Consider the following 72,089-nt stretch of genomic DNA (forward strand, 5'->3'; position numbering starts at 1 on the left):
ATGAATGTTTTGATAACCTGAATTTGTACTTTCGCAAACCACCAAGAATGATTTTGGTTAGTGTCTTCCTGCTTCCTTTTAATTATACACTAACAAACCTGTAATTCATCAGAAAACACTGTGCTCACCTACCAGAACCATGTTTAAGCAATAAAAGGTGTATTGGAAGATTAAAACCGACCTTTGATGATTATTGAAAAAAAAATTTATTTTTTTCAGTCAGTGAAAGTTCTTAAAGTTTTTAAAGTCTGAAAGATTTTATTCTCAACTTTGTTAAGCTGGTTTAATTTAGCTAAAAACCTAAGCTTTAAACAAGGAATCAATTTCTCAGCACTGAACACCAGGGAAGTACCTAGATCACGGTGACTCAGGATTGCAAAAGTGGGTTTTTCCAACCCACTTTCAGCCTCTCTTTATGTGTAAACAGTCAAAAAAATGTGCCCAATCAGCATTCTGTACCTTCATACATCTCCAACAAAGTATATTTTCTTTAAACATCTTATTTATGTTATATGGAGTAATGAATGATCTATTTAAGAATCTCCAAGTAAACATTCTCCATTTAAGAGATGAAGTAGTTTTGCCTGCAGACTGAAGAAAATTTGCTTTATCTTTATCTGAAGGGTTACAATTATTAATGTCAGAGAAATATTTCCAATAATTATCTGGGTATATATGTAGGTCTAATTTAATAGTTTTATATATACATGACATACTAATTTTAGTTAAGTTGTTCTGTTGAGTAAGAGTAATCAAATATTGAATGATTTGGGGAATTACATTTTTAACTGAAGAAGGAATTAAATCAAGTTTATTTTTGATATAATTTCTAGCTTCTTGTAAGTCAAGCCACCATATTGAATCAAGGTCATTCTCTTCAATAAAGTGTTAATGGATTGTAATTCATTGTTTTTCAACATTTGATGCCAGTAAATCAGATGTTTTTGTTCAAACATTGACATTTTATGAAAATGTGTGGTGAAAACAACCCCTTGTATGTATGCAATAGGGAAATAAGGAATAACCAACTTTTATAAGACTGAAATCTAAGAATGAAAATTTTAAAGGATTTAAAAATTATATTAATATAATTTGATATAAAATTTTGAGTAAGGCAAATAGAAAAATATTTCTTTAGTTTCCATATGAAAGTGTTATTTACTAGATTTATCTTAAAAAGGTCATTATTGTTATTTAAATTTTGTGATGAAGTTAGAATAAAGTCATTCCATTTTGCTGAATATTTACTATCTAAAATATACAAAATTGTTTTAGTAACTGAGGAAATTGAATATATTTCTAAATCTGGTAATGCAATACCTCCATTATCCCAACTGTACATGTGATATGTTAAAGAGATCCTGAGTTTAATTGGGTACCAAAGAAATTTTTTGATCATACTGTTAAACTGTTTAATTATTGTATAGGGTGGAGGAATAGAAATAGATTGAACTATGTATAATATTTTCAGTAGAAGTATAGTCTTAATAATTGATAATTTCTCCTCTACTGAGAAATTTATTTTAGACCATTTATGTATTAGGTTATCTATTTCTGTTAAGCTTTTATCAAAGTTTAGTTTCAGTATTTCTGTAATATTCTTAGCAATAATTATTCCTAAATATTTTATTTGTAGGGACTGTGATAGGGACTGTGGTATATATTTTTCATATTCATTTGGAATATTATTTTTTTAACCAGATAACAAGATTTGTGTTTTATTGTTATTAAATTTAAGACCTGAGTTTTTTGAAAATATTCTATATCATTAAATAATTCTTGAATTGTTGGATTCTTACCACCCAAAGTAATCAGAATGTTGTCTGCAAACATTTGAATCTTTGAAGTTTTATTTAGACTTAAATCAAAACCTTTAATATTGCTATTATCTCTAATTAAATTTGCCCAAGGCTCCATAACTAAGTAAATAAAAGAGGGGATAATGGTTGACCTTGTTTAGTCCCTTTAGTAACAGGAATAAACTTGAGAAATATTAGAACCAATTTTGACATAGGCTTGAGAGCATATATATAACTGGGTAATAAGATTTATAAAATTATTTGAAAAATTGAGTTCCTGTAAAAGAATAAAAAGGTAATCCCAATTAACTGTGTCAAAAGCACAATTTATATCTAAACTAACTATAGCTAGGTTATTTTTTAATTTATTAGTTGACTCAATTAATGTTATTATTCTTTTAATGTTATCATAAGTTCTATTTATTATCAAACCTGTTTGGTCTTCATCTACTAAGTTGGGAAAAAAATTTTAAGCCTCTTTGCATATATAGACATAACATTTTATAGTCCGTGTTTAATAAAAATATAGGCCTATATGAATTACATTTTGTGGGATCCTTTTCAGGTTTTAGAATGGGAGAAATGAATGTACATTTCCATGATGGAGGGATAGTATTTTTATTTTGTATAGTATTGAAAACTGAAAGTAACAAAGTTAGTGCTTTATCCGGAAGGATTTTGTAGATTTCAGGAATAAAGCCATCATTACAGGGTGCTTTGTTTTGTTTGAGTGTATTAATTTGTTCTTGGGTGTCTTTTAATGTAATTTGGCTATCAAGTAACTTAATTTGTTCTTCTGTTAATCTTTTTTTTAATTTTTATTGATAAAGGTTTGAATATCTTTATTTGGGTTTATTAGAGTAGAAGATTGGTTTAGCTTAAAGAAAAAATCTCTAAATTTAATTAGTATGTTATGTAAATCAAATACTATTTTTCTTTTGAGGTGAATATATTTCTTTAATATAATTGAATTTGTTCAATCTTTTTAATTTAGTGGCTAAAATATTCAAAGATCTAGGATTTATTGAACAATTAATAAATTTAAATTTCTCTAAGCTAATCATAGTGTTATGGTTTAGAATCTCAAGATATTTCTTATTTAAGGTATTTAATTCATTCAGTTTGGATTTTTCTTGCTGATTTTTTGATAATTCAAGATTCAATATATTAAGTTTAGTTTGTATCTATTTTAAATCTTTATCCCATAAAAGTTTTTTTTGTACCAATCAATTATTCTGCCATATAGATATGCCTTCATTGCATCCCATATAAATATTTCAGGTGTATTATTATTGACATTAAATTCTAAAAAAAACTATGAGCTTCCTCTAATATGAAGGTGTTAAAATCTTTTAATTTAGTGATATATACTGGAATCCATTTTATCTGAACATTGGTACATGTATAAATGTATATATCAAATGTTATAGAGTTGTGATCTGAAAAAAACATGTAATAACATTTACATTACTTAAAGAAACTCAAACTATTAGAGATAAAAACTCTGTCTATTCTTGAATATGTGTTATGTCTGTGAGAAAAAAATTGCATAAAATGATTTTGGATCAACATACTTATCAATGTCTTTCAATAAAAAGGAATTTGTAAATTCATTTAGTAATCTAGCTGAACTTGAAACTTTTCTCTTATTTTTAAAAGTAGAATCTGAACTATTAAAAATGCAGTTAAAATCACCAGCTAAAATAATATTGTCCTTAGAAAATTGGATAATATGATGAATATGTTGCTGTGCTGAGCTCTGTCCAAAGCCAGGGATCCAGTACATATTTATTAGAGTAAATATTGAATTGTTAAATTGTATGACTATAGAAGCTACCATACCTTTATTATCTTTGTATGAGTCTATTATTTTATGTTGTGCTAATTTATTATTCCAAAGTATTGCAACACCTCTTTTTTGAGAGTGTTGAGAACTAACCAGGATTGAAAAAGATTTAGATTATAATTTGGAAATATCATCTTCAATCAAATGAGTTAAAAATTAATTGTGAGTTACGTAACTGAAGATACTTATTCAAAGACCTTCTCTTGTTAGGGTTATTTAGCCCATTTGCAGTAAGAGAAATACAATGAAATGATGTCATATTGTAAATTAGTTGGAATAAAATACATACTGATTAAAACTTTTAATAACTTTTGGAATATGAGATGATACTAGAAAAAAGAAGGGAATACAGCTATTTATAATGTATGAAATGTAGAAAAAAGATTTAAAGTTAAATGTACTGAAATATATTTCCACTATATATGTTTTAGTGAACATCAGAGAAAATACTATCAAAAAATTATAACAGAAACTTCTAACAATAAAACCCCTAAAACCCACCTGGAGTTATAAACTCCTAATTTGGGCGACATTAATCACTCAAATTAACAATCCTACTAGCAGCATATTTCTATGAAGCTCTACTTAAATTATTAAATGTGAGTTACGCAACTGAAGATACTTATTCAAAGACCTTCTCTTGTTAGGGATATTTAGCCCATTTGCATTAAGAGAAATACAATGAAATGTCATATTGTAAATTAGTTGGAATAAAATACATACTGATTAAAACTTTTAATAACTTTTGGAATATGAGATGATACTAGAAAAAAGAAGGGAATACAGCTATTTATAATGTATGAAATGTAGAAAAAAGATTTAAAGTTAAATGTATTGAAATATCTTTCCACTATACATGTTTTAGTGAACATCAGAGAAAATACTATCAAAAAATTATAACAGAAACTTCTAACAATAAAACCCCCTAAAACCCACCAGGAGTTATAAACTCCTAATTTTGGCGACATTAATCACTCAAATTAACAATCCTACTAGCAGCATATTTCTATGAAGCTCTACTTAAATATGAACTATTTCTCAATTGAAAACATGGCATATAGATATGAATTTCAATGTTATGTAGAAGTGAGAACTCATCATATATTCATATTAGATTAACTAATAAAACAGGTTAAACAGTAATAAATTACAAGAATGAAAAACATATTATAATGTTACTAAATGGCTAGTATTAAAATTAGCTGTAACAATTAACATCAGAATTGTTTAAAGTCATCAGAAAAAAATATTAACAGAGTATATAATATCCTTCAGCTAAAGGGCATATTGAATACCCAGATGTCACCTTTCTTGGTATATTTTTAAGAATTATCTACTAGGACTACATTTATCACAGTTAAAAGATGATTGGACAACAGTCAAATAAGGCACTGGAATACTTATATAAAAATTAATTATAGGGTGCATGATATCAAGTAGCAACTTCTACCAGCATTAAAGTTAACATTAATATATAGCTGTTTATAGTATTCAAAAGGCAAAATATTGTAACAGCCTATCTAACGTTCTCATTATTCTCTAAACGGGCCAATAAACTGTGAGAGTTAAACCAAAAAAGAAAACAATATCATTTTTACAAGGTTAACTTAAAGTTTCCCAAACTTATATTTAACAAACGTTAATGTATTACTCAAAAAAGATTATTCATGAACCTGTAGATCTATGGATTTGCTATTATATGCTGAAGTTCAAAACAGCAGCAAAAAACATGGTTGCATCTAATAATTATAGTTACTGTGAACTAGTATTCAGTTTTGTGTTTAGATTGGTGAAATCATAACTAAATAATTAAAATTATTTATTAAAACTATAGGGCTATGAAAATGACCTGTACTATAAATCAATACTGTTCTAAAGTCACTGCAGTCAGCCCAAAACAGAAATACAGCTCACGATAGTTAAACAGCTATATCAATAGTTGTTAACAAACATTTGTTATTTTGAGATAAACTGTATATAAGAGACACTAAATCAGTTTGTACATCTTACTTAAACTTTAAAATACATGAAAGTAAAACAACACTTTAATATGTTTTTGACCTGGAATATTTGCAGAATGTCTTGTTACATTTAGCAACTATTTATCTCTACAAAGCTGAAAAAAAAACTTTGAGCACACCCGTGAATTTGATACAGTTTGGTATTATCATTCCTCTAGATATTCAAATGTCAGTATCATAAAAAGAATTAAATTCAACCTTATATCATCCTCTGATATATTCATGTCAGTAACATAAAGCGACAATTGAAAGTGATAACAACCACTAAGTGTATATATATATATATATATATATATATATATATATATATATATATATATATATATATGAATCAATAATATTGAATGGCAGGCAGAATGAATTCCTAGTATAAATTTTGCTACTAAATAAAGGTAGAACAAATGCTAAGTTATAAATTAATAGGAGATGTCCTCAATTAGATTTTATAATATTAAATCTGATATGGACATTTAGCTTGAGTGATAAATATTACTGTAGGTAATATTTTATAAAAAAAACAACCCGGCACTACCTATCAAGTGTATGATTACAGCAACTGTGAACCTTATTGGATTAAGGAATATCTTTGTGCCATGACAGATATCCTAGGATGATTTGCGAGTGCTTATTCTATTCACAGAAAACATAAACATTATAAATTATGTTGTAAAAGTCCAGAGATACTTCAGGCTTCGGAATCTGCCTTTTTAAAAAAAATGCTGAGTCATCGATGACGTCATGCAGCTCTTGAAGTTGTTCAGAGATGCGTATGGACAAAACGTTTAGCCGGAGAGGGCAAGGCAGCTTCAGATATTTCAGTGGGAAACTTCACTCCATACAAGCAGCAAATTTAGGGTTCTAGAGGCTCAAGAGCTGCTTGAGCTATTCCTGTAACAACTAAAATCTACACTATAAACTGAAGCATACAAATAAAGGGGGAAAAAAGAAAAAAGCTCCCTCGGATCTGTTAAATCTTTAGTTTTGTTGCTAACCCAAATCGACCAACGTACAAAGGTTACTGTAACTGATAAAGTAGCAAGCAAAAGGGTACAAACTAAAGTCACCAGGCTTACTTACTTAATAAAAACAACATAGGGGATTAAATAGAAAAGAAGGTATATCCTGACACCACAAATAATGGCACACAATCTACGGCTTTAAACAGCAACATGAACTTGTCAAAATCATTGCAAGGAACCCCCAAACAAAAAGTCACCAAAAACATATTCAACACATATTTCCAACATCAATAATTAAAAAAGAAATAAGAAACAAACCTCAGACAAAAAGATAGAAAGACTGTGAAGATAGAAAGATTTAGTCTATTCAACTATACACTCTAATAATAAGGAAGAGAGGTAAGACAGCAGTCAGAATGCCAACCATGCAATCAAGGCAAACTATGGCTTTTTAACATCAATAAAGAAAGTAATATGAAAGTATAAGCAAGCATGGGGCATTAATCTAAACTTTTTTATTATTATTATTAATTCCCTTTTAACAATAGCAGGGCAGAATGTTAATAAAATGTATATATAGGGTAAATACTAATTACTATATTATATTTTTAGAAATATCTAAGACATGAAGAACTAACATTAGTGAATAGGAAATGAGATCAATAAAATGCTAACAGCTATTAAAATAATCTAAATAATTAATCAATAAACACAAGCTAATAAACACTATAGAATAGAGATTAAAACCACACTCACCTGTTGAACCATTTTCATTTTCCATGACTTCTGGGTCATAAGAAAGATCATAGGTAAATAAAAAAAAACTTAAAATCCATATTATAAAAAAGTTATTTTTTTAAGTTTCTTTTTATGTTCAGTTTTTTTCCATGCACCATTTTCAGCAAGCCTTTTAAGACTTGAACTAGCCCAGTCCATTCCATCTGTTTTATCCAGTATTTTATTGGATTTTATATATTTGATGGTTGCATCTAGTTCTTCAAATATCTTCGGACCATCTTGAAGGAAGATTTTCAGCCTTGCAGAAAAAGCAGGTGAGATTTTGTGTTTTTTTTAAGTTCTTTAAGCAGTTTTAAGAATTGTTTCCTTTTAGTTATGACAGAAGAAGAATAGTCATTACCAAAATGAATGATGCTATCTTTGTATTTGATAGGTGATCTAGCCCAAGCCGTCTTCAAAACTATTTCTTTATCATGAGTGGATAAGAATTTGACTATGACTGATTTAGTGGAATTGCTTTTGGCATTTTTAAATATAGACAAGAACCTGTGGGCTCTTTCTATACCAAAAGAAAGTGCTTCAGGAAGCTATAAGATTTCAGGTAGCCATGAGGTTAAAATTTCTCCAGATTATTTTCTTCCAGGTTGTCAGGTAGCCCAAAGATTCTGATGTTATTTCTTCCAGATCTATTCTCTAGATTGTCTATTTTGATTGAAGCAGGGTATTTTGCTTTAGGAGAAATTCCAAGTTATGTTCATTTTACTGTATTCTACTGTCCATGTCATTTAATGAAGTCTCAATGCCAGTAATTTGCTTCTTCTGTTGTTTAAGATCTTGATGAATTGTTTCCATTTGTTGTGAAGTAGTTTCTTTAAAATTATCAATCTTCATGTCCATTCTATTTTTGTTGATAATTCCTGAATAGTAGTTAAAAGAGTTTGAAATTCTTTTTTTAGTGCTGAGTCCTGGTGAGAAGATTTTGTAAAGCTCATGTTGAAGTCAGATGCCTGAAACTTGTCTCTTGTATTTTGACAGGAAAAGTTGAAATTATTTAAAAAATATTTTAATACTAAATAGACTATTAAGAGAAACCAAATATAACTGACGAGGGAATGAAAATAAAAAAATAAAAAAGATTACATATAACATTGAGTCACCTACATACAGTTTTATATTTTATTAATTTTTTTGAAGGATAGGAGTTTTAGAAGGGGTGGCTTTCTTTTTTAGGTTTTATACAGTCAAACCATTAGTAGCATGTATTTTAGGTTCAGTACCAAAACATTTTTGCTGCAAAGTGGTGGATGCCAGAGGTTAATACCCTCGTGAGTTTCTAAGCTGACTTGAGTTGGTTTAAGACTTTTTTACTGTAAAGTCCACAAGTGTGTCACATTAAACATCAGCAATCATCAACAAAGGCTAAGGGATTTATAACAGTACATTGGATGTTTGGTTTCCTCTGAATGGATAATATTGAAAGGGGATGCTGGAAGCTAGTCCTTGTCCAATATCAAATAGTGCCATGTGTTGTACTTTACACCACTTATCTTTTAACCAGAATCCCTCTGATATAGCACCTACAGTCACTGTGGACCAGGGGTTAGCCACATCCTCTGCAGCTGTCAGAGTCCCCACAGTGGGCAAGGCAGAGCCACTCTTGTTTGTCCTGGGAGAGGGAAGTCAAAGTCAAACTAAACTTTATTGTCATTCAGACCCACCCAACAGTGTAACCTCAATTAAATTTTGTTGCTTTGGTCTCAAAGTGCAGACAGCTCATACAAATACAAGAAAAACTGCATAACTATTTAATAACACAGTAACAGCAGACAGCTCATACCAATACAAGAAAAACAACATGACTATTTAACAACACTGTAACAATAGACAGCTCGTACAAAAAATGACTGTTTAAATTGCCCTGACATAGGTTATTTCCTCATATAACTAGTAGCAGCACTCAATCAATATTGCACATGTAGATACTGCACAGAATATGAGCCTTAATTATTCTATTTGCACGGAATGTTATCGTGCCTCCTGATTATTGCACAGTAGTAAGGGAAGAGCCAGCCTAGATATTGCACCATTTAGATATTTGCACGGAATGTTATCGTGCCTCCTGATTATTGCACAGTAGTAAGGGAAGAGCCAGCCTAGCTATTGCATCATTTAGATATTTGCATGGAATGTTATCGTGCCTCCTGATTATTGCACAGTAGTAAGGGAAGAGCCAGCCTAGCTATTGCATCATTTAGATATTTGCACGGAATGTTATCGTGCCTCCTGATTATTGCACAGTAGTAAGGGAAGAGCCAGCCTAGCTATTGCACCATTTAGATATTTGCATGGAATGTTATCGTGCCTCCTGATTATTGCACAGTAGTAAGAGAAGAGCCAGACTAGCTATTGCACCATTTAGAGCAATTTGCAATAAGTACTGCACAAAGACGTTTTTCCTTCAACTGTGAAACTGATTGATCTGATGTCCTGTTATTGCATATATTCTTAGAGTTCAACAGTCTGATGGTTTGTGTAAAGAAGCTCCTGCTAAATCTGGATGAATTTTAATTATTTATTTACTTGTTTATTTATTTAACATTTGTTGACAGGGAAAGTCCAGCTAGGACAGAGCCTATTTTCAGCAGAGGCCTGGGGAGAAACACTCCAAATGCATGTCTTTGGAATGTGGGAGGAAACCCATGAGAATGCAGGGAGGACATACAGACTCTGCACAGAAGGCAACCCAACTGAGAATCGAACCAGAGAACCTCTTGCTGTGAGGCAACAATGTTAACTGCTCCACCACTGCACCACCCAGTGGTGCAGTGGTAATGCCTGCCTGAAGACAAGCAGGAGAACAATCCATGAACAGGGTAAGTGAGGTCATTGACTATCTTTTTGGTTCTGCCTAGACACCAAGCCTGTAGGTCCTGTAAACATGGAAGTGAGGACTCTATAATCTTCTCTGCTACCCTCACCACCCTTTGGAGAGCCTTGCATTAAAAAGCCTTGTAGTTCCCATACCAAACTGTGAAATTGCTTGTCAAGGTGCTTTTGTTCATACCTCTATAGAAGGCTTTGAGGACCGAAGGTGGAAGGTTTGCGTTCCTCAGCCTTCATAGGAAGTATAGATGTTGTTGTGCCTTCTTGACAATGTAGTTAGTGTTTGTCAACCAAGACAAGTCCTCAAAGATGTGCATCCCCAGGAATGTGGTACTCATCATCCTCTCCACTGTTTCCTCTTTAATTCTAAGTTGCTGATGTGCTTCCGGATTCCTTCTCAAGTCCATTATTAACTCTTTGGTCTTATTTATGTTCAAAGCCAGGTTACTGATGTCACACCAGTCAATCAGATAGTTCACCCCCTCTCTGTAAGCTGCTTCTTCACCATTGTTGATAAGACCTACAATTGCGGTATCATCCACAAACTTGAAGACCTGGTTCTGTGCCTGACAATATGGTCATGCGTCAGCATGGTGAACAGCAGCGGGCTCAGGACACATCCTTGAGGGGCTCCCATGCTCAATGTTATGTTCTTTGAGTTGTTTTTACCCATGCATACTTTTTGTGGTCCATCATTGAGAAAGCCCAGTATCCAGTTACATAAGGGGATACTAACACCCAGATGGACCAGCTTCTCTATCAGATGTTGTGGAGTGACCGATTGAAGGCAGTGCTGAAATCAATGAATAGCATCCAAAGTGAACAGTTCTTGTTTTCCAGAAGTGCAATGGATTTTTGAAGTGCTAATGAGATGCCATTTGTTGTGGAGCATCTAAATTGATAAGCAAATTGAAACGGATCCAGTGTTCATAGGTTCATAGGTTGATACTAGGCTATCTGCCCTAGGGCATTTACAAGCCTAGCCAGAGTGTGTTTGGCTTTCGCCACCCTTTTAAACGAGTTTACTATACCCTTTTAAGGTTAGTTTACTGCACCTCTGTCTAGCAGTGACGCAGAGGTAATCCCTGGGGTAAACCTACGATCTCCCATCCACTCGTCAAGATTCCTCTTGAAGAGAAGCAGTGAGGGGCTCTGTCTGACATGGACTGGGATTCTATTCCAGATTGATGGGAACCTCTGGGTTATAAATCTGTCCCTCCAGCATGTTTTATTAATTTCTGTGCTGAGGTTTAAGTCACTCGAGCGCGTAGTTCTAAGGGATTTGGATTTTCTGAGGTGGAGCATGTCCATCAAATCTGGGTTTGACATGGCTTTATACGTCAGGCACAGGTCGCCTCTGAGTAGGTGGTATGCAACTGAGTATAGCTGGAGTTTCTTTAATCTGGCAGCATAGGTCATTTGTTTGAGTCCCTTGATCCTCTTGGTGAGGTACTTCTGGGGTCTTTCCAGTTGCTGCAGGTGTCAGGTAAGGTACATCCCAAATGGGGCATTATATTCTATTATGGGCCTGATGCGTGATGAGTAGAGGGGCACAATGACCTCTCTTGATCTAGATGTGAACCCTTTCGTGATAAGGTGGGCTATATAGAAGGTCTTTCTAACCACTTTGGTGACGTGATTGTCAAAAGAAAGATTGCTATCCACTTGGGTCCCCAAGTCCCTTATTACTTCTTCCGTGCTTAATGGATTACCACCTATGTGGTAATTTGTGGGCCCTTTGTTTTTCCCAAAGGGGATGACTATGCACTTTTTGGCATTTAGCTTTAGGCCATGGTTTTGGCACCAGTTATCCATCTCTGTGAGGCCCTTTTGGAGGATGTCTGTGTCAGTTGGTGAGTCGATTATGGCACCCAGTTTGCAGTCATCTGTGAACTTGGTCAGCCATAGTCCTCCCATGTTAGCCTGTACCTCAGAGAAATATATACCGAACAAGAGAGGTCCCAGGACTGAGCCTTATGGGACGCCACTAGTAACTGGTTTAGAGTCTGACATGGCTCCTGCAATTCTGACCATGTGGGTTCTATCCTTGAGCCAGTTAGCAACCCATCTTATGACATAGGGGTTGATGTTTAAGCTGGAGAGCTTATTTATGATGCCCGAGTGGGGTATTGTGTCGAAGGCTTTTGCGAGGTCCAGGTAGGCTGTATGTACTACCTTCCCTTCATCTATGGCCTTGGTAACTGTTTCAAAGAAGTCAACCAGGTTCAGGAGGCAGGATCTGCCCTTAACAAAGCCAAACTGGGTAGGATCCAGCGTCTGCAGGTCCCCAATGTCTTTGTTTATGAGCTCCATGATGATCCACTCCATAGCTTTGCAGACCAGGCTAGTCAAACTTATGGGGCAGTAGTTTCCAGGGTCTGTTGAGGCACTGCCTTTGTGGAGCGGGACCACTGTAGCTGTACGCCATTCCTTGGGTACATATCCTGTACTAAGGCTAAGGTTGAACAGTAACTTTATATGTGGTTTTAGCTCTTCTTGGAGCTCGTGTAGGACGCAGCCCGGGACACCGTCCGGTCCCATTGATGCTGTGTTTTTTGCCTTGGAGAGGGCAGCTCTTACCTGAGCATCTGAGATGTCGGGGAGGTGACTCTCTGTTGGGATAGATATTTGATCTTTAGGGGGAAGGGGGGGGAGTTTGCACTGAACCTGTCTGCTAGGATGTTGGCTATGTCTGTGGGTTCAGTGTATTTTTTGTCATTTTGGATTAACTCTGAACATATCTGGGAGTTGCCACCCAGGTTTCTAACATAACTAAAGAAGGCCTTGTGATTATCTTTGGTGTCCTGTGCAATTTTTCTCTCGAAGCTGGCCTTGGATGATTTTATGAGGAACCGTAGTTTTTTGCTAGTATTGATCAGAGATGCCTTCCCTTTTAGGGATTTTGCTCTATCATGTAGTAGCTTCCTCCTTTTGTTGTAAAGCTTATTTATGGCTGGGGTCCACCAGATTGGATGCCTGCCTTTGGAGGATTGGATCTTGGTTTTATTTGGGATTGCATGATCCATGCATTCCTGAAGGTGTCCATAAAATGCATTTATAAAAGTTTCTGCAGTTTGAGCTGTAGTTTCCGCTGGCCCGGGGACTTTGAATGATGTTGCAGGTAGACTTGATGATAGATAGTGCTTGATCAACCACTCAAAGCATTCATTGCCATGGAGGTGAGAACAATTGGATGGTAGTCATTTAGGTTTGTTCACTGAGACTTCTTGGGTCGTGACATAATTGTATTCTTGAAGCACTTGGGTACTATGGCTTGGCACAAAGATGTTCTAAATATATCTGTGAGTATGGTTGACAGTTGAGCAGCACAGTCTCTGAGTACCTGCCCCTGAATGTTGTCAGGACCACCTGCTTTTCTAGGATTTACTCAGCTTAGGGTCCTCTGAACATCTGCTGGGTTGAAGCAGAGCACTTCACCTTGTTTGATGGAGAGTTTTGTTGCCACAGTATTGTTTCCTTCATTGAACCCACTAAAGTAGATGTTAGGCTCATTTAGGAATTCAGTGTTGTCATCACATTGAGAGAAAATAGGCCTGTAGTCTGTTATAGCTTGCATCCCTTGCCACAGATGCCTGGAGTCCCTCAGGTCAGAGAAGTGACCTTGAATTCTCTGACCATAGGCATGCTTGAGCTCCTTTATTCCTTTATTAGGTTTCTCCCTAGCCTCCCCAAAGGCATCCTTGTCCTTTGATTTGAAAGCAGCATTCTCTGCTTTCAGGAACTTGTATACCTGACTCGTCAGCCAGGGTTTCTGATTTGCCCATGTGGTGATGCTCTTGGTGACTACCACATCATCCACACACTTTGAGATATAGGCCATCACAGACTCTGTATACTCCTCTAGGTCAATGTGGTGCTTCACTATGGCCACCTCCTTAAACACATTCCACTTCATGCTCTTGAAGCAATCCTGCAGTGCTGAGACTGCTCCATCTGGCCATACCTCTACTTGTTTGATGGTTTACTTCTGTTTAACAGTGGTCTGTATGCAGGAACTAGCATAATGGCAAGATGGTCCAAGTTACCCAAACGCAGATGGGACACTGTCTTATAAGCTAGTTTTACATTCCTGAAGACCTTGTTCAGTATGTTCTCCCCCTTGTTGTGAAGTTTATATGCTGGTGGTAGTGGGATAGTACAGATTTCAGGTTGGCTTGGTTGAATTCACCTCCTATTATGTCAGCAAACTCCGGATTCTTGTTCTGCATGTCATTTATGGACTGGTAAAGTGTGGCCAGTGCCTCACTGGTACTGGCATAGGGAGAAATGTAAACAGCTGCGATGTTCACACCACTAAACTCCCTTGGCAAGTAGAAGGGTCTACATTTTAGCGACATGAACTCAATATTTTCAGAGCAGTGGGTGGTAACCAGCTCACACTTGGTACACCAGTTGTTGTTTACATAAATACAAATGCCACCTCCTTGAGATTTACCACTGAGGGACTAGTTCCTGTCAGCTCAAAATAGTGTCATCCCATCCACATAGACTTCACTATTATTTGTAGTGGAGTTTTAACCACATCTCCATGAACAGAAGCCTCAAAGAAGTCAACCAGGTTGAGCAGGCATGATCTCCCTTTCACAAAGCAAAATTGCATGGGATCTAGAGTTTGGATATTTCCTATATCTTTGTTAATCAGGTCCATGATGTTGTGCTCTGCAGCTATACACATCAGACTTGTCAGGTTAATGGGGTGATAATTCCTAGGGTCTGTAGTCGCTCCCCCTTAATGGAGAGGGATGACTGTAGCAGTGCGCCATTCAGTAGGAACAAAGCCTGAGGTGAGGCTGTGACTGAATAGGGCACACAGATGTCGTGCCAGTTCACTTTGTAGTTCATGTAAAACAAGCCAGGGATATTATCAGGTCCTGTGGAAGAAGTATTCTTGGCCTTGGACAATGCAGCTTTAACCTGTGCTGCAGTAATGCTGGGTGCCTGGCATTCTTCCAGTATTGTGATTGCTTCTTTTGGGGGGGGGGTAAAGTTGACACAGAATCTGTCGGCCAGTATGTTGGCAATATCTGTTGGCTCAGTATAGGAGGTATCATTGTGCTGTAACCCAGAGCAAATCTAGTTATTGCCATGTGGTTCTTGATATAACTATAGAAGGCTTTGTGCTTGTTTTTAGGGTCTACCACAATTCTGCCTTCATAGCTGACTTTGGAGGATTTGATGAGGGATCTCAACTTTTTGTTGAGGCTGATAAGGGAGTTTTTCCAGTCTTGGGACTTCACGATTTTCTGCAACAGTTTCTTCCTTCTGTTGTAGAGTTTATTAATGGCAGAAACCACCAGATTGGCTTCTTTTTTTTGGAGGAGAGTGTCTCTGTTCTGTTGGGTATGGCTAGTTCCATGCATTTATGTTCATGTTCGTACAGTGCATTGGTGTATGATTCGACAGTCATGCAGCTATTTTCCATTGGCATGGGTACCATGAAGTTAGTCACCTCTGTTTTTAGGAGCCCAAAGTCAGCTTTGGAGAAGTTTTTCAAGGTGGTTACCTTTGCATGGGGTGTGGGTGAGATGTGGATTTCCATGGTGATTAGTTTATGGTCGGATCTGACCAGGGAGGGATTGACTATTGGTGTTGAGCAATGGTCGTCTATATTAGTAATAACCAGGTCAAAGATGTTGCTTTCTCTAGTGGGGGTCAGAATGAGCTGGTCCAGGGCATTGGAATTAATGAATCCCAGGAAGCGTTGGGCCAGTGTATTGGTGCTTGAGTAGTTTTCCCAGTTGATGGAAGGGGTAGTTGAAGTCTCCTAGTATGACAGTGTTGGGTTGGACCTTGATAGATTCCAGGGTGCTTAGGAACATGGAGCGAGAGTCTAGGGACATGGTTGGGGACCTATAGCAGGCTATGACTTGAATTGCTGTCTTACCCAATGTTAGCTGTACCTAACAGGATAGGTTCCTGACCCAGAGACTCCCCATACTCTGGAATAGACTGCCCATACATGTCAAGCAGAGCACCTCATTGGCCCTCTTCAAAAGGAACCTTGATGGTTGGATGGGAGATAGGAAATTCACCCCGGGGATCATGTCAGTCGCCCTGCTAGACAGGGGCCCAGAGAAGTAAATATTGTGGGAAAAAATTTCCAGGGAATTGTTATGGCTAGGCTTGCATAGGCCTTAGGGCCGATAGCCTAGTACTAACCTATGAACCTATAAAGTATCTCAGATGCATTATGCTGGGCTACTTGTCTGGAGGTGTGACTATCCTTTATGAATATAGAGACACCACTGCGTTTGGAGCTTCGGTCCATGTTTTGGGGCTGAAAGGTGTGGAATGAGTTTTAACCTGGTAGTGCAGGGGTGCTTTCTGCTACTTTAAACCAGGTCTCCATTACAGCACAAATGTCGATGTTCTCCATTTTGAGGAGTGCTTCGAGCGAGTGCATCTTGAGATTTAGCAGCATGACCCTCAGATTACATTTATGTATAGCTGTTATGGTGGTAATTTGGTCTTTGGAATACCACCTAAAAAGGCACTATAGGGGTGGCAAGAGACTTAGCCAGTACCCGGAAACCCAAGGGTGACATGCAGGCCATCTCTGGCAAGGCATCAAGATCTGTCAATCATGTCATCCCAAGCAGGATCCCCTTAGAATGACACTAGAAATAGAATTGTTGAAGTCAATCATTTTTTGTTGTACTGTGGTATCATTCTGGGTGATAGTAGGATACTGCTCAGGGCTAGGGTCATACCTGTCTGGGTCACATAATTCAAGAACTCCACCATATCTCTTTTCATGTAGTCCAGGGAGGTACATCTCAGGGCATTCACACCCACATGGACAATGACAGAGTCATACTTGTACTTGTTGTGGAGTGACCTGAGTGAGTGTGTTGTGCCAGATTCTGGCAGCTGATAGATCGCTGACTGTTAATTTCTCTTTATTCAACCTAGTGAGTGGGACATCTGTGTGCCTCACTATTGAGTCACCTATGATTAGTATATTGGGCAAGGTGTTTAGCCTTAAAGGCTTAGGTTGAGGGGTATACTGTAGAGGTGAGCTATGTGTCCTGGGGTTTGTGCTGTGTTGTGGTGGTCAAGTGCATTTCTGTCTTGGAGGTCTCTGCTGTTTGGATACATTTCTATTGAGAGCCTTCATGAAGGTGTGGTTTGTGTTTTTATGTGAGAGCTGTGATGGTGGGTGCTCTGGAGGGCTATGTGTTCCATGTAGTGTGGTGCAGATGTTGACCTTCTCATCTTAACTAGCTAGTCCGGTCTTGGCTGGAGAGTGCATAGCTTCCAATTTGGTGATATAAGTGTATCTCTCACAAGTCTGAGTGTTGAGAGGTAAGAGGAGAGGGTTGTCTGTGTACATGAGACAGTTACTACACTGCCTCAGAATCCCCAAGTGCACCAGGTTAATAGGAGAAAGCACAGGGAACTTCCCTTTAATCATTGCAGGAAGGGTGGTCATAAATACTAAGTACTGGAGCTATTTCCATGAAAAATGACTAGTGCTGATGGCACTTAGGTGTGCTACAAAAATTGCTACAAAAACCTGTTGAAGTGCAAAGCAATTAAGCTATTTGAAGTGCAAGAGAGAGAGAGAGAGAGAGAGAGAGAGAGAGAGATAAAGTACTAGCAAGATCTAAGGGAAAAACTGAAGACCAGACTTTCTGGCACCAGTAATAGTTTATCTCAGCTCGGTGCCACTGCACAGAGCTTAAACAAGCACAAACCCGCACAAACATGGGCTTTTAAACCAGAAAGTTAAAAAGGATGGAAAAACTGCCCAAATGGCCAATAAACTACACTTTATGGGCCAGAAACCACTCCTCTTGTGGTAGATAGGCTACCTAATGCTTACAATTCCCACTGATAAGCTAGAAGACTTCCCTCCAACACAGAAAGGTATCGGGAGCTCAGAAGCTGACAAACAGTCCTGGACACAGCAAGTCTGTATCTGGACTAGACTACAGAAAAGGTGGGAAAGAAGCTTAGAACTTTTTTGTTGTTTTGTTTCTTTACAGAAAAGCAGCTAAAACAACAGTAAAAGCAATTCAAATGCAGAGCAAGCTAGCACACTTGAGTGTGTAGCAATATTAAAGCAAATGCAGTTTAAATAAATTCAATTCAATTAAAAAACAACAAAAGTAAGTGCAGAAAGCAGTAAATTAGGAAAAAATCAAAATGAAGGTACTTAGAGTATCTCTTTCTCCTTCCTGATGCTCTTGCAGTCTGCAGGATGCCAAAACTGGATCCACAGAGCTTAAAAAAAGTGCAAATCCATGCAAATGCAGGCTTTTAAACCAGAAAGTTGAAAGGGGTAGAAAAACTGCCCCAAATGGCCAATAAACTACAATTTCAGGGTCAGAAACCATTCCTATTGTGCTAGATAGGCTATCTAGTGCTTACCACTCCCACTGATAAGCTAGAAGGCTTCCCTTCAACACAGAAAGGCTTGGAGGGCTCAGAAGCTTACAAACAGTCATGGATGCAGCAAATTTGTATCTGGACTAGACTAGTTACAGAGGAGGTGGGAAACAAGCTTAGAACCTTTTTACAGAAAAGCAGCTAAAACAGCAGTAAAACATTTTTCAAATACAGTGCAAGCTAGCACACAAGTGTGTAGCAATATTAAAGTAAATACAGTTTAAATAAATGCAATTAAATTAAAAAAAACTAAAAACAAGTACAGAAAGCAGTAAATTAGGGAAAAATCAAAATGAAGGTACTTAGAGTATCTCTTTCCCCTTCCTGATGCTCTTGCAGTCTGCAGGATGACAAAATGGATCCACAGAGCTTAAACAAGTGCAAACCTGCACAAAAGTGGGCTTTTAAACCAGAAAGTTGACAGGGATGGAAAAACTGCCCAAACAGCCAATAAATTACAATTTCTGGACCAGAAAACATTCCTCTTGTGGTAGATGGGCTACCTAGTGCTTACAACTCCCACTGATAAGCTAGAAGGCTTCCTTCCAACACAAAAAGGCTTAGGGGGGCTCAGAAGCTTACAAACATCCTGGATACAGCAAATCTGTATCTGGACTAGACTAGTTACAGGAAAGATGGGAAATAAGAGCAAACACAGGCTTTTAAACCAGAAAGTTGAAAGGTATGGAAAAACTGCCCAAATGGCCAATAAACTACAATTTCTGGGCCAGAAACCACTCTTCTTGTGGTATATAGGCTACCTAGTGTGATTTCCATTAAAAGGAAGTCAGTTTGTCTCTTATCCAGAATATATTCAAGATTCTGAGTGTCAGCAGCAAGATGCAGAGATCATGGTTTTGCCCTCAGATTTCAGATTCCGACTCAGAGGAGAGTTCAGTTTCTAATTCTTTCTGTGGGGTGTTCTCTTTCCCTGAGACTATGGCTAGAATGTCCCAGTGTTTTCAGTGTGAGAACACTCAGGTTTCTCAGTCCATCAGTAAATGCTATGAGATGTTACAGAAGGATTTCCCAGAACCTTCTCCCTCTAAAGTAGAAAAGACAGGAGGACTGGAAGTGTGTCTTACTACCTGCAGTTTTCCTGATAGTCAGCCAGCTGTCCCTAAAAAGGCAGATAGGATGTTTAAAGTTCCTCAGTCTTTAAATGTTTATACACTATTCCCAAACCTGACCCAGACATTATAGCCTTAGTTGACTCCACTGCTGGTCAGCATGTAGTTAATTCCAATTCTACACTTTCTAATATGGATGAGAAAATTTATTGATAAGTATAGGCAAAAAGTATATACTTGCGTGGCTCTGATTTTCATAATTTTAAATTGTTAGGCTCATATGTTAACGTTTGTTCTTAAATATTGGGGAAGGATGAGGAATGTTTTATTTACAGTTTATTCTTGTGAAGAAAATTATTTAAATAAGATCCTTTCTTCTTTTGCACCGGTCACTACTTATCATTTGCACTTTATGTATGATTCTGATCAAACTTCCTCCAAGGCTATGGTCACTGCTACTGCTTTAAGGAGGTTTGCTTGGGTACATTCTCAGAACTTCCTAGATTATTTAGAAAGTAAAATTTATACTCTCCCTTAGACAGAGATTTAGTTTTTGGCCTTTCTGCTGCAGAGGTGATCAAAAAGTCTGATAAAAGGGGCATGCTGGTCCAAGGAATATCTAAGATTTTGAATCCTTCCTTTTTCCAAATATCCAAGGGGTTTTCTTTCTGCTCATCCAGTTTGGGAAAAAAACAGAATAAACAGTCTCAACAGAATTCTTGTAAGCAAATGTTTAAGAAGAAGAAGTGGTAAGGTGGTTCCAAAAACCTCCTAAAATAAAGTACAGATTAACAAGTCTGAGTGACTATTCAAGAGACCTTGTGACACACTTTAGTCCTGGCCCATATTCTTTTCCAGAAAGTCGGAATTACCATTTTTGTCTTTTGCAACAGATCATTTCAGACAAATGGGTTCTGCAAATCATTCAGCATGGTTACAGATGGCAGGGGGAGGAAATTCCTCCTTTCCAGGGGGTCATTTCTCATCCTGCAGCTCACACTCTTGTTTCCTCTAGTTCTTCATTTACACATCAGTAATCATAAAATGCCTTGTTTCTTGGAAAAGAAATAACCATGTGGTCTGAAGTACTACTGAGTGTGGAATTATCCACGCATAGCCGGCCTTAAGCATAGGCCAACTAGGTGGCAACCTAGGGCGCCGCTCTAGCAGAGGCACTTTTCCAGTATTTATTCGTTATAGATAGACCAGAATGAGGGCACCAGCTGGTGTGGTGGGGAGCACCATGGAGCCCTTTTGCCTAGGGTGCCTGCTGACCTAAGGCCACTCCTGCATCCACGTAATGTGTAAGAGAGGCCTGTAATGTGGATATGTGATGGGTGTTGTTGCAAATGTTAAAGAGGAGAGGACCATGACAGAGCCTTGTGGTACACATGAGGGTGAGTGGGAGCTATGGGGAGAGTGTGGAGTGCCATTTTACTGACTAATACCTATTGGATTGGAAGTTTTCACTGTGACAAACTGTGTCAAAGGTTTGTGACAAATCAAAAAATAAGGGTTAGACCAGTCTGTTGTTATCTATAGATTTATTGACAGTATCTATATAGGTTAAAAGTGCAGTGTTAGTATTATGGAAAGGACAAGGCCACATTGTGTGGGGGATAGGAGTTCTTCCTGCAAGCAATAGTTTAGCAACCTTTTTATTACATTTTCAAGTATTTTGGAGTGGTGGGATAACATTAATATAGGTCTAAAATTGTAATATCTGATGAATTTCCTCCTTTGTATTGAGGGATATTGTGTGACTTTTCCCAGAGACAGGAAATATGGGATTCTTGTATTCACCTGAGCTGCTTGGATAAGAATCAGACCTACTGCAGTGTGACTGCGGATAGCTCAGGTAGCTGCTGGGAAAAGATTCATGCCAAATGCAATGTGACTGTCAGTAGCTCAAGTGGCTGTAGGGTCAAGAATCACACTGAATGCAAAGTGACTATAATTAAGTAGCTCTGTTAGCTGCTGGGGTGCCATATGACTGTATGTAGATCAGTTAGCTGCTGGCCAAAGAATCATATCTAATACACTGTGACTGTACGTTGCTCCAGTAGCTGCAGGGGTAAGACTCATTCTTCCTTTCCTCCAAGTCACAGTGACCACAGATGCTTCCCCACTGGTGGTGCATTATCTGGGAAGGACAGTCTAAGGCACATAGTCCCAAACAGAAGTCAGTCTTCAAATCATTATATTGGAGAACTGAGCAGTCCTCCTAGCTTTGCAGTTACTACAGACATCTCTGCCTTCAGTTCAGATATGTATTTGGTCAAACATGTTAGTGGTCTAGTATATCAACAAACACAGAGGAGCCAGATATTACCCCACCCCCACCCCCGGTGTGTCAAGTGGCCATGAGAGTGTGGCAGTGTGCAACATACTCTCACAGTTTTTCAATAGCAATGCATATCCCTGTGAGATTCAAAATACTCATGGACAGATTGAGTAGATAGATCTTGCTTTCTCCCAACTGATCCCTCAATCATTTATAGTAGCAGAGCAGATCTTCAGCTGATGGGGCTCTTCCTGATGCAACCTCTTCACCTATCCCCATGGCACCAAAAACAGCAAGTTCTTTGCTCTCATTCCTAATGAAGGGGAGTCACACTTAGACACTCTGATCCAGCCTTGGCCTTGGGTCTCCTTTATGCCATCCACCTTGATCAGAATATACTGCTAATTTACCAAAGAAGTGAAAACAGAAAAAGCCAAAATGAAAGAACTCTGCTAATGATGGACATCTTTCCATGTCTGAGGCAAACAACAACTCTGTCAGGTGCTTTGGTAGCCCTCATATCAGGTGCCTGACCAGGCCCAAGACCTCAGCCGTGACTCCCTCTCTGCTATCTCTCATGTCTACATCTTTTGGGTCAGATATCACTCATCAGGCCTCATATTCAGACCTATAGATGTGCATGATTGAGGGAGATAGTTCATCTTCCATGACTGTTCTGTGGGAGCAGATGCCATTACCTGTACCATGGCCTGACTCACCTGACTAGTCATAGAGTCCTCTTGATTTTTAGTTACCTAAACGAAAGGGACCAGTCAGCCTTTCTGAGACACTTACACAGTCATAGGCTATTACTAACCAGTTCACAACCCAAGTTCATCTTAAAATTGCTCAGAAATTCAAGGCTTTTATGAAATCTGAGGGTAGTAGCCAGGCAATACATTCTATCCCTGTCACCTCTCCCAGTGAAAGACCAAGAGCTACAGTGGAAAGTGGACCGTTAACCTGTACAATTTAATTGAAAAACAAACAAATCTGTCAGAGGAAAAAATATAAAAAATAAAAAATGTACAATATGCTGGTTGCATAAGTGTGCACACCCTTAAACTAATACTTTGTTGAAGCACATTTTGATTTAATTATAGCATTCAGTCTTCTTAGGTAGGAGTCTATCAGCATGGCACATCTTGACTTGGCAATATTTGCCTACTCTTCCTTGCAAAAGCACTCCAAATCTATCAGATTGCAAGGGCATCTCTTGTGCACAGCCCTCTTCAGGTCACCCCACAGATTTTCTATTGGATTTAGGTCTGGGCTCTGGCTGGGCCATTTCAAAACTTTAATTTTCTTCTCGTGAAGCCATTCTTTTGTTGATTTGGATGTATGCTTGGGGTCATTTTCGATGAAAGGTGAAATTAGGTTCATAGGTTCATAGGTAGGTACTAGGCTATCGGCCCAAAGCCTATGTAAGCCTAGCCAGCAAGGTATCATAGCTTACGCCACCCAAGAAAGTTATTTTCCTGTGTCACTGTCCAGCAGAGACACAGAAGTGATGCCTGGGGTGTATTTCCTATTTCCCATCCACTCATCAAGATTTTTCTTGAAGAGTGCTAATAAAGAACTTTGCTTGACATAGATGGGTAGCTTGTTCCAAAGTATAGGAAGTCTCTGGGACAGGAATCTGTCCCTCCAGCATGTCCTGTTTATTGTGGTGACAAGGTTTAGGTCCCTAGAGCATGTAGCTTGGAAGGATTGGGATTTCTTTAGGTGTAGCATGTCCAACAGCTCTGGGTTTGACATAGCTTTATATGTTAGGCAGAGATCACCTCGGAGTAGGCGATATGCTATGGAGTAAAGCTGGAGTTTTTTGAGGCGGTCAGTGTAGGGCATTTGTTTGAGGCCAGTAATCCTCTTTGTGAGGTATTTCTGTGGCCTTTCCAGCTGCTGCAGATGTCTTGTGAGGTACATTCCAAAAGGGGCATTGTACTCTATAATGGGTCTAATGAGTGACGAGTAGAGGGGAACAATGATCTCTTTTTTCCTGGATGAGAACCCTTTTATGATGAGGTATGCCACGTAGAAGGACTTCCTGACTACTGTGGTGATATGACTATCAAAGGAAGTTAGCTACTGTCCACCTGGGTCCCAAGGTCTCTTATCACGCATTCGGTGTTAAGTAGATTGCTGCCTATGTGGTAGTTCATGGGTACATAGTTTTTACCAAAGAGGATGACGCTGCACTTTTTGGCATTGAGCTTGAAGCCATGGCTCTGACACCAGGCATCTGTCTCAATGAGGCCCTTCTGTAGGATGTCCACATCATTTAGGGACTTGACTATGGCTCCTAGTTTGCAGTGATCTGCGAACTTCGTCAGCCAGAGGCCTTCTGTGTTAACCTGCACTTCAGAGAAGTAGATACCAAACAGGAGAGGTCCCAGGACGGAACCCTGTGGCACTCCACTTGTCACTGCCTTGAGATTAGATTTGGAGTCTGCAACTTTTACAGTGTGGGTTCTGTCAGTGAGCCAGTTGGCAGCCGATCTTGTGACATAGGGATTTATACCTAGTTTAGTGAGTTTAGCTATAATTCCAGAATGGGGGATGGTGTTCCTCTTCATCTTCAGCCTTCTAGCAGATGCCTGAAGGTTTTGGGTCAAACGTGACTGGTATTTGGAACTGTTCATAATTCCCTCCACCTTGACTAAAGCCCCAGTTCCAGCTGAAGAAAAGCAACCCCAAAGCATGATACTGCCACCACCATGCTTCACCATGAGGATGGTGACTTTTTGGTGATTCTAAGTGTTGTTTTTGCGCCAAATGTACCTTTTGGAATTGTGGCCAAAAAGTTCAACCTTGGTCTCATCAGAGCATAACACATTTTCTCCACATACTTTTGGGAGACTTTATGTATTGTTTTGCAAATTTTAGCCAGGCCTGGATGTTTTTCTGTGTAAGAGAAGGCTTCCGTCTTACAACCCTACCCCATAGCTCAGACATATGGAGAATACTGGAGATTGTTGTCACATGTAGTACACAACCAGTACTTGCCAGAAATTTCTGCAGCTCTTTCAGTGTTGCTATAGGTGTCTTGGCACCCTCCCTGACCAGTTTTTGTCGTGTCTTTTCATCAATTTTGGAGGGAAGTCCTGTTTTTTGCAATGTCACTGCTGTCCCATATTTTCTCCACTTTTTGATGACTGTCTTCACTGTGTTCCATGGTATATCCAATGTTGTGGAAAGTTTTTGTACCTTCTCCTGATTGATACCTTTCAACAATAAGATCCCTTTGATGCTTTGTAAGCTCTCTGTGAACCATGACTTTTGCTGTAGCAGGCGACTGATAAATGCCAGGAAAATCCTACTAGGACAGCTGAATTTTATTTAGGGTTAATCAGAGTCTCTTTAATTGATGGCAGGTGTGTATCCATGAAGACTGAATGCTGTAACTAAATCAAAAGGTGCTTCAACAAAGTATTAGTTTAAGGGTGTGCACAGTTATGCAACCAGCTTATTGTGTTGTTTTTTTTTCTATATTTTTCCCCTAACAGATTTGCTTGTTTTTCAATTGAATTGTACAGGTTATAGGTCACATTAAAGGTGGGAAATATTTTGCAATTATTTATTGTGGTCTCATATTTTATATCCCAAAAACCTGGCATTTTAATAGAGGTGTGTAAACTTTTTATATCCACTGTATCTCCTTTCAAGAGCAGTCTAATCCTCCAATATCTGAGGATGTGGAAGAGTTGTTTATTATTCTGAAATGCTTCCCCATAAATCCTATCCTGATTCTGCTTCAGGTTGAAACCTTTCTTCTGCCTCTCCCCAGTAAAGGTTTATCTTTAGTGTTTACATTACATAAGATGAAGGAATGCTTTCAGGCTGAAAGCAATGAATTCTCTCAGGCCTAAACTCCTTACAGGCAGATGTAAAGCTTGCTGTCCACTAGACCACTATCTATCTCACCAGTCCATGTGGCATTAGAGGATGTCTTTGAAGACATGTTGTTACACGCAGACTGTCTTTCCCCCTGCCCCAGGGATTTCAGAACAATTTTAATATATGCTTGACACACACAAACCCCTCAACATGAGCACACTCACTAATCCACCTCTAGTCTGAATGAGAAGGCAAGTATCCTCCAGGCTGACCTTGTCTTCAGTAGCACTCTGTGGAGCAAGGGTATTGTGGGGAGGCATAAATGATTAGCCATGACTAAAGGATGGAGAAGGCAGGGTCTTGCAAGCAGATGCTGTAATGGTCCTTGAACAAAACTTTTTAAAGTGGGAGGTTTTTTTTGGTGGCAAAAGCTTCTATCCATGGTACATCACTTTTTTGTTATGCTGAGAAAAACTTCCAGATGCATTTGCCATTCATGGGGGTGGGGCTACTGATTAAAGTGGGGTCTGTCAGTTGATTGCTTACTCGTGGTACATACTGTGCCATGAGGTGCAGGCCTAGGGAGTTTGCATTGCCCCAAAGGTCCAGGGCTAGATAATGAAGTGAGTAAGAGTGAGTAGTCCACTGCTGTTTTAGGCACCAGATAGCCATGTTACTGTCTGCCTTTACCAGTACTTAGATGCCATAGCATTGCTTATGAGTTGAGCAATACTGAATGATTTCCTTACTACCATTAACATTTGATGGTCAACAACATGATAACAGTCCACATACCTAATCCTTGATCACTGTGCATACATTTAGGGTCATATTACCAATGTGGTAGTTTCCAGCGTTAGCCATCTTCTCAAAGGATAGTATTAGGCATTAGTTGGCATGGAAATTTTGAGCACATCTCTTACACTGCTTACTGGTCATAGTCATGCATTCTTAGAAGGCATTTGTGTCTTTGTGGAATTTTATGATTGTGACTACTTTGACATCATCTGCAGAACTGGTCATCCATGTGCCCCATTAGTTGAGACTGGGTTAAGAGAACTAGATGCCTGAAAGGAGCATCCACATCACCGAGTCTTGATGCTTTCCACTAGTGGCTGCCCTTTTTGTGGAGGTACATCCCCCTGTACTAATGTTGTGGGTTGTAACTGGCTTATCCAGTGGGTACCATAGGGATTTAGATATAGACAGTCCAAAAGCACCAAACATTTTATCAAGTTAATGTCAAGACCAGTATGGCTAAGACTGTCTATTGATGGAAAGATACTCTAAATAATAGTAATAAATAACGATTTTGTTCTTATTATTATTCACTGGTCAACAGATATCCACAACAGCTCTCACATCTGTGCTCTCATGGCTTTATGGTGTGGCAAATGGACCTGATACAAGACAGTAGGTTCTGAGTTGATTTTTACTTCTACAGATTCCATTATTTCACTTTTGAAAATTTTACATTCCCTTTCTCTGACTTTTTGTAGTGTGTGCAGCTTTGTCCATTTTCTTAAATTTCTCCCAGTTTTGGGCCATACTTTACTTGGTCTGCAGCATCAGTGCCCTCACAGTATTTGATCTAATGTTATTTATACAACTGTCATACATTTCCTATCACCAGCTTTAGTATTTATGTTGGGTGGTTCAGTTACTAGGATGCCTGGATGACTATTCAGACATCTAGTACCATATAATAGTTTTTTTTTTATAAAGCCTATGGCCATGAAATTCTCATTCATAGCTGTTTCTCTCATGCAGTATTTGTTCCACTGAAATAGCTTCACTGTCCATTCTGTTCCTGGGGTAATGGTTGGGTGTACTGGGAATTGTGCTGATACTTGAAAAAGCTCTATCTGTGACCCCTCTACATATGGTCAGTACTGGTGACTACTTCGTATCTGCAGTGTGCACACATGCATCCATATATTGGTAGAGCCCTGTCTGTGACGCCTCTACATATGGTCAGTACTGGTGTCTACTTGGCATCTGCAATGTGGCTACATGCATCCATATATTGGTAGAGCTCTGTCTGTGACTCCTCTACATATGGTCAGTACTGATGTCTACTTGGTATCTGCAATGTGCCTACATGCATCCATATATTGGTAGAACCCTGTCTGTGACCCCTGTACATATGGTCAGTACTGGTGTCTACTTGGTATCTGCAGTGTGCCCACATGCATCCATATATTGGTAGAGCACTATCTGTGACCCCTCTACATATGGTCAGTACGGTCAGTATTGGTGTCTACTTGGTATCTGCAGTGCACCTACATGCATCCATATATTGATAGAGCTCTATCTGTGACCCATCTACATATGCTCAGTACTGGTGTCTACTTCGTATCTGCAGAGTGCCCACATGCATCCATATATTGGTAGAGCCCTGTCTGTGATGCCTCTACATATGGTCAGTATTGATGCCTACTTGGTATCTGCAGTGCGCCCACATGCATCCATATATTGGTAGAGCCCTATCTGTGGCCTTTATACATATGTTCAGTACTGGTGTCGACTTGGTATCTGCAATGTGCCTACTTGCATCAATATATTGGTAGAGCCCTATCTGTGGTCCCTCTACATATGGTCAGTACTGGTGTCTACTTGGTATCTACAGTGTGCCCACATGCATCCATATATTGGTAGTGCCCTATCTGTGACCCTTCTACATAAGGTCAGTACTGATGTCCACTTGGCATCTGCAGTGTGCTCACATGCATCCATATATTGGTAGAGCACTATCTGTGACCCCTCTACATATGGCCAGTACTGGTGTCTACTTGGTATCTGCAGTGTGCCTACATGCATCCATATATTGGATGAGCCCCATCTGTGACCCCTCCACATATGGTCAGTACTGATGTCTACTTGGTATCTGCAGTGTGCCCACATGCATCCATATATTGGTAGAGCCCTGTCTGTGGCCTTTCTACATATGCTCAGTACTGGTGTCTACTTGGTATCTGCAATGTGCCTACATGCATCCATATATTGATAGAGCCCTATCTGTGGACCCTCTACATATGCTCAGTACTGGTGTCTACTTGGTATCTGCAGTGTGCCCACATGCATCCATATATTGGTAGAGCCCTATCTGTGACCCCTCTACATATGGTCAGTACTGATGTCTACGTGGTATCTGCAGTGTGCCTACATGCATCCATATATTGGTAGAGCCCTTTCTGCGACCCTTCTACCTATGGTCAGTACTGGTGTCTACTTGGCATCTGCAGTGTGCCCACATGCATCCATATATTGGTACAGCCCTGTCTGTAACCCCTCTACATATGGTCAGTACTGATGTCTACTTGGTATCTGCAGTGTGTATACATTCATCCATATATTGGTAGAGCCCTGTCTGTGACCCCACTACATATGGTCAGTACTGATGTCTACTTGGTATCTGCAATGTGCCTACATGCATCCATATATTAGTAGAACCCTGACTGTGATCCCTCTGCATATGCTCAGCACTGGTGTCTACTTGGCATCTGCTATGTGCCCACATGTATCCATATATTGGTAAAGCCCTGTCTGTGACCCCTCTACATATGGTCAGTACTGGTGTCTACTTGTTATCTGCAGTGTGCCCACATGCATCCATATATTGGTAGAGCACTATCTGTGACCCCTCTACATATGGTTAGTATGGTCAGTATTGGTGTCTACTTGGTATCTGCAGTGCACCTACATGCATCCATATATTGGTAGAGCCCTATCTGTGACCCCTCTACATATGGTCAGTACTGATGTCTACTTCGTATCTGCAGTCTGCCCACATGCATCCATATATTGGTTGAGCCCTGTCTGTGACCCCTCTATATATGGTCAGTATTGATGTCTACTTGGTATCTGCAGTGTGTCCACATGCATCCATATATTGGTAGAGCCCTATCTGTGACCCCTCTACATATGTTCAGTACTGGTGTCTACTTGGTATCTGCAATGTGCCTACATGCATCCATATATTGGTAGAGCCCTATCTGTGGTCCCTTTACATATGCTCAGTACTGGTGCCTACCTGATATCTGCAGTTTGCCCACATGCATCCATATATTGGTAGAGCCCTGTCTGTGACCCCTCTACATATGGTCAGTACTGGTGTCTACTTGGTATCTGCAGTGTGCCTACATGGATCCATATATTGGTAGTGCCCTATCTGTGACCCTTCTACATATGGTCAGTACTGATGTCTACTAGGTATCTGCAGTGTGCCCACATGCATCCATATATTGGTAAAGCCTTATCTGTGACCCCTCTACATATGGTCAGTACTGGTGTCTACTTGGTATCTGCAGTGTGCATACATGCATCCATATATTGGATGAACCCTATCTGTGACCCCTCTACATAACGTCAGTACTGATGTCTACTTGGTATCTGCAGTGTGCCCACATGCATCCATATATTGGTAGAGCCCTGTCTGTGGCCTTTCTACATATGCTCAGTACTGGCGTCTACTAGGTATCTGCAGTGTGCCTACATGCATCCATATATTGGTAGAGCACTATCTGCAACCCCTCTACATATGGTCAGTACTGGTGTCTACGAGGTATCTGCAGTGTGCTTACATGCATCCATATATAGGTTCATAGGTTCATAGGTTCATACTAGGCTATCTGCCCTAGGGCATTTATAAGCCTAGCCAGAATGTGTTTGGCTTTCGCCACCCATTTTAAATTTATTTTGCTATGCCCTTTTTTGAGGTTAGTATACTATGCCTCTATCTAACAGTGACACAGAAGTGATACCCAGGGTAAACCTACGATCTCCCATCCACTCATCAAGATTCCTCTTGAAGAGAGTCAATGAGGGACTCTGCCTAACCTGGACTGGGATTTTATTCCAGAGTGAAGGGAGCCTCTGGGTTATGAATCTGTCCCTCCAGCATGTCCTATTTATTTCAGTGCTGAGGTTCAAGTCTCTCGAGCGTAGCTCGATGGGATTTGGATTTTCTGAGGTGCAGCATGTCCATTAATTCCGGGTTGGACATGGCTTTATACGTCAGGCACAGATCTACTCTGAACAGGCGGTATGCCACTGAGTAGAGCTGGAGTTTCTTTAACCGGGCAGCATATGGCATCTGTTTGAGCCCTTTGATCCTCTTGGTGAGGTACTTTTGGGGTCTTTCCAGTTGCTGCAGGTGTCTGGTAAGGTACATCCCAAAAGGGGCATTGTACTCAATTATGGGCCTGATGAGGGATGAGTAAAGAGGCACGATGACCTCCCCTGATCTAGATGTGAATCCCTTCATGATTAGGTGGGCTATATAAAATGTTTTTCTAACCACTTTGGCCACGTGGTTGTCAAATGAGAGATTGCTATCAACTTGGGTCCCCAGGTCCCTAATTACTTCTTCTGTACTTAATGGATTTCCACCTATGTGGTAATTTGTGGGCACTTTGTTTTTGCCAAAGGGGATGACTATACACTTTTGGCATTTAGCTTGAGGCCATGGCTCTGGCACCAGTTGTCTGTTTCTATGAGGCCCTTTTGGAGGATGCTTGTGTCGGCTGGAGAGTCAATTATGGCACCCAGTTTGCAGTCATCTGCGAACTTGGTCAGCCACAGTCCTTCCATGTTGGCCTGTACCTCCGAGAAATATATACCGAACAAGAGAGGTCCCAGGACTGAGCCTTGTGGGACACCACTTGTAACTGGTTTGGAGTCTGACATGGCTCCAGCAATTCTAACCATGTGGGTTCTGTCCTTGAGCCAGTTTGCAATCCATCTAGTGACATAGGGGTTTATATTTAAGCTGGTGAGCTTATCTATAATGCCCGAGTGGGGTATTGTATCGAAGGCTTTTGCGAGGTCCAGTAGGCTGTGTGGACCACCTTCCCCTGGTCAATGGCCTTGGTGACTGTTTCAAAGAAATCAACCAGGTTTAAGAGGCAGGATCTGTCCTTAACAAAGCCGAACTGGGTAGGATCCAGTGTTTGTAGGTCCCCAATATCTTTATTTATGAGGTCCATGATGATCCTTTCCATAGCTTTGCAGACCAAGCTAGTCAGGCTTATGGGGCAATAGTTTCCAGGATCCGTTGAGGCACCACCTTTATGGAGAGGGACCACTGTTGCTGTACGCCACTCTTTGGGCACATATCCTGTAGTAAGGCTGAGATTGAACAGCAGTTTTATGTTTGGGTTTAGCTCTTCTTTGAGTTCATGTAGGACGCAGCCCGGGACACCATCTGGTCCCATTGATGCTGTGTTTTTGCTTTGGAGTGGGCAGCTCTTACCTGAGCATCTGAGATGTCAGGGGGGCAGCACTCTGCTGGGATAGATATTTGCCCTTTTGGTGGGGAGGGGGGGAGAAGTTTGCGCTGAACCTGTCAGCTAGGATGTTGGCAATGTCTGTGGGTTCGGTGTATTTTTTGTCATTTTGGACTAATTCTGAGCATATCTGGGAATTACCACCCAGGTTCCTAACATAACTAAAGAAAGCCTTGTGATTATCCTTAGTTTCCTGTGCAATTTTTCTCTCAAAGCTGGCCTTAGACAATTTTATGTGTGCCCATAGTTTTTTGCTAATACTGATCAGTGATGCCTTCCCTTTTTGGGATTTTGCTTTATCATTTAGTAGCTTCCTCCTTCTATTGTATAGTTTGTTTATGGCTCGGTCCACCAGACAGGACGTCTGCCTTTGGAGGATTGGGTCTTGGTTTTATTTGGGATTGCATGATCCATGCATTCCTGAAGGTGTTCATAGAATGCGTTTATAAAGGATTCTGCGGTCTGGGCTGTATTTTCCACAGGCCCGGGGGCTTTGAAGGATTCCACCTCAGTTTTGAGGAGTGTAAAATGTGCTTTAGAGAAGTTTTTCACTGTGGTTTTCTGGGCAGGGGGTGGGGTCGGGATGTGAATATCTAGTGAGATTAGTTTATGGTCTGATCTTACCAGTGAGGGATACACTTCTGGTCTGGAGCATAGAGTCCCCATGTTGGTGATGATCAGGTCCAGTATGTTTTCCCCTCTTGTGGGAGTGGTAACAAGTTGTTCCATAGCATTTGAGTTTATAAATTCTAGGAACCTTTGGGCTAGGGTGTTGGAGCTAGAGTAATGCTCCCAGTCTATGTTTGGGTAGTTGAAGTCGCCCAATATAATGGTGTTTGGAGAGACCTTCATATTTTCCAGTGTTCTTAGGAAGGCCGAGTGGGGTTCCTGGTTTTGGGAGGGTGGTCTGTAGCAGGCTATAAACTGGAAGGCAGTTTTACCCACTGTTAGTTGCACATGGATAGTCTCTGATGCTTCGTGCTTTGCCACCAACCTGGAGGTGTGGGTATCTTTGATGAATATCGATACTCCCCCTCCTTTTGTGGTTCGGTCCAAGTTTTGGGGCCAAAAGCATGGTATGAGGTATAACCTGGTAGTGCTGGGGTGCTCTCGGGAGCCCTGAACCAGGTTTCTGTTACTGCACAGATATCGATGTTCTCCATGCTAAGGAGAGTTTCGAGTGTGTGCATCTTGAGGTTTAGACTTCTGGCGTTGAGTAGCATTACTCTTAGTTTCTTATCCCTTGTGATACCTATGGAGGTGGGTTTGTCTTTTGAGCCTTGCCTAAAAAAGGCACTATGGGGGTAACAAGAGCCTTTGCCAATATCCGAAAGCCCAGGGGTGACAGGTGCAAGCCATCCCTAGCAAAGCATCGTGGCTTGTCGAGCATATCATCCCAAGCTGACAGGCATTGGATCCCCTTTGAATGACACCAGTACTTAAGCCAATTGTTGAAATTGATCATCTTGTCTTCATATTGTGGCATCATTCTTGGTGAGGGTAAGATGCTACTCAAGGTCAGGGTCATACCGGCCTGGGCTACATGCTCAGAGAGCTCCTTTATGTCTCTTTTCATGTAGTCCAGGGAGGTACGTCTCAGGTCATTCACACCAGCATGGACAATGACTGAGTCATATTTGTACTTGCCTTGGAGTGACCTGAGTGCTTGTGTTATGTGGCGGATCCTAGCACCCGATATATATTGGTAGAGCCCTATCTGTGACCCCTCTACATATGGTCAGTACTGATGTCTACTTGGTATCTGCAGTGTGCCCACATGCATCCATATATTGGTAGAGCCCTGTCTGTGACCCCTCTACATATGGTCAATACTGGTGTCTACTTGGTATCTGCAGTGTGCCCACATGCATCCATATATTGGTAGAGCCCTATCTGTGACCCCTCTACATATGCTCAGTACTGGTGTTTACTTGTTATCTGCAGTGTGCCTACATGCATCCATATATTGGTAGAGCACTGTCCGTAACCCCTCTATATATGGTCAGTACTGATGTCTACTTGGTATCTGCAGTGTGTCTACATGCATCCATATATTGGTAGAGACCTGTCTGTGACTCCTTTACATACGGTCAGTACTGGTGTCTACTTGGTATATGCAGTGTGCCTACATGCATCCATGTATTGGTAGAGCCCTATCTGTGACCCTCTACATATTGTCAGTACTGATGTCTACCTGGCATCTGCAATGTGCCCACATGCATTCATATATTGGTAGAGCTCTGTCTGTGACCCCTCTTCATATGCTCAGTACTGGTGTCTACTTGGCATCTGCAGTATGCCGACATGCACCCATATATTGGTAGAGCCCTGCCTGTAACCCCTCTACATATGGTCAGTACTGGTGTCTACTTGGCATCTGCAGTGTGCCTACATGCATCCATATATTGGTAGAGCCTTATCTGTGACCCCTCTGCATATGGTCAGTACTGGTGTTTACTTGGTATCTGCAATGTGTCTACATGCATCCATATATTGGTAGAGCCCTATCTTTGACCCTCTACGTATTGTCAGTACTGATGTCTACTTGGCATCTGCAATGTGCCTACATGCATCCATATATTGGTAGAGCCCTGTCTGTGACCCCTCTTCATATGCTCAGTACTGGTGTCTACTTGGCATCTGCAGTGTGCCCACATGCATCCATATATTGGTAGAGCCCTGTCTGTGACCCCTCTACATATGCTCAGTACTTGTGTCTACTTGGCATCTGCAGTGTGCCTACATGCATCCATATATTGGTAGTGCCCTCTCTGTGACCCTTCTACATATGGTCAGTACTGATGTCTACTTGGTATCTGTAGTGTGCCCACATGCATCCATGTTTTTTGTGAGCAAGTAGCTCTGCCACACCCCCACATACAATCATGTTCTTGCAAACATGGTCTACACTTATAGCACAAACATAATCTTTGTGTAGACGGTTGAGAGGTATTGCTGCAGATGACATTCACTGTAACCATCTTCACATGTAGGCATGGGAGCATGTGGCTGGGTTTATGACCTTTCAGTTTGTACTCACGCACTTAGTGCTAGTACATGATTTCTATTCAACTGACTACAAAGTCCTTACCTTGTGTGTGGGTGTTAATGTAAAGTTTAGACAGTCCTTCTGAAAATGTTTTCCCCTTGGTTTTAACAGGGGGCAGTTAGTGTTTTTTCTTTTTTTGTTTTAAGGACTCCGCATTTGTCATTGAGTGTCTTTGTAGGTGTTTTTATTTTCTGGAGGTGGGTGTCTCACCCCTTACTTTTGTCTCATCCTGACGAGTGCTATACATCCATGTCATGAACATTTAACACCCTGAGTAAGACTAGAGACACAATCATAATCCTTTATATTCTGGTGACAGTTTGAGTGTGTTACTTGTAGTAATGCCTGAACACAGGTGAAGATAGGAGCTTGTCTGTCACTGTGATACTATGTATTGATGGTTGTATCTTGTAGACACGTGCAAAATGTTGTATGTAGATGTATGAGCATTTGTGCATCTGCATAAACAGATAAATGCAAAATAATATTTTAGTCTAATTTTGTGCATGCATGTGTGTGTGTGTGTGTGTGTGTGTGTGTGTGTGTGTGTGTGTGTGTGTGTGTGTGTGTGTGTGTGTGTTTATGTGTGTGCATGCGTGAGTGCATGCATGTCTGTGTTTGTGTGTGGTGTGTGTGTGTGTGTGTGTGTGTGTGTGTGTGTGTGTGTGTGTGTGTGTGTGTGTGTGTGTGAGTGCGTGCATGTCTGTGTGTGTGTGTGTGTGTGTGTGTGTGTGTGTGTGTGTGTGTGTGTGTGTGTGTGTGTGTGTGTGTGTGTGTGTGTGTGTATGTGTGTGTGTGTGTGTGTGTGTGTGTGTGTGTGTGTGTGTGTGTGTGTGTGTGTGTGTGTGTGTGTGTGTGTGTGTGTGTGTGTCTGTGCATCTGTGTGTGTCATTATGAAGGTCAATGTGAACAGAGCTCCATGTAGCTCATAATTTCTTAGTGGAAGACCTTGGAACCCAGCCAAGCTACTGTGGTCTGAAGTCCCATACTTAGTACAACTATGTAAACTACAACAATTTCCATTTTTTTATGACCATGCTTTATCTGAGCAATATGATGAGTGATACTGTAACGTACATCAAAAGTTTTATCTGTATTGATCAAGGCCATCAAGCTTACTTATTTATTTATTTTTTTTTTTTTTTTGCAGTCCAAATCAATGAGGTCAATTTTTACTTCAGTCATTGAAACCAGCTTGCCGGAAAAAAAGAGCTTCCCCTCTTTTGTGATACAGGACTAATCAAACTTAATTGCTGAGAAATGGCCATGGGATGGGGAATGTGAAGCTGAAGTATAGAGGCAGTCTAGAGTCAACTTCTCAGGTAGCTAGCTTCACAGGTTTTCTAATCGTCTCTTTCTCATTGAAAGAGGCCTTCTTTGCTTTCTGATGCTGGACTACTTTTGACTACAGACATATTTATGGACAATGTGTATTATATCAGTATGATCCACACATTCTGAATAGTCACTTCACTTCCCCTTGTCTCATTAGCATTAATTCAATAGCTGTTTTTCCTCTAGACTACTTCTTCAGGTAAACAGGGGATAAGACAGTTTGAATTTCTGCAAAACCAGCATCTGCATGAGATCCTAAAGAAAAAAGGAATGGATAGAGGCTCCATCTTTAATTTCACCCTTTATGCAAAAAAAGTGCATTTGGTAGGGGGGTAGCTTAGAAGAAATGGAGACAAAGAACTTATGTTAATGAAACAGGGTAAGGAGACCCAGATGCTGTGATATTTTTTGAGTCATGTGATGTAATACAAATTGTCCGGGTCACTATCTGTATCCAAGTGATGGCTAGCATCTCACAAGAGAGCAAAGACCATTCAGTGGCCTGACTACACAAGCAGACCCCTTCCCACTCTGTTATCGTTGCAGCTGTATGGATTTCCTCTTCAGTAACTGCCAGCTCCATCTGTACTATTTTCTGCACTCACACTTGCAGTCATACCTATTAACATTTTTTTCTTTCTCCAATCTTTTCCAGATGTAGTTCTTTGAATACTTTCTGCAACTTTATGAATTCAATACTCTCAATGGCTACAGTTCATAGGATCATAGGATCATAAAAAGTTACTTGGCTAATAGCCCTAGGGCCCTTAATAGCCTAGCCAAGTTCTACCCTTATTTCCATGATTAGCACCTATTGCCCCTGTCCAAGAGGGACACAGGTGGAACCCCCGGGATGAATTTACGGTTACCCATCCAATTGTCTAGATTGTGTTTGAAGAGGGCCAATGAGGTGCTCTGTTTGACATGAAGTGACAGTCTGTTCCAAAGGTGTGGTAACCTCTGGGAGACATAGCTGTCCCTCCAGCAGGTTCTATTAATGTCACATACCAGGTTAAGGCCTTTAGAGTGAGTAACCCTTGTACCATTTGACTTGTGGATATGCAGCATTTCCAGTAAAGCAGGGTCAGAGATCACCATTTTTGCATGGCAGAGATCACCTCTGAGTAATCTGCTTGAAACAGAATAAAGTAACAGTGACTTCAGATGATCCACATAGGGCAGATGCTGAAGACCTTGAATATTTCTTGTGAGGAACCTTTGTGGTCTCTCCATTTGCTGCAGGTGCATGGAAAGGTACATATCAAAAAAAGCATTGTACTCAATTATTAGTCTGATGAGGGAAGAGTACAGGGTGGTTATAACTTCTTTTTTTCTGGAGGCAATGTCCTTACTTATAAGAGGAGCAATATAGAATGCCCTTCTTACCACTGTGGAGACATGGTGATCAAAGGTAAGGTTGCTGTCAACCTGTGTGCCCAGGTCTGTCAACACTGAGTACGTACTTAGGGTGTTTCTATTGATGTGGTAGTTACCAGGAATATCGCTCTTACCAATAAGGATGATGCTACATTTTTTTGCATTGAGTTTAAGGCCATGACCTTGGCACCAATCATTTGTTTGTGTAAGACCTTCTTGTAAGATGTTGACATCATTTGGAGAGTCTATGACCACTCCCAGTTTGCAGTCATCAGCAAACTTTGTCAGCCACACACCTTTAGTTTTTGCCTGTACTTCAGAGAAATAGTTTCCAAACAGCAGCGGTCCCAGAACTGATCCCAAGAAATGCATAATAGTATCCTTTGGGAAGTCATCCATCCCTGGTAATTATCATATTGACAACACACCCCTTAGAGCTGACCCAGTAGTTAGGGACTTAGGGGCACACATAGATAGCAATCTAGCCTTTGACCATCACATGTCTGCAGTGGTGAGAAAATCATTCTATGTTGCACAACTTATAAACAAAGGTATGGCATCTAAGTCCAAGGAAGTCATTGTTCCACTGTATTCGGCATTCATCAGACCTATCATTGAATACAATGCCCCCTTTGGTTTGTACCTAACCAGGCATATCCAACAACTGGAACATCCACAGAGGTTCTTCACTAAAATAATACAAGGCATAAGTAATATGTCCTATGCTGACTGCCTCAAGGCCCTATCCCTGTATTCTGTTTCCTACAGGCTTTTAAGGGGAGATCTATGCCTGGCATACAGGGCATTGCCAGACCCCACTCTGATGGACCTCCTGCATATCTACAAAACAAACAGTACCAGAATTACCCATTCTAAAGACTTAAACCTTGCCTGTGATATAAATAGGACCTGCTGGAGAGATAGGTGTGTATCCCAGAGACTACCCTGTCTATGGAACAGGCTCCTCATCCATGTGAAGCAGAGTTCTTCCCTAACCCAATTTAAGTTCAACTTGGACAACTGAATGAGAAACCAGAAATTCATCCCTGGTTTAGCACCTATGACTCTAATGCAAAGAGGTAACCTGTAAATGGTTTATCTCCCAGGCCCATGCTTACACTTATCAAGAGTGTCATAACTTGTGAGAGATTTGGGATGCATGTCTAGGCTTAAAATGGCCCCTGTGGTCATTAGCCTAGTAAATGCCTATGAACCTATGAACACCACTGGTTACACGTCTGCTGTTGGAGGTGGGTTCCCCTATTTTGACTATATGTGTTCTATCAGTGAACCAGTTAATGACCCATCTAATAATATAAGGGTTGATACTTATTTTTAATTTCTCCAAATCTTTTGGGTTTCTAATACGATGACAGGAATGGACTCCATTCCTAAGTCAAAGTATGATTAAAGTTCATGAAATTAGTATTTGTCACTCTCCTACTTTGGACACAATAGAAGAGTCTTCATGGGTTCTGTTCAAGCAGCTTTATTCTATACAAACACATCACTATAGAGGTTTACTAACTTTAACTTAAGTAACTTATATACAAACTAACAACTGCAATCATGCATGCTCTCACTGTGGCTGCTCTTACAAAATGGCTCTAGGGAGTGCATGTGTCTAGAATTTATATGTGCATGTACAGCCTTAACATTCTTCTTAAAGATATAGCACACATCACTAGCACTCTGATCTACATCCTCCCTCTTTGAGAATTAGATGTTACAACACTAAGAGTCTATTTAGCATGGAGAAATCACAGTTAATTCTTTGCCATGCATTATACAATACTAAGTACACACACATACACACACACACACACACACACACACACACACACGTACATATATATATATATATATATATATATATATATATATATATATATATATATATATATATTTATGGGTCTACCTGATAACACCGACACGCCAAAACACCGACAACGAAATAATCAACACAAAAAAAGTGAAAAAAAAAAAGTTCAAAAACACGAAACTTCACATGCCCAACAAACCAAAATCCTGACAATCAGCAAAAAAATTACCTTTCCTCGAAAAACACACACACAACACAAGCACACCAAAAACCTTACAAACGTACACTAAACCTTACATACACAACTATCTATGCACTTACCTTAACCCAAACCCTAATCCTAAGGTCCGTCACTATCGCACACTTACCTTACCCGCACCCTAACTCACTTAATCTGCCCCTAACCCTCAAGTCGGTCACTATCGCACACTTGCCTTACCAGCACCCTAACCCTAACTCACTTAACCCGTCCCTAAACCTAAACTCCGTCACTATCGCACACTTACCTGACCTGCACCCTACCCTAACGTACGTCACTATCACACACTTACCTTACCCACACCCTGACCCTAACATCCATCCCTATCGCACACTTACCTTAACATGTCAGTGTTCTCAGCGTCGGGATTCTCAACTGTCGGTCTTCTCCGTTGTCGATCTTCCGGTGTCGGTGTTCTCGTTGTCGGCGATCTGTGATTTCGGCGTTTTCAGGTAGACCTATATATATATATATATATATATATATATATATATATATATATATATATATATATAAAATCAAGTCCACATTGCGGGGCATTTCACACTAGGCCTTGATACCCACCCGTATCGTGTGACATAAAACTGGTAATTAGATTTAGCAACTGGAATGGTCTCTGCAAAATGTTTGACCTGTGGAATGTCTGGAACATTTTCTTGAATGGAATCAGAATTTTGAACACATTCTAGTGTGGAAACAGTGACTGGCTCATTCTTAGATGCACATTCAGCTAGACCATTTGACTGAGGACATTCAGGACTTCTAGTGACATGTACAAAGTCTTATTCATTTGCAAATTTCCGAAACAACTGGCTAGTAACTTGCTTGTTTAAGCTGAGGAGGGAGTGTTTCCAGTTTAGAGCTCACTCTCTCTTACTTTTAGACAGCAATTTCTTCCTCCTATTGTAAAGCCTGTTAATGGCAGTTATCCACTAGGCAGGTTTGCTTTTCCTTGAGGAGCTTGTTTTGGTCCTATGAGATACAGCCAAGTCAATGCAGGTATACAGGTATTTGTAAAACGCACTGGTGCAGAAATCGGCATAGTTGCCAGTTCCATCTGAGGGGGAAGGTCCAGTGAAATTATTTATACCATCCTGTAAGAGGTTATAATCTGCTTTGGAGATCTTTTTTAGTTTAGTTGCTGCTGGGGGGGGGTCAGGTGTGATAGTTACTTTGAATGAGACTGATTTGTGGTCAAATCTCACCAAGGAAAACCTCGCAGTGGGGCCCTACAGATCCAGGATGTTGGCACCCCTTGTGGGGGTTTCTACCAGCTGGTCCAGGGCACTGGAGTTAATGAAGTCGAGGAACCTTTGGGCAAGTGAGTAACAGCATGAGTAATTTACCCAGTCAATGGATGGGTAGTTAAAATCACCCAAAACCATGGTGATCGGATATCTTGATAGACTCAAGGAGATCCGAATAGGCAGAGCGGGTGTCCTAATTCATTGAGGGTGTCCTGTAGCTGGCAATGACTTGAATAGGTGTCCTACCAGCAGTTAATTGCACCTGAAGTATCTCCAGGGAATCATACTGTTTAACCAATCTGGAGGTGTATTCATCTTTAATGATACACCACCTTCTTTAGTTTTTACGTCTTCAGTTTGTGGTTTGAACGTGTGGAAGGAGGTATAACCCAGTATGGCTGGGGTGCTCCCCATAGCCTTAAACCAGGTCTCCTTGACTGCACAAATGTCTGCATCTTCCACAGTGAGGACAGCTTCCCAGTGAGTGCAGTTTCATGTTAAGACTCCTAGCGTTTAGCAGCATAACCTTGAGGTTGTTTTAGATGAAAGTTTTACACTGGGAATTTTGTCCTTGAGACACTGCCTAAAAAGGCACTATGGTGGTGGGAAGTGCATTAGCCAGTGGCCAAAATCCCAGGGGTGACAGATGAAGACCATCTCTGGCATAGCATCGAGGTCTGTCAATCATGACAGATACTGGATCCCCTTAGAATGACACCAGAAACTAAGCCAGTTATTGAAGTCAATCATTTTCTGTTTGTAGTGAGGCATTATTCTAGGTGAAGGTAAAATGCTGCCTAAGACTAGGGACAGATAATCCGAGAGCTCAGTCATGTCTCTCTTCATTTAGACCAGACAGGTACATCTCAAGTCGTTCATACCAACATGGACTATGGCAGAGTCATAACAGTGGGTCTATATCAGTTCTTTCTTAATGTAATTGCAGCGAACACGGGATCGTCGACCCTCATTCAATGAAAATCATTTCAGTGATTTGCTGACTTTACCGAGGGCAAGGAAATATTTGCCCTACAGCACAACTTTGCCCCTTTCTCCACTATAGTGGGATCTTGGAGTTGGTATATATAGTTGGGGGTGTGGGGGGCAAAGCCCCCATCTTGGGTGGGTTTGATTTGCGTAGCTGTCAGTCCATTGTGCTACAGGGCAAGTATTTCTTTGCCCTCGGTAAATTCAGTGAATCACGGAAACAATTTTCACTGAATGAGGGTCGACGATTCATTGTTCGCTGCAATTGCATTGCGAAAAACTGATATAAATCCCATAACAGTACCTGTTGTTGAGAGACTTGAGTGCATGTGTGATATGGCGGATCCTAGCACCTGACAGACAGCAACTGTGAGAAATTGTTCATCCATAGTGTTAGGTAAATGTATATGGTCAGGAAAAGAGATCAGACCTAAGAATGGCTAGTAGGTGAGAGGTGTGTCGGTACCTCTGAGGCTGGGCCTAGTTGTTCCACCTGACAGTAGAGCAACAAAAACTGTGAGAAATTGTTCATCCATAGTGTTAGGTAAATGTATATGGTCAGGAAAAGTGGTCAGACTTAAGAATGGCTAGTGGGTGAGAGGTGTGTCAGTACCTCTGAGGCTGGGCCTAGTTGTTCCACCTGACAGTAGAGCAACTAAGCCTCTGAAGGACCACAAGCAAAGTGCTGAGAGAGAATTTAACAAGCAAAACGTTTGCATCTATAACCACCAACAGTAACCACCACTACGTGGCGGTGCACAATGGTGCACTACACACAAACAAGTGCAAATGTGAGACTTAAATAAAATTTTATATTGCTACACACTCGTGTGTCAGTTTCTGACATATTGCCACTGTGGTCAGAAAGTCCCTCTATGTGGCACATCTCATTACCAAGGGTTTTGCATCCGGGAAGAAAGAGGTCATCATTTCTCTCTACTCTTCCCTCATTAGACCAATCATAGAGTATAATGCCCCATTTGGCATGTACCTCACTTGACACCTACTACAGCTGGAGAGGCCACAAAAGTACCTCACGAAGAGGATCCTAGGCCTTAAACACATGTCCTACATAGACAGACTAAAAAAAACTCCAGCTATTCTCTGTCTCATATCGTCTACTAAGAGAAGATCTCTGCTTGACTTACAAAGCCATGTCTGACCCAGCTCTGTTAGACATGCTACATCTAAAGAAATCCCAATCCCACCACATGCTCCAGAGACATCACCCTCATTACCACAATCAACAGAACATGCTGGAGGGACAGGTTCATAACCCAGAGACTGCCCATGCTGTGGAATAGGCTTCCCATACATGACAAGCAGAGCACCTCACTGGCCCTCTTCAAGAGAAATCTTGATGAGTGGATGGGAAATAGAAAGTTCACCCTGGGGATCACTCCACGGGCTCTAATTGATAGAGGCACTGGGAACTAACATTGGGTGGCACTTCTATGGGCTAGGCTTGTAAAGGCTCCAGGGCCATTAGCCTAGTACACACCTATGAACCTATGAATAAATAACCCTTTTAACTCAGATTAGCCAATAAGGATGCTCTCTCTGAGCTCTAGTCCAATCACCCTTGATTAGATGGGAGCCAGACAGCACTACCCTCCCATAAGGGTGCAGAAGGGCCTTCACCAACAAAGATGGCTTGACCTTGATGCTCAGAAGTTACAAAACAGTCCCAGAAACAGCAAATCTGGAGCTGGATTATGCTATAGCTGACTAGTGCAGTTAATCCCCTGATGCATCTCTGCTGAACCTACAACCATTTCATTACTTGTAGAACCCTAAATCCTTCTGCTTTTGTAATCTGTACTGTCCTTAACCGCGTACCTCTGACATATCCATATGGATCAGGTAATCGCTACACCACAGTGTTGTATGGGTCACATCAACTTATCACACTTTAGTCTTGCCCTCTGCCACTCTGAAATAAACTGCATCACATATTTCTTCCTCGTTGTACACAACTTCACCTCTGATTTCATAAAACTTTGACAGACCCGTATGTGAAACTCAAGGAACTATTATTTTTTCACTGTTGGCATATTAATATCTATATCCATAAACAACTGCTTCTACTTTCCTTAGCTTTTGACTATATTCTGTTTAGTCTTATCAAAGGTATCCTTAGCTGACATAAAAGAACACTTTTTTGATCTCTGCACCTAAATACATCATCTTGTCATGTGCACAGAATATGAGGGTGGACAGAAATACTGCTTACAGCATGTAGTATGTGGCTGTATTTAAAGTAGAAATGTACCGAGTATGACTGCTTTTTAACTGGTTATGAACATTTGGGTGTGGCAGGTTTTCACTTCAGTGGGGATGATAAGAGACCAATAGAAGTGCTTCCGTTGGCACTTTGACAACTTTCGAACCAGTTTTTAATCACATATTGTTACATTTAGAAGCCACTTACAAATAAGTACAGGAGTTTAATGTTATCATTGTGCATTACTATGCACTGTGTAGTCTGACTGACAAAGCATCTGTCTTCCAAACTGACCTTGTCTTCAGCAGCAGCCTGGCGAGTAAGTGTATTGTGGGAGGCATAGAGAAATAGGCTAGACTAAGGAAAGGAAAAGGCAGCTCTCTTCTAGGTTAAACTTGTTTTGGTCTTTGAGCAAAACTTTTTCAAGTGGGATTTTTTTTATGGTGCAAAAACTTTTATCTCTGGCACACACTTTTTTTTGGCTGTGCTGAGAAAAACTTGCTGATGCAGATGCCACTCATGGGGGGACAGCAGACTCCTGACTAAGGGTGTCTTCCAGTTGATTGGTTTCTCATGCTAGGTACTGAGCCATGACATGCTGGCCTGGGGAGTTGGCATTTTACAAAATGTCCATGGTTATGGAATGAAGTAAGAGTGAGTAACTCCCTGCTGGTTTATGTAGGCTATGTAATAACCACAATATTGTTATGTACCGCGTAACCATGATATTGTCTGTCTTTAGCAGCAACTAGATGCCATACCGTTGCTTGTAAGTTGTGCAACACAAAACGATTCCCTTACTATCATTGTCATATGATAGTCGAAACCCAGGTAACTGTACATATGCATTACCTAAAAACTGTGTGTGTACTTTTGTGGTCATATAACCAGTGTGGTTGTTTCCAGTGTTACCCATCCTCTCAAAGTTATGCATTGGTTGGCATGGAATTTTTACACCATATCTCTTACACTGCTTAGTGGTCTGTCTCAGGCATTCTTAGAGGGTATTTGTGTCTTTGTGGAATTCTATGATTATAAGGATTTTGCAGTCATCTGGAAAGCTGATTCATAGGTTCATCAGTTCATAGAAGGTTATTAGACTATTGACCCAAGGGTCATTACAAGCCTAGCTGTATGTACCCCCAAAAACTTCCTATCCTCAAGATCTATCTTATTAACAACTACCCATATCTAAGAGGGTCATAGGTGAAACTGAGCAGTGTGCCAGCAACCTTCAATCGGATTGGTCCTTAACTGCACACTCTTTCCACAAGGGTGGCCCTAGAAGTTGACGTTGGCTTCAGAGACCTAGATGCCTGACAAGGAGCATCCACATCACTGAACCTTGATGGAATCTACTAGTGACCCCCCTTTTAGTGAAGGTGCATTCCCCTGAACTAACTTCTTGGGTCATAAACTTTGCTTTCACGGGCTTATCCAGTGGGTACAGTAGGGATTTTTATCTAGATAGTCCAAAAGTACCAAACATTCTATCAGCATAATTTCAACATGAATGTGGCTAAAACTGCCTATTGATGGAAAGATAATCTAGTTGACAGTAATAAATAACAATTTTGTCCTAATTATTATTTACTGGCCAACATATATCCATGTTCAGATTACTCCAGAGCTATTCAGATAGCTCTCATATCAGCGGTGTTCTAGCATTCTGGTGTGACATATGGGCCTGACACAAGACAGTTAGTTATGACTTGATGTTTACTTCTATACAATCCAAAATTTCACTTTCACAAATTTTACATTCACTTTCTCTCATGTTTTGCAGTATGTGCTGCCTTGACCATTTCATTAACTTTCTCCCAAATTTGGGCCACACTTTTTGTTTGGCTGCAGGATCATTACTCTCAAAATATATACTACTACTGTTTATACGGATCTATATTATGTTACCGAAATGGCAAAACAGTGAATGCCATTTCAGCGACACATAAACAACGAAATACCACTAGCGTTAATGGCCAGGTTACCGATTTTTCTCTTAGGGAAAAAAATTGGTAGACCAACCAGACATGACACACCATCTAAATCATTACAAACTGGGAGGCTTGGCTCCCATACCCCCTAACTAAATATAGCAACTCCAAGATCACACTACAGTGGGGTAAAGGGCAATTTCATGGCAACGGTCAAGCAATTTTTTTCCCTAGGAAAAAAATTGGTAACCTGGCCGTCCGTGTTAGTGGTATTTCACTGTTTATGTGTTACTGAAATGGCTTTCACTGTTTTGCCATTTCAGCAACATAATATAGACCCATTTATAAAACTGTCATACATTTCCTGTCACCAACTTTAGTATTTATGTCAGTGGGGTCAGTTTGTAGGATGTGCAGATGCCTATTCTGATATGTAGTACCATATTTTTTTTTTCTTTGAACCATCTCTGGCCATTGAATTCTCCTTCAAAGCTGTTTTCTCATAAGATCATAGGATCATAGGAAGTTATTAGGTTAAAGACCCAAGTGCTTTTACAAGCCTGGCCAAGCTGTACCCTTATTTCCACAATCAGCACCTATCACCCCTGTCCAAGAGGGACATAGGTGGAACCCCTGGGGTGAATTTATGGTTACTCGTCCAATCGTCCAGATTATGTTTGAAGAGGGTCAATGAGGTGCTCTGCTTTACATGAAGCAGGAGTCTGTTCCAAAGGTGTGGTTACCTCTGGGAGACAAAGCTGTCCTTCCAGAAAGTTCTGTTAATGTCACATACCAGGTTAAGGCCATTAGAGCAAGTAACCCATGTACCATTTGACTTACAGATATGCAACATTTCCAATAAAGCAGCATCAAAGATTGCCTTATATGCAAGGCAGAGGTTACCTCTGAGTAGTCTATATGAAACAGAATATAGTGACAATGATTTCAGACAATCCTCATAGGACAGATGCTGAAGACCTTGAATTTTCCTTGTGAGTAACCTTTGTGGTCTCTCCAATTGCTGCAGGTGCTTGGAAAGGTACATACCAAAAGGGTCATTGTACTCAATTACTGGCCTGATGAGAGAAGAGTACAGGGAGGTTATAACTTGTGTTTTTTTTTTTTGAGGCAATGCCCTTACTTATGAGATGAGCAAAATAGAATGCCCTTCTTACCACTGTGGAGACATGGCGATCAAAGGTAAGATTGCTGTCAACCTGTGTACCCAGCTCTCTCACCACTGAATGCATACTTAGGGTATTGCTATTGATGTGGTAGTTAGCAGGAACTCTTAATGAAAGAGATGATAATACATTTTTTTGCATTGCGTTTAAGGCCATGACATTGCTACCAGTAATTTGTTTTGTGTAAAGCCCCATTTGTAGAATGTTGACCATTTGGAGATTCTATGACCACTCCCAATTTGCAGTCATCAGCAAATTTTGTCAACCAGAGACCTTAGTCTTAGCTTGTACTTCTGAGAAATAGATTCCAAACATTAGAGGTCCCAGGACTGGTCCCTGTGGAACACCACTGGTTACAGGTCTGCTGTTGGAGGTGGAGTCCCCTATTTTCACTCTATGGGTTCTATCAGTGAGCCTGTTACTAACCCATCAAATGATATACGGGTTGATACCTAGATGGGTGAGTTTGTCAATTATGCCTGAGTGGGGGATGTTTCAAAAGTTTTGGCTAAGTCTAGGTAGGTTGTATGCACAGCTTTCCCCTCATCAAGGGCTTTGGTGACTGTCTTGAAGAAGTTCACCAGGTTTAGCAGGCATGATCTCCCTTTGACAAATCCAAATTGAATGGGGTCAAGTATTTGGAGGTTACCAATATCTTTGTTGATAAGGTCCATGATGATTCTCTCCATGGCCTTGCATATAAAGCTAATCAGGCTAATAGGTCTATAGCTCTCAGGGTCAGTGGAAGCACAACCTTTGTGCAAGGGGATAATGGTGGCCTTTTTCCATTCAGCTGGGACAAAGCCAGTGCTTAGACTATGATTGAAAAGAGTACCCAATGGCGTTGCTAATTCTTGTTTGAAAACTTCTAGGATGCAGCCTGGGATGTTATCAGGTCCCATGGATGCTGTGTTTTTGACCTTAGAGAGGACGTTCATAACCTGCTCTTTAGAGATAAAAGGTAGAGGACAGCTGGTAGGGATGCCTTGAGATAAGTGTGGTGGGAACAGGGGAGTGAAGTTTTCACAGAACCTGTTATTTAACAGATTAGCAATATCCACAGGCTCGGTATATGTGGTATCATTAACTACCAGTTCAACACAAATCTGGACTTCTGCTTTTAGGTTATGGATGTAATTAAAGAATGCCTTATGGCTGTTCTTAGGTGAGGAAGCTAATTTGGATTTGTAATTAGCTTTGGAGGACTTCACAAGAAGTCTTATATGCTTGTTTAGGCTGTGGAGCGAGTATTTCCAGTTTAGGGCTCTCTCTCCCTCTTACTCTTAGACAGCAATTTCTTCCTTTTATTGTAAAGCCTGTTAATAATAGCTGTCCACCAGACAGGTTTGCACTTCCTTGAGGAGTTTGTTTTGGTCCTACCAGTTATGGCTGAGTCAATGCAGTTGTTCAGGTGTCTGTATAAAACATTTGTGTAGGACCCGGCATAGTCACCAGTTCCATCTAAGGGGAGAGCTGCAGTGAAGCAATTCTTGATGCCTTATTTAAACTGCTGTAATAGCCTCAATGTTCATTCTGTTCCTGTGGGGACGGTTGAGTGTACTGAGAACTGTTCCAACATTTGCAATAATGAACTATTGGTAGATGCCTATCTCTGAGCACTCTACATGTGCTTCTTACTGATGTCTACTGGGTATCTGTAGTTTATCCCCAGTCGTCCAAGTTTTTTGTGATAAGTAGGCCCTGCCACATTGCCACATATGATCACTTTCTTCCCAACATGGTCTACACTTCCAAACACGTACTACCCTTGTAGCACAAACATAATCTGTTGTGTATGAGGCTGAGAGGTATTGGTACAAGTGTCTGGCAGAGGCCACTCACTGTAACCCTCTTCACATGTAGCCATGGAAACATGTTGTCATGGTTATGACCTTACAATTTGCACTCCTGCACTTTGTGGTAGTACACGATTTCTAGTCAACAGACTACAAAGTCCTTACATTGTGCGTGGGGGTGTTTATGTAAAGTTTATACATTGCTTCTGAAAACATTTTCTCCCCTTGGTTCTAACAAGGAACAGTTAGCGTTAATTTTTTTAACACTCTGCATTTGTCACTGAGTGTCATTGTAAGTGTTTTTATTTTCTGGGGGTGGGTGGTTCCCCTTTACTCTTGTCTCGTCCTGACGAGTGCTATACATCCCATGTCATGAACACCTAACACCCTGAGTAAGATGGAAGACCCGATCATAATCCTTTATAATGTGGGGCCAGTATCAGTGTGTTACCTGTAGTAATACCTGCACACAGGTGAGGAGAGGTGCTTGCCTGTCACTTGGATTGTATGTATTGATGGTTGCATACTGTTGTAAACATAATGCATAATTTTCTGTATAGATGTATGACCATTTATACATCTGAATAAACAGATTAATAGAAAGGAATATTTTGGTCGAATTGTATCCATGTATTATACAGTTTCGTAGTGGAAGATCTCAAAGCCCAGCAAAACGAATATGGTCTGAAGTCTCATACTTGGGTACACCTCTGTAAAAATTAATTCACTTTGAATGGTAAGAAAGCAGCAATTTTATTTTTTTAGGAACCTACTTTATCTGTGGAATATGACAAATACATGTTCATCAACCTAAAATATATATATATATTTTTTTTTTTATTGCAGTGCAATTCATTCCAGTAATTTTTATTTACTCATTGAAATCTGCTTTCCAAAATAATTGGCCTGACCCTGTTGTGTGATACAGGATTAATTAAACTTAATTGTTGAGAAATGGTCAAAATGGTTGGGGAATGCAGAGCCAAGGTACAGAGACAGATCAAAGCCAGATTCTCAGATAACTGGCTTCACAGGTTTTCTCATTGCCTTTTCAGTGAGAGAGCCTTTTGCCTGCTTTCTGATGCAGGACTACTTTCGACTCCAGACAGTTTTATGCACAATATGTATTACATCAGTATGATTCCTACATTCAGGAAACGGTTAATTCACTTCCCTTAGTCTCATTAGCATTAGTTCAATAGCTGATTTTCCTATTGACAACATCCTCAGGTAAACAATGGATCAGACAGTTTGAATATATGCAGAACCATTATCAGCATGAGGTTCAAGAGAAGAAAAGAAGTCGACATAAATAGTTGAGACAATGAGCGTGTTTAGTAAATGCAGTCTAAAGGAATGGAAGTGCTGTGGGCTAAGACAACAGCAAAGAAGAAGACGATTAGCAGATGAATAGAAACATTTCCATATGGTGTAGCAACAGCACTGCTTTGGTATGGATAAAGGAGATGAAAAGGCTGCATCTTTAATTCCACCCTTTATGTAAAAAAGTGCATTTAGTAGGGGAGGTAGCTTAGAAGAAATGGAGACAAAGAACTTATGTGATGAAGTAAGGAAAGAAGACACAGATCCTATGATATATATTGAGACATGCATTGTAATGCACATTGTCCAGGTCACTATCTGGAGCCAAGTGATGGCTAGCATCTCACAAGAGAGCAAAGAGCATTCAGTGACCTGACTGCACAAGCAGACCCTTTCCCACTCCATTACCTTTGCAGCTGTATGGATTTTCTCTTCAGTAACTGCCAGCTCCATCTGTACTATTTTCTGCACCCACACTTGCAGTCATCCCTATTGGCAGTTTGTCCTTTATGCAATCATTTCTGGATATCATTGTTTGAAAACTTTCTGCACCTTTATGAATATAAAACTCGGCGACAGTGTAGTGTACTGGCTCACCAGATGCGCAGTAGCAAGCACCGCCCAAAACCCTCCCCCGTTGTTGTACATCAGTTGGAAGTATTCAATATTCATCCGGTGTGAATGAATATTAAAGCAATGCTGACTTCATATTAAAAAAATGTAACGTTTCACAAAGCTTATGAAAGTTACATTTTCAAGTTAAATATTCAAAATTGTTTCACATTTATTTCAGTGTATAAACTGGCACTAACGAAAAGGTGTTGAATTGAGGTTATGGAAACAGTGCAAGTGATGCAAGAGTGTGCGTGTGGGATAACAGCAATGCTGAAGGTGACTAATAACTTACTTAGGTAACAACACTTGAGGGGCCAGGGAGCAGCACAGTGGCTTTTAGTGAGCATGTGGAGGACCCTTGAAGAGAAACATGCTTTTATTTTTACATTATTTCAATAGTTTTCAGTGTGCAACTTGCTAAACATTGAGCTTCTTGAGATTATTACTTACCAGTTCAACTAATATGACAACAGGCAAAACACCATATGGAAACTTACATCAGATGCTCATAGCACGCTAAAATGTATTTATTATTTAACATTGCCTGTTCTAAAAAGCTTTAAACAGATTTACTTTTGTTGATTTGTTCAAAGAATAATCATTTGACAAATAATTATGACTCGGACTAAATTCAGACATAACAGTAATAAAAACTGAGAATAAAAAAATCTCAAGATTTTACAGCTAAAATGAATCATTTCATTACGCTCAAACAATGAAGGTACCATGAATCAGTGAGTTCCCACCATAATCTATGCAAAACAATACTCAACTTCTTTACCCAAGAATTCGGCCTGATGTCACTGCCTAATATGAATGGCATGTCAATCATGCCTCATTTCATATGCAACTTTTCACACCAATCACCAGAGCCACACCCAGTCCTGCGCAGAACTGAAGGTGAGCCAGTACACTACACTACACTATCGCCTAAAACTCTGTATGGCTACAGTTACTGTCCTGATGGATCTGCACTGAAACTACAACCATCTCCTTACATCTGGAACCTTAGAACCTTCTGCTTTGTAATGTGTATGGTGTTGGTTACTTTGATAAATCCTCATCTTGGGTGCAGTGATACATCTCAGACTGCCAACTATCTTGTGGTAAATTGTGCATTTAGGAGATGACAGACCTTCTGATCACTATCCAGTTGAGTACACAGAATTCTAAATTCAAGACAAAGTGGCTCACTGTGCCTCAAGCAGTGTATTTAGTTCACTGCACCACTGACTTTACTGCACACTGTAGTATGTGTAGATGCTTCAGTTATTGTGACCAGTTTGTCATTTTCCATTGCTCCATTATACAGCTCATAGAAAGTTCAACACCACTAAGGGGTAACGGTCATTTAATGGCAATGAGATCTTCCATGCTTTATTGTGATTCATTAGCATGACTGGCGACTGCCTAATCCATGTCTCTGATCAGATCCCCTTACATGAGGTGTTCTCCTGCTGTTGTGATTGTTGTGTCATTACAATGCACAACAACATGCCTTCAAATAATTGCTATCAGTCTGTAGCTGATTACATGCTGCGAATGTGAAGAACAATGAAGTCTCTATCAGGGGAGGTATTATGATATAATAACATTGATCCGGTCAAGCATGTCTACAAATGATGGCAAGGCAAGTGGTAACACTATCTGCTGAGAAACGATTGAAGAAGGCTCTGGTTGCTAAGTGTGGATGAGCACGGATTGCCATTGGGAGTGAATTTGATTGCTGCCTGGCTCTTAAACAGCATCTGCAAGTTAAATTGCATGAGGAAGTGGCTCTGTTCCTGCTCTGCTTGACAAGTAAGTTCTTTTTTTATCAGTTTAATCATCTGTATTATACTTATTACATGATACGTATTGATATTGTTAGAATAAAGTTTAATTTAAGAGTAGGCATGTTTTCCATACCTGTTTGTACAAAGACAACGCACTTCTAGAATATGGTCATACTGGGTATTACAAACATGCAGTACTACATCTCGTAGTCAACTGGTTGATTCATTAACATGTGTGTTGTTTATTTCAGTATTATGCCGAATAATTCTGTGCAACAACTTTAGTTGACCAGTACGGGTATGATTTTACAGGCCATACAGAAAGAATCAGTTACTCAAGTAAACAAAAAAGAAAAACATAAATGTTCAAATGAAAGAAAATATCCTACTCTGCTATGGTGGACTATAATTCATCAACCCCATCTCTTTGAAGAGAATTAGATGTCAGTGGGATATCTCTGTGCCTGTGCCCATGTGGCAGTGTAGTACAGTACAGTTACTATAACCGGAACTCAGATGACACCTTTCTGTCACCTAAGTGAGGCTAGAGTAACACAGCCATACAGGTGTGAGCAGATTACAGTTCCATGTCATTTATTTGTGGCATGCAAATAACATATGTACTATGCTCGCTTTATAGAAAACTCCATGCATATCACACAGAGCAGTCTATTGCAATGTAGCCATATGAGCACATGTGGCACTTTTCTGGCCATCGAAAATGTCTGCTTATATGGTTGCAGCCAATTTGATAGGCTGAGTATGTCCTGTAAGAAGCAAGAGCAATGAACTTACAACTACATGGTACATAATGTCCTTACAGCTACGTGGTACATAATGTCCTTACAACTACGTGGTACATAATGTCCTTACAACTACGTGGCACATAATGTCCTTACAACTACTTGGCACATGTGAATTAGAGAATGCATTCAAAGTGCCTACCTTCCACACTGGTACATTGGAGGGACTGGAAATTATCAGCCAAGTCATTATACTTGTGAAAGACTAAATAAGTGCAATCTAAATAGCTCAAATAATGACTTATCAATATGATGTCTGGCTAAAAGAGAAACTGATTATTTACACAGATGTGCAAAGTATGTAACAGATGCAGTTGCTGTAATATCAAGGAAGACCGTACAAACTATGTCATATTATGGCATGCTACCAGTGAGTTACAGTTACATGTAATCACAAGATTTTTAATGCAAGCACATGTCCTTGATTGCAGATATGACAAACGATGTGACCAGTCATCAATGGAGCTGGTCCATTCATCATTGCCACCTCTTCAGTCCACACCAATGTCAACTAAAGCAAATACCTCCAAGACAGTGACAGTTCCAAGTATTATTTGTGACAGCAGCAGGTAAACTTAGACAAACCCATACATGTCCAGTAAAATACACGCTTAAATAATATCCTTTGTATGATGGTACAAGCTGTGTTAAGTGTGTGAAATGCCATGCTCACTGTTATCCTGAATTAAGTTTTCAAGCACACGATACAAGGTGAGGATGACAACATGTCAGATGTAGTTCCAATGGAAGGCATTACAAGCAGCAGTGACATGTTACATCTTACCCTGTATGACATCCATTCTAGCATACCTGTGGCATGCATGACAACACCAAGCTAAGTGAATCATATTACATTGTGAATGGCAGCATCTAATTCCTAACAATGCAATACTGCATATGACAGGAACTCTTTTTTCCCACATCCAGAACACCAGATTTCATCATTCATCGAAGACCTAATTAACAACAGGGATACACTGCATGTGTGAGGTCATCCTCCAGTGATGATTCGCTCAAAACGTATTAGAGTTACCAATTGTTGATCATTTACAGATATGACAGTCTTGTGCTGCATCCACCAAATTTAATTTCACTTTGTATCTCCCTTTTTTGTTCTATTGTTGTTACTAATTTTCTTCTGGCATCACCTGTGAGCAGCCCTGCTGATCAGTGTGTGTATAATGAAGATAGCATGAAAGACAGTGACTGTGAGTCTGTCTTGCAAAACACAGCAAGAGAGTGTACACAAGATGAAAGATCAACTAGTGCCTCCCCATTGTCAAAAGATTTGGAAGATCATGCAGAGTCACTGTCAAAGGAAACTGTTGTGCTGGTGTATAAGAATAATTCCTCCAACTAGCAGAGAAGTGCATGATACAGCAGTGTGACATGTCAAGAAGGTGTGTTGTTGTCATATAAAATTAGAGGATCACGTATCACACTATCATGGGTTGGTATCACAGGGCAACCATGCATGACATACTCTGATGTAATAATAGTTCACATGCTAAGTTGCTAACAGCAATGTCTTTCTTTTAGGTGTCCTGCAATGGTCATGTAGCTTACCAGTGGTCATATCAGTGGATAGTGAGGAATGGTTTAAATGCAGGTGATCTTATGCTAGCAGCAGCAATTTTCCTGACTGGAAGCAACTACGCTAAGATTGCACTGTTAGCAAAGTGCCTCGGTTTAGCATTCATCCATGGGGACAGTCATTACCGGTTACAGTGAAGGTATATAGTCCCAGCTGTGCATGACTATTGGAATGACATGGTTAGTCAGATGATGGCAGCTTGTAAACACATGAAAGTGACATGGGTGAGTAAAGTATTCATTTTTAGGTCCATAATGTGCATTGTAGTAGTGCTAACTGTTGTCATTTGAGACTCATATCAGCTTTGGTTCATGTTTGTAGGTGATGGTCATATGGATAGTACTGGGCACTCTCCACAGTACTGCACATATACATACATGGATGAAAAAAACAAAGAGGGTCTGCCTGTCCATGTGGTTGACAAGACAGAGAGAGAGAATTGAGTTCACCGAGAATGGAGAAAGTGGCCTTTGAAAGGTACATGAAAACTCTTCAGGAGTTCCATGTCAACATAGATGAGGTGGTGACTGATTACCATCCGCAAATTGCCAAAGTTATGAGTAAGACTGTTGTCTGTCGGCTCATTAGTACTTAACATTAATAGTTAAAAGACAGTGTTGAATGCCTGTTTTTCCTTTACAGGGACTAAGTATGCATCAATCAAGCATTCTTTCAATATGTGGCATGGAGCGAAAAATCTTTCTAAACAAATTAACAAGGTAACAGTGCTTACTGAACAGTTGTTGAGGTTTCCTTCTTCAATTGATCAAATAAACATGTAGTTCATAAATGTAATAACACCTGATGAGAAACTGATGTCAGTTTCACACAAAGGAATGCATAATGCTGACAAGTCTTTGACTTATTTATGCAAAATTGTTTGTTGAAAGAAAATGTTACATAACTTAGAAATTAGACCTAGTTAAAATTTTTGGAATGCCAGGTTTGATGAGTTCCTCACATAGGATTTCAGGCAGACATATTATCTTTGTGATAATGTTGTTCAGTATTAGATTAATACATTTCTAAGGAAGCTTACAGATTGGTTACGTACTGGGCCATCTTATAGGGCTAGCATAAGTATGAAAGCTTTTATGGTGTACATCCCTCCTGTCATTGGTTCAACGTGCTTAGGAGGTATCTAGGCTAATGTCCCTAGACCCCTTACAAGCCTAGCCATATGTATCATGAGTTAACCAAATTGTTGGTGGGTAGATGAGTGAAGCTTGCAGAGATAAGGGTCTGTAGTGATTAATACTGACTTCGTCTGTCCAGGATAGACATTGTCACCACCTCAGGAGTTATTTTGCAGTCACCCATCCATTGATTTAATATGCATTTGATGATGGTCCATGATGGGCACTATTTCACGTGAATTGGAATCTTGTTTCAGAGACGTGGTAGTCTGTTGGAGATGTATCTATCTCTCAAGCATGACCTGTTCATGTCAGAGGCTGGGTTAAGATCCCTGGAGAGAGTTTACCTCCTGCACTTTGATTTATGAATGTGTAGCATTTCCATCAGGGCTGGGTCAGAGACTGCCCTTTAATCCATACTCAGTTCACCCATTAGCAACCTGTAGGAGTCAGAATACAGTGACAGAGTTTTCAGTCTTTCAGCATAAGACTTGTTTTGTGTACCCTGTAATTTCTTGGTGAGAAACCTCAGTGGTCTCCCCAGCTGTTGCAAGTGTTTAGTATGGGGCATGCAAAAGGGGAGCATTGTACCCAATTATTGGTCTGATGATAGCCAATTATAATGAAATTATATCATCCTAAGATCTACATGTGATGCCTTTACTTAGAAGATGTGCCACATAGAAGGATTTGCTTACTACTGTGGATACATGGTGATCACAGTTCAGATCACTATCAACCGAAGTACCCAGATCATGTAATACTGGGTCTACACTTAAGGGGGGTCCTGTATATAGTGTAATTAGTGGGGATATCTGATTTCCCAAAGGAAGTAATAATCAATTTTTTGGCATTTAGCTGTAATCCATGACTTTGGCACCTATCATTTGCCTGCATTAACCCTGTGATGCCCGCTCCCTGGCCCAGCAATCAAGGAGCCTCAATCTTCACCACTAACACCAGAGAGGGCATCTCATATATGAGGAAAGGATAACAAATACACACAGTAAAGTGCAATTTCCCTTAAGAGCACACAGAGATCACAGTCAGTCTGGGGCTGGTCACTCCCTTGCTCTCCAGGTCCCCAATAAGACTCCCCACTGGCACAGCTATAGGGTCCAGATCTCAGCCTAGTGGGCAAGCTAAAACCTCCAGCACCCTCTCTGTCCAACCAGTGCTTCGTGTCCCTGCCCAAGTAGCTGACACACACACACACACACACACACACACACACACACACACACACACACACACACACACACACACACACACACTTTGAGAAGAGTTTATACAACCACACAGACACCCCTGGGGGAAGACTGGCACAGGTTCTCCAGCTGTGCCCCTTTTTCCCAGACTATATGGTAGTACCAGCTGACACCACCCACTAATATTTATCAGCTACTCAAAGGCCCTTATAAGGGTGTCCAATTATTACTGTGCAATATTATTATGCAATTGGTAGTATAGCCCAGGGATAAAGCTATTGAAGTGGCTTTGTACAATGTTACCAAAGGCATGCAAGTACTCTAAAGAGCTTAAATTATCTCGATAAAAACAGCCACAGTTGAGAGGATTTAAAAATATTTAATAACAAATAGTCAAAACACAACACAATACTTTTACTACACAGTGCTAGTCAAGAGTAAATAAATCAGAGAGAAATACTTAAAACAATTCAGTAGTACAGTTCTGACATCACAGAAAAACACTTAATCTAATCTTTCTAGTTTCTAGCTATTTCTAAGAGAAAACACAAGTCTAAGATAAGCTTACATATAGAGCAAGAAAGTGCTGGTGAGTTGGATGGTCAAGACAAAAATGCTTAATGCTCTCTGATTCTCTCTGTTTTTAAAATCACATTCCTGGTTCACATTACATCATTCTTCACACTTCCCTGGGTTCCCAGGCTAACAGAAACTACATTTACATTCTTCATCATTCTGAAACCAGAACAATAAAGGACATTTATGCATGCAAATTCAGACCATTAACTCTGGCCTTAAAACAATGGGCAGAATGCCCCACTCTAGACTCACTGGCTCCGAGTCCTAACAGCAAAGGGTCACAACATGCTTTACTTGGTTAGTAGAGTCCACTGTTGTTACATTTTTTCCAGTTCCATATGTAACACTTGTTTTACCATTTAAGACAACAAGCCTGTGGTTTACATTAATATTTAGAGATGACAGAATTATCTCCAAACGTCTATCTGGCTAGGCTAGCAGCCTTCATCTATTTTCACCCAATCTTCACAAACCCTATCTGCAGTATATCAACATTGTTGGGGGGCTCTACAGTTGCTCACAATTTTCAATCATCAATGAACTTGGTGAGCCACAGGTAATCCAAGTTTGCTGGGCATTCTGAGAAATTCATTTGGAACAGTAAGGGGCCCAGCACAGAACCCAGTGGTATGCCACTGGTGACTGTTCTTTTGCTTAGAGGTGAAGTCACCCACTTTGGCAGTATGTATCCTGTCAGTGAGACTGTTGGCTATGCATCTAGTAATGTAGGGGTTAATTCCAAATTGGGAAAGTTTCTCTGTAATACCTTAGTGGGAGATCGTATCAAGTGCCTTGGCTAGGTCAAGATAGCCGGTATGCACTGTTTTTCCCTCTTTCTGAGCCTTGGTGACTTTTTCAAAGAAGTCAACCATGTTTATCAGACATGATCTACCATTAACAAGTCTGAAATGGGTTGGGTCTAGAGTTTTGAGATAACCTAGACCTGGTCATCACCAACATGGGTGACTGGTGTTCCACACCAGAGGTCAATTCCTCATTGGTCATATCCGACCACAAGCTAATCACCGTAGACATCCACATCCCACTCCCACCTCCCATTATGGAAACAACCGTAAAAAATTTCTGCAAAGCCAACTTCACACTTCTGAAGACAGAAGTGGCAAACTTCATGACACCCATGCAGATGGACAATAGAGGTACGACTGCTGAATCCTACACAAATGCACTTTATAAGCACTTACACGAGTGTATGGATTGTGCTATCCCTAACAGAACCAAGATGCTATCCTCCAAAAAAAAGGAAGCCAATCTGGTGGCCTTCTGCCATAAACAAACACTACAACAGAAGAAAGAAACTGTTGCAAAAAAGAGTAAAATCCCATGATTGGAGGAACTCCCTAATCAGCCTCAGTAAGAAGCTGAGATCCCTCATAAAATGCTCCAAAGCTAGTTATGAAAACAAAATCACCACTGACTTTAAAGACAACCACAAAGCATTCTATAGCTATGTCAAGAATCTCAATGGCAACACTCAGATCTGCTCTGAGTTACAGCACAATGGTGTTAAATATACAGAACCAACTGATATTGCCAACATCCTGGCAGATAGGTTCAGTGCTAACTTTACCTCCCTCTCACCCCCTAAAGGGTCCATCTCTATACCGGAAGAATACAAAGTTCCTGTAATCATGGCTGCACAGGTAAAAACCTCACTCTCCAAAGCCAAGAACACAGCATCCATGGGACCTGACAAAATCCCAGACTGCCTTCTACATGAACTACAGAATGAACTGGCACCCCACCTAAGTACCATGTTCAGTCATAGCCTCACCTCAGGCTTTGTGCCAATTGAATGACGCACCGTGATGGTTATCCCACTCCACAAAGGGGGAGCCACAACAGACCCCAGGAACTACCACCCCATTAGCCTGACAAGCCTGGTCTGCAAGGCCATGGAACGTATCATCATGGAACTCATAAACAAAGACATTGGAGATCTCCAAACTCTGGACCCCACACAGATTGGGTTTGTAAATGGCAGATCATGTCTCCTAAACCTGATAGACTTCTTTGAAACAGTCACCAAAGCCATAGATGAGAGTAAGGTGGTTCACACAGCCTATCTAGATCTCACCAAAGCGTTCAACACCATCCCCCACTCTGGAATTATAGATAAACTCACTAAACTAGGTATAAATCCCTATGTCACAAGATGGGTTGCCATCTGGCTTACTGACAGAACCCACACTGTGAAAGTAGCAGACTCCAAATCAGACTTCAGACCAGTGACAAGTGGAGTAGCACAGGGTTCAGTCCTGGGTCCTCTCCTGTTTGGTATCTACTTCTCTGAAGTACAGGCTAACACAGAAGGTCTTTGGCTAAATAGGTTCACAGATGACTGCAAACTAGGAGCCATAATCAAAACTCCTAATGATGTGGACATCCTACAGAAGGGCCTTACAGAAACAGATGCTTGGTGCCAGAGCCATGTGCTCAAGCTCAATGCCAAGAAATGTGTAGTTATCCCCTTTGGGAAAAAACATGTACCCGTGAATTACCACATAGGTGACAGTACACTAAACACCGAAAGTGTGATAAGAAACTTAGGGACACAGGTGGACAGTGGTCTCACCTTCGATAACCACATCGCCACAACAGTTAGGAAATCCTTCTATGTGGCACAACTCATCACTAAGGGCTTTTCTTCCAGAAAAAGGGAGGTCATTGTCCCACTGTACTCATCCCTCATTAGACCCATTATAGAATACAACTACCTATTTGGTATGTACCTCTCAAGACATCTGCAACAACTGAAAAAAGACTGCAGAAATACCTCACTAAAAGAATCACAGGCCTAAAGCAGATGCCCTATGCTGACCATCTAAAAACACTGCAGCTATACTCTGTCACATATCGTCTACTCAGAGGCGATCTCTGCTTAACATATAAGGCCATGTCAAACCCAGAGCTGTTGGACATGCTACACTTAAAGAAATCCCAATCCCTCTAAGTCACATGCTCCAGGGATCTAAACCTTGTCATCACAATGAACAAAACATGCTGGAGGGATAGGTTCCTGACCCAGAGACTCCCCAGACTCTGGAATAGACTGACCATACATGTCAAGCAGAGTGTCTCTTTGACCCTCTTCAAAAGGAACCTTGACGATTGGATGGGAGATAGGAAATTCAACCCGGGGATCATGTCAGTCGCCCTGCTAGACAGGGGTCCAGGGAAGTAAATATTGTGGGAAGAAATTGCCAAGGAATTGTTATGGCTAGGCTTGTATAGGCCCTAGGGCCAGTAGCCTAGTACCAAGCTATGAACCTATGAACAAATGATGACATGAGGATGCTTGCTCACGTGACAGTAGTATAGCTGGCCCTTTGACAGGTAGTGATCCTGTAGCAGTGTGTAAAGGTTAATACATCTAAACATAGCAGTTACAGTGGACTGCACTTCTGTTGTTAGTGGTGCCTGGGTACAGGGAGGAAACAAGGACAGCAAATGGAGTCTTGTATTGAATGTGTTGTTAGAAATTTGCCACCTGTGTACTTTCACTATGGGATTCAAAATTGATTAAATAGACCGCACTTGACTGTTGAACCCAGGGTAAGATGTGTGTTCTCCTGTAGAGCAGAAGTCAGTGCTTTGTTTGGAGTCATAAGTGACAGCATTGTGTTGTGCAACACATAATATGGCAGCTGTTTTGGAAACATTTCTGCTGTTTTTTGCTGGCTAGCTGTTAAGTTAGTGGACCAAAGTGCGCTCTGGAATTATTGGAATGGAAACACATAAGTCTATGCTGAAACATTTGATAATAAGGCTTCTACACCTATCTTAACCTTTCTGTTAGCACTGTTTTGTATGATGTATAAACTACAGCAAATCCAGGAAATGACCATAGGATCAAACGTCTCATCAAACCTGTATACCTTTTTAGAAGTTTATGAATAAATAGGTGTCTAACTTTTTAATTTTCAGTATTAACCAAAAGGTAGGTCAACAGGGTGGCTGCAGAATTCCATGCTAATGGACCAGGCAAATAGCAAATCACTTCTGACATTCCTGTCAGCACTGTGATACTCTTGAAGATTTCATGGTATGGAAACTGAATTTTTGTAACTTATCAAGCAGAATTTTGTGGTCAGCAGTTTGAAAGGCACAGGTCCTGTCCACAAAAATATCAGCTTTTAGGAGGCCATCATTTAGGTTACCATAGTTAGTATCAGATGCTGAAAGTATAGAGGTGCTTGTACTAAAACCGCTTTTAAAGCCATGATATCAGATAGAAGCCCACAGTAATTAAAGTGCTTAAGCAACAATTTATAATGAATTTTCTTACAAAATGTCACTACAGGATAAAGAAGTGGATAAAGGTTGCTACTTTGTATGGGTTTTGGGTCTGGGGCTACCTGATGAAGGCATATAATAATATCATGTTTCAGGGCTGGTGGAACAATTCCTGTGATGAGAGGTTGTAAATATAAGTTAGGGGTTGGATATTTTTACTTCTGCCTTCCTAAAGAAGTTACAGTGGACTGCAGAGAAGGTAGAGAGGGAAGGTTTCTAGATCTGTAGTAATCTTTTAGTTTCCTTCTCAGACATTGCCCAGATGTGGAAGGTGGCTCCACTCTCTGCAATTTTCTCATATAGACAGCAAATACTCCTCATCATATGTTAAACATTAAATAGTGCAAGGCCCACAGTCTGTGACAGGATATGCAATTATATTCTGCCTTGCCTTTCTCTAGACGCAGGTAAATATGTCATTAGCTCTCTTTCTGCAATGCACCAAAATATGATTCCTTCCCCTGGTAACGTATATGTCAACCAGTACTTGATTCCACACCTTAGCTTGCTCTGCCTGTCTTGGACCTCCCTTTCCAAAAAAACCAAAACATTTTCGTATGCATTAAGTGCACCCATGAGGATATGGCTTTCCTCAGAATGGTTCTCTCTTCTGTGACTTGTTATCTAACGCTGCAATGTTTTCCCGAAGAATACTAGTTTTGGGAATCACTGCTGTAACCCAGCCCTGATTGAAATGAAACATAAGATTAAGTCTCTTTTAAGCAATGCTAACATTAAGAGTTACTGCAATCTGTTATGCAGATGATATTTCAATATTTAATGTTCATTGTTATGAGTTTCACACTCAGGGCCCACTAGAGCTGTTTAAGAATTTGCCAAGAGATATACCCGAGTTAATTGTTAAACCAAGTATCTAAAGACTTCTTGAAAAGCTTCAGACTCCCAACAATTCATACGTGTTATGGTACATAATTCCATAATCTACTGTCCTTGTGATGAAAAAAGAAGTCAAATAAGAAGTTTTAAAATGTAGTAACTTTACAAACAAGCAGTTCTTCCTAGCAGCAAATTTATGTTTAGAAAGGTGATACCCAAAGGTGTAGCTAGAATTTCATTAGGAAGGAATCTGAATACAAGAATTATGTCACTTATCAATAACTTAAACCAAGTGCAGAACTGTGATAGATATACAGCGAATTACCCCTGTTATATGTCCTGTAAATGTTTTAAGCACATGTCCCACTTTACTCAACTGAGAAAAATTAAATGAGCAAAATAATCCACAATATTCTATAATAGGTCTAACAGCAGCTTTATATAAGGGTCTCAGAACTCTGTCATATGTGCTATATGCAGACCACAGGATGCTCCTAACAAGACCATAATATTTTCTTATCGTTATATTACATTATTTTAGATGATCATCAGATATTAGACCCAAGATCCCACACACACACGTAGCTGTTCTCAAAATGGGATTGTCTAAAGTATATAAATATCTAATATTGTTGTTACCAAAGGGCATTACCATACACTTTTTATTATTTATTTTAATTATTCTACATTTGTTTACCAGGAATGTCCAACTGGGCAGGAAGCCCATTTTCAGGGGTGGCCCAGAGAGAAAAGCTCCATTACAGTTCAACTATACACACTAACAGCAGTAGTTAATGATTAACACATAAAAAAATAAGTAGCTATTCCGAAAAAATGGTAGTTTACGTATAGTGAGAAGAAAGTTACATATTTGAACACAAAGTAAAGCAGTACTTTAACACTAAACTTCATATCTTTAGATTCTGACCATTGTAAATGAGTGTCTAGAAATCCTTGAAGTGCAACTCAATCAGTGATGTTTATTACTATGCCTCTAAATTTGGTGACATTGGCAAATTTACTAAGTCAAGTGTTTGCTTGATTTGGGAACTCAAGACATAAATACCAATGATTTTTATATTCAGAAAAGCATTTCTTAATTTTCATAATCCATTTGTTTTTTTTTTTAGCTAGTTGCCAGCCATCTTGTTATATAAGGGTTTTCTTCCAATCACTGCACTGATCTTAACATACAATCATGAGCCACTGTGTTGAACACCTTGGCAAAAATCTGTGTATAACACATCTGTTGCAAGACCTTGGTCTATATATCATACTTGTTAGATTTGGTAAAAAATAATGAAATGTTAAACAATAGTGCCCTGCCAAGAAACCATGTTGAAAGCTATCTAATCTTTGTTCAAATGCATGTTGAAATAAATAACAAATACAGAACTCAAAGCATTTTCTCAAGATGCAAGTTAAACCAATTGGCCTATAATTCTCAACAGTGGAGTAAGAGTGACACTTAGGTATGGTCATCACAATTGTTTTTTTCCCATATATCAGGAATGTAACCAAACTGCCTTACAAGAATTACACAGAAAATGACTGTTAAATAAATTTTTTAGAAAATACAAGTTTATCACGACTCCACAGTGTCTATAAATCATGCTAATAATGAAGATGTTATATTTACAGAAGGACTCTTGCCTCCTCTTTGGGGGTCTGTCCTTACCAAAAAGATTGTTTCCCTTTGTCCGCACTCACCCCTTTTTCTTACTTTTCTATCCTCCTGTTTTCCATACTAATGAAAGCCATAAACTAGTGTCCATCAGAGGATACCTGCAGAGTAAGGCTGCTGCAAAAGTTGTTATAAGCAGATATAATAATGAGTCACAGTATATGCATCATCTCATTGTAAAGGACTGTGGTATCAGGCAACCTGGTGCCCACTGCTGTATTTAGAAAAGTGTGCAAGGTTACTAGCCGGCTTACAAACATGGGTGGGAGTTCCACACATGGGCAAACATTCACACATGTTTGCACAACTCATAGTAGAGTTTACACACGTTTGCACAGTTCATAGTAGAGTTTACACACGTTTGCACAATTCATAGTAGAGTTTAACACGTTTGCACAATTCATAGAGTTCACACACGTTTGCACAATTCATAGTAGAGTTTACACACGTTTGCACAATTCATAGAGTTCACACACATGTTTGCACAATTCATAGTAGAGTTTACACACGTTTGCACAGTTCATAGTAGAGTTTACACAATTCCAGCTCTGAACAGTTCATGTTGGTGCTTCTTCGCAGATGTGAAAACCAGGCCATTCATTCTCATTACTGCATTTCATTTAGGTGAAGCAGCACACTTTGTACATTGACCTTAACACATTTCTGCAGAGCAGGACTATAAATAATGAATACTATTACAGGTAATCAGTGTCATAATCTAAGAACATTTGTTTCAAAATTTTCACCTCACCAAAAACCGTATCTGAAGAGGTTTATTTAGACAGGTGAATAGAAAAATGCTATATCAACAGTTATTAACAATTGACATACCTTTTACAGATTTGAATTTATTCAAAAAATCTCGGAAGTTATGAATATCCTATTTGCTATCCAGGTATGTCCACTGGACACACAGTTTCTTTTTCGGGGGCAACACTGATGCAATGTCTGGTTAAGTAACTTGCCCCAGGTGAAACAGCAGGCAAATGAGGTCTAACGGAATCAAACTCTGTACCACAGGAACTGAAGCTCACAACTTTAACCTCTGTACCAACTGCCAGACTGAGGCAGAAAGAAAGAAGGTGTGGACTGATCCAAAGTATCTAGTTTATAATTAGTATAATATGCAGGGCTTTGGTAATAGTTTTAGAGCGAAAAGCAGCTGTGGCGGGTCTAAAGGGTGCATCTCTTTGATTTCTGTGATTTTTTTTTGTTTTGTTTTATTATTCTGAATAAATAATCCAACCTGGAATATTTTACCTTAAAAAATGATAACTGACAAAATGAATTTGTCTATTGTACAAAAAAAAAAAACTATTGTAAGGTTAAACAACTATCATTAGGTTTATACATACATCTGATAGCCATTCATTTATAATGCATTTCTTGGAACAAAAGCATTTCCATGTTCTCTAAATATGCAGTTTTGTTCACGTTGCTTATGAAAACCAATTTCTTTGTCCATGTACAGTACATAATTCTCAGATTTATATTGTTTTGAAACTCATTTAAAATCCTAAATTGTTTAATCTTCCAGTTCTACTGGTTGCTTCTTCACTAGCCACCAAATATCCTCTTCACAGAAATCCTCAAAAATGTATAATGCCTGAATAAGGCAGGGGTGAAGATACTTGATTTTCTTAAGCAGCTATCTCTAAATGCAACCATCAGAGACTTATCACATATTTAATGTAAATTCATCTTCCAAACATGCAATTTAAAATGTATGACAGTGTGTACAAAGTAGTCTTATCTGGTTGGAAGAAAAAAAAAACTTTTGTTAATAAGTCATTAAGTCATTGAATACTTTAAAAGAACTACACTGACCCTCTACCATCTTCCCCTTCTAGTATTTCTTATTTCGCATCTTCTGGAACTGGGTCATTTTCTGTAAACCTGAAAATTGCTCACTTCTTGACAAAGATGTGTGTTGGAAACGTCCTGTTTGCACTGAGATTCGTTTGGTCAGTCTTTTCTATACTTGTCTTTTAATATTATCAGAATCTGTACTTAAAACAAAGGGGAAAATTCTTGCATATTTATTACCTCTAACTAGGTTATCATGGTGAATATGCATTGTCAAAATAAGCATGTATTTACATTACAAGATCTAATATGTAGCAAAAATCTATTAACTTCATTAGTTGTAGAAGATGTAACATTCAACAGAAATGATCTAACCTTATCTTATAATAACTATATCTACATGTCTGTATAATCATATCTATAAATCATCATATGTTCAATGCATTTGTCAGATGAGATGAATTATAAAGTGGAGACTATGAGAAATGTGAATCTTGAATAGGAGTATGTTTATTAGCGTAAAACCATAATAATAGTATAAGACTACGATACTGAAATCTGTTTTTAAAGAATGATCCCATTCTTAAGGCAGATAGTATCTGCAATTTTTAAGTTAGTTTCCATATTTTCTAAATGTTACTGGTTATTTTTCTGTATTCTTATTGTATTGATAACATTTATTAGACAAACCATAGGAAAACATAATTTGCTTGTATTTATTGTGAGTTCATTCATTAAATTTGCAGTTTTGAGCAGTTATATTTGTTTTATCTGTGATGTTCACCACATATTTATTTTACATTTGTTTACCGGGCTAGTCTAAACTGATATGTCATCATTTTTTTCAGAACAGCTAAATTAACAAATTTCTGAGAGTTAAACATATAAACAAAATCAATACAAAAAATACAAGCAAAACAGACTGATTTACAGGGATAATTCTAACAATTTCAAGTAAATTGTCATTATATAATTCACTCTTAACAGTAGATGCAGTGTGGCAGAATTTTTTTTTTTTTGAAGGAGAAGATCAGAGTTTAGGGTGACTATAGAGCTAGTCAGGTTTGGAACAGGATAGAGCTGGTGTTTTGGATGGTGTGTAAAGGGTTTTGTGAGCTATAGTTAGTTGATGAATTTTGATTAGGTTCTGTAGTTCAAGCCAGCCTAGCTGTTTTAAATTGAGGCAAATGGGTGAGGGATGGTGACTCCTAGTAGTTTAGTGTAGTTTGGAGGAGATATAATAATAGTCTTGTTGATGACTGTGAAAAATCAATCACTGTATGGAGGATGTGTCAAGTGATAGGGATTTTTATTGGTAATAAGAATTTTGGTGATCACAAACCATGCTGGCAGTTAGCTAGAAGGTTATTTTGTGTTAAGTGTTGAAGCAGTTGTTGTGTGGATGCATTTTTCCAAATCTTAGCTAGAAGCTAGTTGCAGAAATTCTGGCTAGCTAGTGTTTGTATAGTGTTAGTGAAGAAATGTGTAAAATCATTAGCTATATTTATTGAAGTTTTGTGTTCAAGTATTTTTGGGGCTAGGGAGTGTGGTTTTTTTTCCTGGGTGGAGATTGATTGATGCTGGCTGGAACGTAGTATGTTTAGAAAGTAATGGTAGTGATTCTACTGTAATTGTGATCGTTTCTGTTTTGGGATAATACAGCAGTGGGTCAAGTGGGTTTCAAAGAAGAGTATAAGTAATAGTGAGATAAAGGGTGGGATGTTTTGATTCATCATTGTAAGAGTATTAGTTGGTAATAAGAAGGTGGAAGCTTAGACAGATTAGGGAGAGAGGAGGAGAGGAGGTAGTATGTAAAGTTAAAAGTAAAAGTGTGTGTGTTATAAATTAAGTGAAGGATGTATTACAATGGTTTACAGAAAATATAGGCAGGAGATATTGTGTATTAACATAAATCAGTTTTGCGCAATCTCCATGAATATTCATGCTTGATAATTTAAACGTGAGTGGACATGCTCATTAATTATTTCCAGTCATGTGCTCATTGCTCAGTGTTTCCAACTGGTCTGAAAAAGTCGTATTCCCTCCTACATTCACCTCCCTACCTCTTACTCCTCCCCACCTTCTCGCTCACTACTGAGAATCTCTTTTCAGATTTTCTCTGCTTTCAGCATACTCTCCATACTTCATTAAGTTTACCTTCCTCTGTTAAACAAGCCCTGCTATTCTCACTTTTGCAAAAAAAAGCCTGGATGTTAGATGTATGTAGTTTGTCAAACATTATTATCTGTAAATTGACAATCATTGTATAGTATTCTGCTTTTTGCTATATTATATAGTTTTGTACTATTGACTGTGTACTTGTGTGTTGGAGCTTTTCTTTTCGGGCCTCCACTGAAAATGTGCTATTAGAGCAGTCAGACTTCCCTGGTAAACAAATGTTAAATAAATAAAATAAATAAGGCTGAAACACTAAACAGTTTGAATGAAGAAAAGGTCTGCTGGTGCTACATTGCTTCCCTATTGGGTTGTATTATTGCTTTACATTTAAATTGTGGCTCATCAAAATCATAAAAGCTTGAGGGGGGGTGTTAAATGCCCAAATGCTGCTTTCTTGAATGTAAAAGGCAGGAGCATCTCTACAATACCATTTATGTGTGTGATGCTTTATATTGTCTGAAATGAGATGAGGTTAGGGGAGTTAAGGACTATGCTCCAACATTTCAGGACTATGTTCCCACGTTTCAGGACTATGCTCCCACATTTCAGGACTATGTTCCCACGTTTCAGGACTATGCTCCCACATTTCAGGACTATGCTCCCACGTTTCAGTTACCTGCATATTTGGTGAGCCAAACAGTGGATTCTTGGGGGACATACTAGTGACAGGTGCCAGTGTAAATAACAGCTCTTATGTTCTTACCTGTTGCATAAAGCCATGCAACCTTACCTTTAACTTTCTGCATTACATCATGGGGTATAGAATTTACCTTAGTGTTTAGCTACAGCAATATAAAGCTGCATGGTCAGATAAACTTTCCTTCAGGGTGGTTGACACACTCCCAAAACTATTTATGGGGGTAGGAATACAATATCTACCTTTGTCCACCTTTGACAGAACCATACTTAGTTTATGAAGAGAGGGAGTTCCTGTGTGTGTCAAAGTAAGTTATATACTGAGGCTCTCCACCAGCTTTCAAAATATGCTTATGAGGTTGATCAGTCTGTAATTACTGGGGTTTGTGGAAGCCTTTTCAGATAGTACATATGTAGCTGTACTAAAAATGTGGATGGGGGTATATGAAGCTATTTCTTATTGCATAAATTAGGCTTCCCGATGTCTCATCTGGTCTCATTGAACAGATATTGTAGCTTCACTAAGGGCATAGCTGACCATTCCAAATGCAATTTCAGGTGGGATCATGATGCAGGAAGGAGAAGTGGCTGGAGTTGCCATCTGTAGCGTGAAATTTATTCCATATCTATAGGCTACTCTTGGCTGTGTTACAGTGACATTATTTTGATACTGTGTTGGCTATATCTGTTGGCTGTGTTACAGTGACATTATTTTGCTACTGTGTTGGCTAAATCTGTTGGCTGTGTTACAGTGATATCATTTTGCTGCTGTGTTGCCTATATCTGTTCGCTGCATTACAGTGACATCATTTTGCTACTGTGTTGGCTATATCTGTTGTCTGTGTTACAGTGACATCATTTTGCTGCTGTGTTGGTTATATCTGTTGGGTGTGTTACAGTGACATCATTTTGCTGCTGTGTTGGTTATATCTGTTGGCTGTGTTACAGTGACATCATTTTGTTCTAGCAGCCTGCAAGCTCATTCCTTCCTATTCATTTTTCAGATGTGGTTACAGAAGGCCTTGTTGTTGTCAACCATTGGTAGCAAGTTTTATCTTGAATAAAAGTTTACTTCATTTGACTATTTGAGCAATATCTTTTAAGGTGTAGTTAATTCACATCAAGATGGGTAACATTTGAAAGATTTGTACACTATTTTCTTTTGGTTTAATAAATTGCTCACTTTCTATCTCCACTATTGAGGTTTATTTCAGAAATCCAACTATTTGTGTGCCTCATTTGGATGAATTTGTCAGTGCAGTTATTTAATGTGTTGTAGAGGGCTGCAAAGGATGTCAGTCAGTAATATATCACCCCAATTGACTGACACAGGGTAATTACTCAGGGTATCATTAATGTTGTTTGAAAAAAAAAACTTTAAATATGTGACATGAGTACCCACATCAGCCACCAGACATGGAGTTAAGGCCTAAATAGGTACAGTGTCATAGTCTTCAAGAGTAGATGCAGGCAAGGGTACAATCTCCTCTATGACTGCCAGGACATGACTCTCCAGTGAACTTTTTGCCTTCATACTGGGGTTCAAGGTTAATGGTGGGGCTGATGGAGGAAACACATAGTGGAAAACTATACTGTTAAAGATGAAGTTTATAAGGACTTTTCCTATCACTGAATTTTTTTCCAACTTACAAAATAAAGAAGGTAAGCTTGGACACAATCTACTAGTGTGAAAGCACTTATCAACTAGCTGCATGTGACCCTTTGCTAACTTATGCTAAATTCTGAGTTTTCTATATTTAATTTCACTCTGTCTGTGATCATCCTTCAAGTGCATTTACTACCCTCATGTGCAATATATCCCCATCTTATAAATATTGCTTCTGCATGGTGTATATATAGATGTAGATATAGATATAGCTTGTTAGCTAGTTCAAGGACTTTTTGCTGTCTGATGTGCTTTAACACACAGCCTTGGTAGCCAGCCCCCTGTATTATCCTTAGAAATAATCATATATATTATTATTTTCTTATTATTTATTGATAAAACACTGAGAAACCCCACCAAGCAAGAATGTTGTGATGTATTTTTGATCTTCAGCATCTTACAAGAAACAATTAGCCCCTCCGGAGGTCTTAAATGGAAATCTGTCCCCTCCTGATGCACTGCTCTGAGGTACTACTAGCTACGTTACAGTGTTTAATAGGATGAGAGGGAAGACACAGCTCTTCTAACGCACAATGGACAGTTTGGCAAGGAGTTCTGTAGCATACACCTTCTCTTGTACAAGCC

Source organism: Protopterus annectens, chromosome 14.part0 (assembly GCF_019279795.1).
Source record: "Protopterus annectens isolate FY-2018-M chromosome 14.part0, PAN1.0, whole genome shotgun sequence".
NCBI classification, from domain to species: Eukaryota; Metazoa; Chordata; order Ceratodontiformes; family Protopteridae; genus Protopterus; species Protopterus annectens.